Source organism: Cryptomeria japonica, chromosome 6 (assembly GCF_030272615.1).
Source record: "Cryptomeria japonica chromosome 6, Sugi_1.0, whole genome shotgun sequence".
NCBI lineage: Eukaryota > Viridiplantae > Streptophyta > Pinopsida > Cupressales > Cupressaceae > Cryptomeria > Cryptomeria japonica.
The window spans coordinates 562,139,548-562,211,636 of record NC_081410.1 but is presented as its reverse complement, the minus strand read 5'-3'; the positions used below and the strand labels follow the sequence as shown (position 1 = coordinate 562,211,636).

General features: G+C 37.4%; 1 long non-coding RNA gene across 3 annotated transcripts; it reads left to right on the top strand.

Annotated features, from left to right (window-relative positions):
• Window positions 1–17,946: 17,946 nt before the first annotated feature.
• On the top strand, window positions 17,947–67,787 carry LOC131068042 (uncharacterized). 3 transcript variants are annotated; one of them, XR_009111900.2, is made up of 4 exons: window positions 17,947–18,256; window positions 24,304–24,480; window positions 67,303–67,379; window positions 67,564–67,787. It is a non-coding gene; the product is annotated as an uncharacterized LOC131068042 (long non-coding RNA). The 3 variants fall into 3 exon arrangements; XR_009111899.2 differs by lacking the exon at window positions 67,303–67,379 and having other exon boundaries at window positions 17,948–18,256; XR_009111898.2 differs by having other exon boundaries at window positions 17,948–18,256; window positions 67,303–67,787.
• Window positions 67,788–72,089: the final 4,302 nt, after the last annotated feature.

Here is a 72,089-nt window from a genome sequence, read left to right as displayed (position 1 = left end):
GTGGATCTTTGTTGTTGTTAGGCTAGGGTTTGGTGGTTGAATTCATTTAGCCTTTCAATCTTGTTATTATTGTTATCCATTTTCACCATATACATTTTGGCACACCCGGTGGGACCCTTGTCCCTTTGCATTTAACCTCCTTGTTACAGATCTTGTGTTTTTGAAATTGCAGATCGGACATTTTCGGCAGCATTTTTGGTATTTTCGCGTCTGCGCACTTTCGGATCGCGTTTTTGATTTTCAAGCGCGTCTGAGACAACTTGATCCGCATCTGTGTTTTGGCAATATTTCATTTTGCAGGTTCTAGGGATCCGCGTCTGTGTTACAGAAGCGCGTCTGTGTCATTTTTACTCGCGTCTGTGTATTGGCAATATTTCATTTTGCAAGTTCCAGGGAGGCGCGTCTGTGTTACAGAAGCGCGTCTGTGCCATTTTTACCCGCGTCTGTGTTTGGAAAGAGCATTTGTGGTTTTTACTCGCGTCTGTGACTCACAGAACCGCGTTTGTGTCACAGAGTTGCGTCTGCGTCAGGGGTAATCACGTCTGTGTATTGCCTGTTTCAAAATTTTAAAATTTTATTGATTCAATTTTTAGATTTTGCATTTAGGGTTTCAGATCTGGTTTATTTTGAGCTAACATTTTCAGATCTAGCTAACAAAAGTGGTGCAACTTGCCTTGGAAGTTAAATCGTTTGGTTGAAGGCCCCTATTTTCACAAAGTCTTTTGGGTTTTAAAATTTACCTAACTTGTGTGCTTGCAGGAAGGGGTGATCATTGGAAACAACTTAAACTACTAACAAATCTTTGGTGCAGGTCCTTGGCAAGGGTTTTTTGGATTTTTATTGTGTGCCTTGTTTTCATAGACTAGCAAACACTTCCATTGGTGCACTAAAATTGAATCATTGTCTTTTGTGTCTTGAGCAATAGACTCTTTTTGTTTAATCTTTAGAGGGCCTGTCTTCCCGTGTGGTCATTAGGACTACTAGTGAGAAGAGAACGACCCAAGTGGTAGCGAGGAAAACCCACCTCATCCGAACCACTATAATCAAATGTATTCATGGTGAAAAGTATGAATAACGTGTACTAATTAGTTCATACCGACACTATGTCTCCCCATAAACCCGTTTGATCAAATTTATTTGATGAGTTGTAGGGCGTAACCCCTACCGGCTGGGAGCCTTCTGTATTTACAGAGCTGAAAGTGCCGCATGTATGGTCACACGAGCGGATGCCCTTACTAGCACCATTTTGTTTTAGAGGCCCAAATCCTTCTAGTTGTTGGGGCAGGAGGTCGGACCTCTGGTAGCGGCCCACACACATACGGTTCTTAGTAGAGATACAAAGTTCGCCATGGGGAGTTTTCATGGGGACTAATGCTTGGCTGACCCGAGAAGTGAGTGCCAAGGGTGGAGCCAGTGAGGTCAAGCATCTAAGTATCCGCTCTGAATAGCATAGCCTCGGGGGTAAAACCCCATGTGGGATCAACAACTATTGTCTTGGCCAGCCATAAGAATTGTGCTTGACTTATGTTAAACATTCAAAACATTCAAGACCAAACAACAAAACATTGTGTCTTTTGTGTCTTCAAGTGTATGCAAAACAATTTTACATCAAACAGCACACTTTTCTTGGAGTCATTGTCAGTCTAAACACTTGCAAACATTGAGTCCTCATCAACATTGTGTCCTCTTGTCACGAAAAATAGTCAAACAGTCAGATTTGGTCACAACAAAACGACTTCACAGTTTGGAAAAAATTGCACAAATTTTACAGAAACGTGTCTGTGTCTGTTTTAACCACGTCTGTGTTGTCTAGGCGTGTCTGTGAAGGGCAGAATAGCGTCTGTGTTGAATAGAAACACGTCTGTGTCGGGTAACCGCGTTTGTGCAGTATACAGGCGCGTCTGTGTTCAAAGTTGCAAAAAAAATTTACAGTCCAGCAAACAAAAAGAAATCAGTTTCGGAATACTTGAGCTTCCTAGGTCATTTCTCCAGGTTTCATCTAGCATTCAACCTGTCTTTGGGTCTCACAAAATCTATCATTGCTTTACATCTTGCTTTACATTCACACTTGTCTAAACTTGAGTCAAAAGGTCATTTGCTTGTCCTCACTATACTTTGTCAACACATTACATACAACAACACTTTGCTAGGTGGTCCCTCATCAAGGTTTCTTACCTTTGGGTCTCATTTGGTCTTACTTAGGGTCAAGGTCAGCTTACCTCATCAAGAGAAACTATCTTCTCTTTGGAAGTCACCCTACTCTACTACATACATACTTGGTCTTACACTTTGGACATTGCAAGTACACCTCAGATTCATTTACACTCCATACAACTCTTGGTCTTCCAGACTTTTTATATTTTCATCTAGTCTCACACATCTTGGTCAATACCTAGTTCATGGTTGAAACCCGTCTTCAAAAATCTAGGAGAGAAACTAAAGAGGCTCAAGAGTCCGCAAACATGAGTTCTTATGAGTATGAGAATGATATTTTTTTCAACACTGATCACACTACATTACCCGACATGGATGTCTATAGAAACATTCCAAATGTTGAAAACACAGGCATCACAAACAACAATGTTACACACAATGACAATTTGGACAACTTATCAATACATTCAGCAGATGTGGAAGAATCCATTATGAATCCCCATTTCAATCAATTGGTTGAGGAAATAATGAGGAGAGATAGACAATACTTCTTACACATGATGGCACAAAGTGGAGCCAAGATACCTTATGATTTTGACATGTCTCAAATAATAGAAAATCGACCTTTGCAACAAACTCACTCCAACATGGATCAAAGGAGACCTAATAGTGGAGGAAATAGAGAACCATATATGGTGCCTGAATCACCATCGTCTTTGCTTCAAAACCAGAGGTCCCACATACACATGGTCAAGCATATGATACTTACCTTCGTAGACCATTATGGAAGTCTTATGCAGACAGATATGCTCAATCAAATACTAATGGTAAGGATCAACCAAAGCAATTGGATGTTCAAAGGCATGCTCAAAATTTGGACACAAGGAAACCTCATGTCAAATTTGGGGGCAACACAATGGAACATGACATGCCTGTAGAATATGGTATACATGCGCAAAATAGATATGGTGTTCCTCAACATGAATCTATACCAAGTGCTCCATTTTTGCTGCATCACTATAGACCTCCTCCATATGAACATGTGTATGATCAATATCATCCATATATGCAACATGCTTCTCCTCCAATTGGTGCCTCAAACATGGGGTATGGTCCAAGAAGTCGATCTCCACCTAAGAGCAATTTGGAGCAACAAATAAGGGACTTACAAAAGAAAATGGAGAACATAAATACACCAAAGCCAACATACACAATGAAAGACATATGTCCCTATCCATTCGACAAGAACATTCCAATGCCTCCATTTCCTACACATTTTGTGACGCCTAAATTTGATAAGTATAGAGGAAAAGGGGATCCTAAGGCACACATAAGACATTTTTTCACAACTTGCATTGAAGTAGCTTCAGGAGAGATATTTGATGAGATTATTCCCACAAAGCTTAGGTGATCAAGCTATGGAATGGTTCTCCCAACTCCCACCTGGTATTAAGTCATGGGGTGACTTAGCAGAGACATTTATTCAACATTTCTCCTACAATATAGAGACGGACATATCAGTCACTACTTTGTGCAACACCAAGCAAAAAGAGGGAGAGTCTTTTGCATCATTTTTACAAAGATGGAGAAATCTAGCCAGCAGATGCTCTTGTGAAATTCCACAAAAACAAATGGTAGAGATGTTCACACAAAATGTTAACAAAGACATTGGCTATGATCTAAGGAAAGCTTGTTTGTCTACCTTCAAGGACGTCATTGAAAAAGGCTTAGCGACAGAGAAGGTCCTAATTGAACAAGGAGTCATTAAGATATTCAAGGAAAACAAAGATGACTTTAAAGGAAAAGACAAGCCAAGATTTTGGAATAAAAACAAGAACACAGTCAATGATGGTGTTGTTGATGCCAACACAGTGCGACCCAAAGTCATCTTTTCAGGATCAAGTTCTACAAACAATCAAGTGAATACTCAAACAACTTCTAGATCACGAAGGAAGTATACCCCGTTGGGAGAACCACTTGAGTCAGTTTTCAAGAAGTTAGTGGCAAACAAGGTAATCACAGTTTCAGATTTTCCTCCATATGAACCAAAGGTTAAACCAAATTGGTGGAATGATGATGAGTATTGTGAATTTCATAAGAGCAAGGGTCATAAGACAAGAAATTGTCATCGACTGAAGAACATTGTACAGGATCTCATTGATAGAGGTGACATTGAGATTGAGGGACACTCATCCAATCAAGAACATGAGATGTTTAAGGAACCATTCCCAAAGCATGACAAGGGAAAAGCTAAAGTCATAGATGATCAAGCTAACTATACTAGAGCACCTTACAACTATGATTCAACTATCAATCACATCTCGATGGACAATCATATCTCTACTATTACCATCAAGAACAAAAACCCTGAGAATCCTACTCAGAGACCCAAGATTGTCCTAAGAGGTGTTGGATCTTCTTCCGAGCCTACCTCTGAGTGTCATGTTACAACCCATCGAGGTAAAATTACTTTGCCAGGTGCTTCAACTAAAAACACTGCTTCTTCATCAACCAAACCTGAGTATGACCTTGTAGAACAATTAGGGAAAACACCCGCACTAATCTCCATACTCGAACTATTACGCATATCTCCTGCACATAAAGCCATTCTTGATAAAATCTTGAGAGATACTGTTGTTCCTACTGATCTGAACGTGGACCAGTTTCAAGCCATGGTGGGATACCTTTCTGTTCCACATTCCCTTACATTCACAGAAGCCGATGATGCCTCCGTAAGTCAGCCACATAATGCACCATTACACATTGAAGCCTTCCTACACAAACATAAAATCAAACGAGTCCTGATAGATGGAGGAGCAGGTCTGAACATTTGTACATTGAGCACTATTAAACAATTGGGATATTCTGATAAAGCTGTGAATTCTATAAACAAAATTACCATCAAGGCATATGATGATGAAGAGCGTTCATCCAAAGGCACAGTCACCTTACCTCTCAGAGTTGGGCCCGTTACAAAGGATGTGGTTTTTCAGGTCCTTGATCTAGATCTCACATACAACATACTCTTGGGACGTCCTTGGATTCATGAGATGAGTGCAATACCATCTACATATCATCGATGTATCAAGTTTCCACATAATGGAGTTGAAGTGACCATCAAAGCGGATCCAAATCCATTCATATATTGCAACAATCTGCAACCTTAATCAGAAATAACAATCCCAGTCAATCGCGAAGTTGTTCCTTCATCGACATATGTGGATCCAGAATCCTTGAAAGCTTCTACATCCAAACAAGCAGAGCTAAAAGAAAGGTTCAAGATTAAAGACCTAGGATGTGGTGAGTATATATTTCATGTTGACCAACTCCCATTATCTCCTAAGGTATTCAGTCAACAGGAACAGTCTACAAACAAGTTGCAATGCCAAAGAATTAGGTGTGAACCACCTAGTGTTGTGGCTACTAAGTCCGAATGCAAATCTCCTCTAGTGGTGCAAGCATCTCTTGATATCAATAGTCCTAAGAGTGGTTCCAGCGAAGAATCTATTGAGCATATCGCCAGCCCTCTTGATAACTCACATAGCCTTACCATATCATCCACTCATTCCATTTCCACTCTACTTCCAGACTTGGATCAACAAGAATCACAAAAGCCCTCACTCATTGGGGATCAAAAATCAAGCTTTGAAAAAAAAAATCTAAAAGTCAAAAATAGAGAGAAGTCCTTTAGTTCAAATCAAAATCAAAAGCTATTGGACTCTGCAAAAATCAAAGTCAAGGATAAAAATCCTATGAAAGAAAAAGAACAAGAGTTGATCTCCCCCAATATCAAAATAACTGGGGGCAAAAGTTCTACAATTTCAAGTCAAAAAGCATACTTGTTGATCCTAAGTCTCCATCATGCTATCCTACTTTCACTTCTTTTCACAATCATAAGCCTTCATAACTCTTCCACTTGTTCCACACATCCATCCCCTTCTAGCGATACATCATGGACCTTTAATGGAGCTTCCTCAAAGGACTTTGTTATCAAGGATGCCCAAACTTCTTCAGGTGACATGCATACGGGCCTGTGTAGTCCACACACTAGTAATTCTATCTCAGTTCCTTTATCAAGGAAGACAGTCACTCAAGATACACATCATTCAGTCAAGGAACAATGCAACTACAATCATAAAGTCAAGCCTCGCACATTTGAGGTAGGTGACTTGGTTCTCTGAGAAAATCCCAAAAATCAGCAAGATAGAGAGAAGAAGGGCAAGTTCGAGCCAAATTGGCTTGGTCCTTACGTCATTACAGCAGCATATGGATCTGGGGCATATCAGCTCTCAACTACAGAAGGTGAACCTTTGGAGGATCCTATCAACAACATGCACCTTCGCAGGTTCTACACATAGCTCTTCGGAATTTCCTAATTCAAAAATACAAAAAAATCAAAAAATTCAAAATACAAAAAAAATTATAAAACAAAAAAAAAAATCGTTACTTGGTGAAAACCTGGCAAACAGGCGCCTTGTGACACAAAAAAACCATTGAAAAATCAAAAAAAGTAAAGAGAAATAATTTCGTCCAACGGTGAAAACCACTTAAGTGGCACCCTGGGCAAGTACCATGGTGAAAACTGGGTCACCAGCGCCATGTGTAGAGACATTACTCCTCCCTCCTTCAGGATTCACTTTCATCATTTCACTTTGCACACACTCACAACCTATTCATCCATAATAAACTTACCCATTCCCATCATGGCTTGTTATTGATCTACCCAAGATTGGTTAGCCATTCATAATAAATCATCCCTTTCCATCCATAATAAACCAGATCCTATCTGTGGCTATGGCAAATCCTACGTCTAGTAATGGGTGTGGAACTAAGAACATCACATGTTTCAAGGAGTACAGTTTCTTCCAGCTTCCTTCAATCTATCCGTGCACAATCTGCAATAAAGCAGCATCCGCATCACATATCCGCAATAAAGTTCTGTCTTCTTCACAATAAAGTATCAACTTCATGGATTCAGTCAGTTTCAGATGAGACAGTAGCAACAATGGGCTTCAACAAATCAAATCTTTCAACAGACTCAGACAACATTATGGTTCAATGCTATCTATCATTTCTGTGACAATAAACATTGTGACCACAATCAAATAAGACTTATACAAGTGACAAGAGACACTAAACTTGAGGACTACAGTGGATGTTGGTGTCGAGTCTTGGTTTTCTTTTGATTTTATCTTTCTGGTGACATGTCTTTTAGCTTTTCCAGGATGTCTCTGACTAGAGATTCTATCTCCAGGATGTCTTTGACTAGAAAAGCGAGGATGGGGTATCGTCACTTATTTGTATTTGCTGTCTGTGGATTGTCTTTTAGTAATGCTATGACTTGTCCAAGGATATGAGGACACTGTGAGTCTAGTGTGAACTGGGGCATTCCTTGTTTGTGACTGTCTTATCTCCATGCAAACAGGTACAATGACTTTCTGGGTCGAACATATGCCTCGATTGTCATAACCTACTTGCCATAATAAAGCTCAATGACGATAACGCACAAGAAGCTCGTTCACTTTCATATCTTCTGTCTTTCATCCCCCTTTCTTGATTGACTTCCATCGTCCTTCTTGAGTCTGTGTAGCCTGCTATCACATGACTGAGTATAATGACACACCAAAAACATTTGCATGTCATATAGTTGTACCTGCATTACCACATATAAGCATTTCATACATACATATAGATATCACAACTGCATCACATCCTGCACACAACACCTGTTAGCACAATTTACATTTGCATTATCATATTCATCTGCATTACTTACATTCACATTTGCGTCATGCATACACATATAAAACATAAACGAACAAAAAAAAATAAAAAAATATTGCATTGCATATATACATATTTGCATCCATATCATAAGCATCACATAAGAACATCTCATCACATAGGTACACATTCATATAGCTGCCGCAAAGATGCATCATCTCATATATATATATATATATATATATATATATATATATATATAAAGTGTCATGATACAATGATGTCAAAATCATATGGCTACAATCACCCGCAGGTGTCTACATCATTATACAAAATGGTACAAAACTGATACAGAGGAACTCACTGATCACTCCTGCCAACACTATTGGTAGTGCTAATCCTATCCATGTCATGGTATCCCATGCCACGTGTCCCACCCTCATCTCCAGTCTTGGATCCTAGAACACTCGTCTAAGGGCATCCCTGTCTCCATCTCGATCGTACGGAATTAGCTCCCCATCAATCGGTATCCACATAATCCTATATACATCCTCTAGGGTGATTGTCATCTCACCCATCGGTAGATGAAACATGCACATCTCAGAGTGCCATCTCTCAGCCAGCGTAGTCAGCAAACCCATGTTTGCCCAAAACTCAGGCACATACAGCACATGTCTCAAACCCATCTCCTCGATGGCAGCTCCGTCCTTGAGCGACAACTCAAGTCGCAACCTCTGCGTCGACGGGAATTTCTCCCATGACTCTAGCATCGACAAATACTCCTGCAGTCAAACAGCTCAATCATGTCAGTTATAGTGGCATTCACTGTTTATCACAAAATGCTACTCGCTATCTAAATGCATATGGCTATCTACCCTAGTCACACTCATTGTTCATCACAAAGTGTTGCTATTTATCCTAGTGGTACTCACTGTTCATCACAAAGTGCTATGTGTGTGACACTCCCTGTTCATCACAAAGTGTTACTCACATTTGCACTCCCTGTTCATCACAAAGTGCTGCTCATATATCAGTACTCCCTGTTCATCACAAAGTACTCTATCTTGGTACTCACTGTTCATCACAAAGTGCCTTGATCTATCCTATTCTTCCTAGAGGACCTGCTTGAGTGTATCCCCTCAGCAGCTTATCCAATCGATAGCATATGTTCATCACAGAACTGCCGATTTGACCTAGAAGATGCAAATTCATACTTTTCAAACGCAAACGCGCTTACATGACATAAACGCGCTCAAAGATTGCATAGACGTGCCTGAAAAACATAGACGCGCCTTCTTGACACAGACGTGCCTATGCTCTGCACAGACGTGCTGGACGTTTTTTGACACTTTTTGGACCCTCTTCTAAGCGCATTTATTGCCCTATTCGACATGCATTAATGAAAAAATTAAATGCGTCAAAGTACAAGGAGGTTTGGTGGTACTTACCGGCTCTCCTGCCTTTGCTGGCCTCTGAAATCGGCGAACGCAGTCGAATCTGTGAGTGAAAGCCATCGCTGCTGACTGCTCCTGCTCTATTTTCGCTCTGCAATATGCTCTTGTGAATGTGTAGATGACAATGAGGATGTATTTTCCCCCGTGGTCTATCTTATAGCCTACCCTAGCCCTCACATTCATTTCCCGAGTCAGTCTTCGTTATCTCGTGACTTTGTCACTTTATCCGGTCAATCCATTCTATCTTGTCTTTCTTATCGAGAGATTGTCTGCAATCTTTTCAGACATTTTCATCCAATCTCTCGAGGGGGCATATCATTCCCATTCTGGGGCAACTCTGTATCAGTTCATCTTATCTTCTTTGAAACAACGCGACAAGCCGCATTGTCTCAAAGAGGGGCAAAATGTAGACACCTAAAATTGTCATGACTAATTAAATAAATATTTTATTTATTTAATTACCTAAGCCTAATTCTTCTATTAATTAAATAAATCCTTATTTATTTAATTAATTCATTTATCCTCTTCTAGCCTTATTTCTCATTTAAATAAATACATTTATTTATTTAAATTATCCTTTTCCTAAATTAAATAAATATTTTTATTTATTTAATTGATCCCACTTCTTCTATTAATTAAATAAATCTTTATTTATTTAATTAATTCATTAGCCTTTTCTACCCATGACACATGTCATTCATCTCTTAATTCATACACTACCTACCCCTTTCATTATTTTATTATTTCTTTTACCTACCCTCTAATCATAGCCGACCTCCTTTTACACCTCTCAATCTTATCCCTCCATTTCATATAGTGTCTTCTATATAAGGAGATGCTTCCTTCATTATCAAACCCTAATCATTCTATGCATTCTAATCAATCACTTAGGTTAATCATTCATGCTAATCATCTTTTATGCAATTGACTACACTACGATCCTACTTGCAACCACATTCCGTTCTTTGTTGAGCTCTTGTGCATATAAAATCTGAAAGCAAATATATCAAGCAAGATCAATGGAGATAGGAATAATTGAGATAAAAACCCTATTGGACATGTGATGGTATAATCTTTGTGATTTCATTTGATTTGCATTGTCTTAGGTAATCTTCATATGTTATGGTGGATCTTTGTTGTTGTTAGGCTAGGGTTTGGTGGTTGAATTCATTTAGCCTTTCAATCTTGTTGTTATTGTTATCCATTTTCACCATATACACCAAAAATTCTCAAAACAAGAATAGGTAGCTGCAAATCTGAAGCTCTGATACCATATAGGAGTTGAGAAAATACAACACCACAGGAGCCCAAATAATCTCTGCAAGCTGAAAAACCTGTTACAAGAAAAGCAATGAAGCAAGTCACAGAAAGAAAGAATACATAGGAAAAATATGCTCCAAAAGATGAGAGCTCAATAATCTCCAAAATGTATTGTCAATAATAATCCTTCTTCATACAATGAAAAGAAAGAACTCAACCTTTAATAGGTCAAGAAACCCTAAAAGGGAAAACCTAGGTTTGCACATAATAATTAATTAAAAAAATTAATTATATGCACCTAAAGTTAGCTTAAGTGTAAAAGAGATAAAGGGAACTTAAATAATTAAACAAATATTGTTTAATTAATCAAGTAAATACCCGAATACTCTAAGACATTTAGCTGATGCAGGAGAACAATGATCTAAGAGAAATCGCGAAGGCCATGATGTTGTTGGTTAAGAATGCAGAGTCCATTAAAGTTTTTATTTGATATGTAATGCTGGTTTTTGGATGCCAGTTTCTCGCTGGCTTTGTGCTGTCCTTTTTTCCTAGCTGCTGGTTTTTCTGCTGGTTTTTTTGCAGCTTTTCTGTCTAGGTTTTGTCTTCTCTAGTTTCTTTCATGCATATCCTTCAATTTGTAAGCGGGTTTCGGGTCCCTTAAAACTTGATTTTCCTTAATCAAAAACATTTGTAATTGGTGAATACTAAAATAATTGTTTTGGTGGCTATTATTTATTGAAAATAGATGCATTGTGTTGGTGTGATAATGAACATGATAGGGGAGAGGAACTAGTAGTTGTATAGGGTCCAATGGTTGTACACCCACTTGTGCTTATAATATCCAGTCTTGCCACATATTTATACTATATTATTGTAAATTATTTGTCCACATGTAAATCAAAAAATCATCAGATGTCAGTCAAAATTGACCAATATGTGAATATATGAGAACCTATGAATGTTATATTAAAAAAACATAATTACATTCATTAGCAAGTGAAATCATTTTTTTTTTTTAATTCAATTAAAGTAACATAACTATACACTACGAGTGTGTCATTTATAAAATAAGATGTTCGTTTAATAAAATAAGATGCTCATTTAAACTGTTGGTGTGAATGTGGTTATATCCTAGAACTAGTTCTTAGATATAACCTATTCACATATTAAATTTACTTCGGAGCTAGCTTGCATTTAAGTTGTCATAAAGTTTCTTTATGTAACTTGTCATTTAATAATGTTCATAGGATCATGTTAGTTATCCTAGATAGCATTCTAGCTAAGATAGACCATGCCATATTATTTAATATTTTATTTACGCATTTATCATTATGCATCATGTATTAATAGTTGTACCAAGGGTAATTGTACCTACCTTGTCATCCCTTGCCTATATAAGCAAGGCTCATTTGTAGATTGTATCATATCAATTCAATTATTTCCATATCTCATTAAGTATTTCAATCTCATGTTACAACATTCTCAAATTGGAAGGCATGTTTCTTGGTTGATCCTTTGAACTACGTGCAACTTCATCATGGGTTCTTGATTATTCCAACATAGTATCAATGCTTTGGCCTTGTAAACCCCTTCTTGTATTGGAGAATTGAACTTTTAAATAAATATTTATTGTAGGTTTTCAAGGTTTGAAATGAGATAGCCATCAACTCTGGGATGTAGCTAATTGGTTGGTACATTTTGGATCTAATCTAACCTTTCTATTGCATCAAAGGCTCAAAAACTGTGAGAATGCTTGTCAAATTGTCGAATTTTGACAACTTCATTTTGGAGGCCACAAAGGTTTTTTCATTCTTAGGTACGATCCTTACTGTCTGTATGATCTATATGAACATGGGCAAAAAAAATCCCCTCCCCTGTGGCAAAATTTTAGCCTAGATCCAGTTGTTCATATAAGAAATAGTACCCTATTTAGGCTTCTTTGATAAATTTTTTGGCTTGATCTAGTCATATTTTTGGGGTTTTTTGAAACATTTTTGTCATAGTCACGGATGCAATTTCTATAGATCCACGTAGATACACTAGGTTGACGACGATTGAATTTTTTTTTGAAATTTGTCCATTTTGCCTATTTTAGCCAACATTATACTAGGGGAAAGGACCTAGTAGTTGTGCACCCTAACTTCGCGCTTCTCAAAATCCTATGTGGAAATTTCAAATCACTCTGATTTTTTTACAACAACTTACTTGGCAAGTCCCCTGCTTATAACTAAGGTTTTAGGGCCACATCATCAAATTTGATGCCACATCAACATGCTTTTTTCCAAGGTGTCCAAAATAGCCCCCCAAAAAAGTGAGACCAATAGGTGTGCAAAAGGGCCCCAATACTTGTGCAGCTAATGTGGCATCACATGATTGGTTACTTTTCACAACAAATGGTATATTTCATTCAATTATTGGTACTTATCATACAACTATTGGTGCAATGTTATACAAAGGTTGGACATTAAATCAACAAGTATGGGGTATTAAATCAACAACTTCTATCACAAGAATTGAAACACGCTCAACTACTAGGTCATTTTCCCTACTGATGTTTTATTCAAGGGAGTCCATATTATTCTCAAGGTGCATATCAAGTTGGAGTTCGAGCACGTATTGAATTGTGGTTGTTATGCATCAAGTTTGGTGGATTGAATTATACCCGTTGTAAGTTGACATCGAATTTCTTTGGTTCAAATTCATTTTATTAGGCCTATTTATTTTTCGTGTCAAAGGTACAAGGGTCTAATCTTCAAGCCAATATTCTTTGGCATTATCTTTGATTTGACAAGGAGACTCTTTTTTGAAGCATTGTGCTTTTATTATATATTAGAGGCATTATCAAAAGCCCACAATTATTCTGGTTCTAAAACTATACTGTTGTACTACAGAATGTCAATAAAACGAACATTACTGACCGTATTGCACAAACAATGGCTGCAATTTTTCGTAGAAGTCAATAACACTTGTTTTATAACCCTGTTTTGGAGCCAAAATAGTTGCATCCTTATCAAAATCAGAGACACAACATACATTTTTTTGAGGACCACATCACACCCCATGGTCGGCTTGTACCTACAAGCCTATTCGACTTTCTCCCATGGGTCCAAGCTTTAATCTTGGAGGTGTCCTATCTAAGTTGTTCGTTTTTCAATGGATGTGAGTTTATTGTTTATTGTTTCTTCACTTGTTGTACACAATGAGTAGGTTTCTTTCATTGCTATCAAATATCCATATTACTGGTGGATATTATAAGTGTTAGTTGTGCTTTCTATTCTCTCTATTAGAGCCTTTATTCACTTTGGTTTGGCAGGTGTAATTGCTTTGGTAGATGCACAAAATTGAGGTTGATGTATATATTTTATTGTTAGAAGTTTGCCAGAATTCAACCTCTTGTTATGTACCTTATCATCCAAGTCTACCTGTTTTCTTCTTGGGCCATGGTGTACCCATTGCAAATTGCTAGCTAGTACAAGGAATGATTTCAATTTGTATGGTTGCACCATGTTTTTTGTTCGAGGCTTTAATTTAGCTGAATATTTATGTTTGGGGTTCAATATTTGGTGAGCTCAACAATCGTTGTAATTGGTGAGCCTGTTTGCCACAATTTTTGTCCCATAGGCTTTTGTTAGTCTCGTGGACGTTAAAATTTCTTCTTCTTCTTCTTCTTCGTGCTTCCATCTGATGCACATATCTATTAGCTAGATTTTGGTATGATCCAGTATTGTGTTGTCCTATTTGTTTGACCACTATTTTATTGCAGTTTGAGATGGTCATTATGATATTTATACATCCTTTTTGACTGAGGTGATACATTATTTGTTCATTGATTGTAGTAGGTAGGTTCAAAATTGATTGGTAGTCATTGTTGTTGAGTATTGATTGCGGGTGGCCAAGGTCTTATATCATTGTAGCATGACTCAATCCTTATGTTTTTGGTGACCAATAATAGTGGTTCACATATCTATTGGAGCTAACATCATTTTGGGCTTTGTTACTAGTGATTTTCAACACCTATGAAAGTTTTTTTTTGCCTACTACAACAAGTTGCCCAAGTTCTACCTTCCAACCCCATTGACCTATCCAACATCCACGGCCAATTAGTGGCCTCCACAAATCTTTTAGTAGCAACCTATCCAAATTTTTTTGCCTAAATTTATCCCTATGAGCTATTTTTATTTTTGTTCTTTGTTTGGAAGTGGTCATGTGGATTACCAAGGCTTATCCAACCGCCCTATTTTTGTTAGGCTCCATATAGGTGATTTTTTTCCATGAACCATATCTTGGGCATATGGAGTCAAATTTTCCCAATCCATATATTGTTGGAAATTTGGTTTCACCAACTTTGTAGTGGTGCAAGTCAATCTGTCTTATTTCACCATTTATCGGTTTTTTTTGTAGCTTGAAGTCAACCTTTCTATTTGGACTTTTGAGCTCATAATTTTTTTCCACAACCTCCAATTTTCATTATTTCTGTGGCATTAGAAAGGTATTGAGGAGCTCTATCATTCAGTCTAAGCACTTTTTTCCAATTTAACACTAGATACTATCTATTGAGGTTTTGCACTTTTTGGCATTTTCTTGATAACTTGGACATCTTGATAATTGAAGAGGTATGATTTGTGGGGAAAAGAGCTTCATTTTCACTTGCTTATCATATTTGGAGGTTTCTACATTCATGTGTTGGTTCTATCTTTGAGATTTTGAAGAATATCATCATTTGCAATGGATTTTTTATTACATCCTTTTTTTATCATCCTGGAGAGGGGGAACTACATACAATGGAGTGATGGAATCATTACCCATATTAAAGGGCTTCATTTATTACCACATTTGTATAATGTTGTTCTCCTAACTAACACACCTAGTAAGAGATTTGCTTGGAAATGCAATAGTGATCATGTCTTAAGAGTTATTGTTTTGCATGTAGACAATGACATTTTGAAGTTTATTGTTGATTTTGAGTTTCCTTATGCTCTTTGGACAAAAATTTGGGAGTTCTATGAAAATCCTAAAAATAATCCATTCTCAGATGATCCTAATGTGCCTCTTCACTCCTTAGAGAAGATACCCCATGGTTGTGATACTTTGAATTTTTTTGACACTTTAGTTGAGGTTGCTTCAAAGGTTCGTGATTCTTCTTCAAAGATAGTTGATCCATCTTCAACTTCTATTGAATTATTATCCAGAGTCATTAATTGAGACTTTCATCATTCATAATCAACAAGACCATCATTTTCTTTTAGATTTGGTTGGAGGACACATTTTAGCATATCGGTCTTTGGAGTTTGTTCTACATCATTTTTCACATATTTTTAGTTTGTCACCTTCCCCATTGCTTGGGCTTCTACCTGATTGGATTGTGGCATAGTGATATCACTTGGACAAGGAGACACAACAATTTTCAGAGACATCATCATCATTCTTCATTCTTCCATCTTTCATAGCATATCCTCAATGGGAAGCATACCTACATTTATACGTGGTTTTATTTTTTCTTGAGGGGAGACAAGTGGTTTGTCAACATTGGATTTTGTTTTGTCTTCAAGCACTTACCATTCTTGTAGGCAATTATTTATTATGGGGGGCTACAAAGTCTCTCTCTCATTCCCTCCTATGGGGGGCTATTGATTGGGTTCCATGATGGATGTAGTTCTTGGGGGGTATCAATGTTAAGACCTCCACACATCACTTTATCTTTCAATTGAACAAAATTTGCATTCTCTTTTTTGGAGAGGAGTTTTGTTCCACGATTTTTTTCCTTTTCTTCATTTGTGAGAGATTAGTTGCATGATTAGTTGTCTGTGGGTACCTAACATGGCCTAGTTGTTGGGACTCATATTGCATTCATCATATTAGTCTTGCATCAATCACATAATAATTTTTTTCCCTAAGTTGTACTTAAGGTGGTGTTGGTGTGAATGTGGTTATATCCTAACTAGTTCTTAGTTATAACCTATTCACAGGTTAAGTTTACTTAGGACCTAACTTGCATTTAAATTAGTTGTCATAAAGTTGCTTTATGTAACACATCATTTAATAATGTACATAGAATCATTTTAGTTTAAAGTGGCATTCTAGAAGATAGACCATGCCACATTATTTAATATTTGCTTTAGGCATTTATCATTATGCATCATGCATTTAATGTTCAAGTATCAAGGGTAGTTGTAGGTCTACACCATCATCCCTTGCTTATATAAGCAAGGCTCATTACGTTAAAGACATATTACACTCACATAATGGATGCAAAAACACGCATTAATAAAAAAGTAAAAGCATTTAATTTGACATGTTTGCAACATTTAAATGGATGAAAAATAAAAATTAAAAATATATTCTCTCCTCTCAACTACCACTCACTCTCAATTTAACTAATCAATCAATTCTGTCTATCTCAACCATGCAATAGTCTTAATAGATTTTTTGCTTTGGTTAAGAGTTTAACTAAAATATTAAAATATAATAATATCTTACTAATAATTTAATATTAATTACAATATAATATTCTTAAAGTGAAATAATCTATAAATATGATATTTTCGATGTACTTTATCTATATGCCTTTAAAAATAGGCATGCTTCTTACATCGAAGACATATTATACTCACATATGGATGCAAAAATGTCTATCAATAAAAACTAGAAGTACTTAAATTTGACGTGTTTGTGACACCTAAATGCATGAAAAATAAAAATGATTTTTTTATTATTATAATTTTATTTAATATTATTTTATCTTCACTTCCACCTGTCAACTCCCACTCACTTAGAGTTTAACTAATCAATCAATTTTGTCTATTATCTTCATCATGCAATCAATTAACTTCATAATTATCTCAATCAATTTACCTAAAGAAATCTTAAAATTTGTTTTTGCTTTAGTCAATAGTTTAATAGAAATAAAATAATATCATTATATAATAATTTTTTAAGTGGAATATTGAACAAATATGATAGCTTTGTATACTTCACCTATATGCCTCTAAAATAGGCATGCTAGTTTGTACATTGTATCATATCAATGCATATCTCATTGAGTATCTCAATCTCAGGGTCATGCAAGCTCATGTTGCAACATCCTCTTGGTTGGTCTTCATCATGAATTCTTGATTATTCCAACATAAACAAGTATTGTTGTCACAATGAAAAATACTATTCCTATATGTACAACTATTGAAATAACAATATATATACATTAAAATACTTCATATTAATTTTTTTCCCTCAAAACTGAATCCATATAAATTCCGGAGTCAATTAAGCACGGTCCGTTACCCATTAGTCTTTAAGTTTTTGTTAATAAAAGTAATTTGATATCATTCATTAAAGACAATTCTTAAACTAATTTTATTTTACCGTTGAAAAAAAGCACGGAAAAAACATGCAGTACCGTGGCCAACGTTCCAAATCGCATAGGTTTTCATTGGCCATGGAGCGTTTAGATGCATATTAGGCGGCATGCAAAATTTCAGCTCTTCAACTCAGGTTGCAAGAGATAAGTAATGGAAAGTTATGCATGTGGGTTTGCTTTCTCAGCCCGCAGAAGGACAGTAGCATACATTTTTCAACAGCTTTGGCACCAACCTTTTTCGAGCAAAATTTTGATGTGGAACGTCATTGCCACCAACAGATATACCAATTTCGTCTGCAGTGAACAACAGGTAGAATAAGATGCTTTTGTAGGTTTTCCTCATCATTTCACGTGATTCTGCATTGTGTTGGTGTGTTGTTTTAATTGTTGTTAATAGTGGGCTTTGTCCAGGGGATGTCATTAGAAGGTATCCACATTGCAGTGAGGATGAACGAAGTTCTGCTTCTTTTAATATGTGTTTTCCTTATCATTTCATGGGATTCTGCATTGTGGTGGGGTGCTGTTTTAATTGTTGTTCATAGTGGGCTTTGTCCAGGGGATGTCATTAGAAGGTATCCACATTGCAGTGAGGATGAACGAAGTTTTGCTTCTTTTAATATGTGTTTTCCTTATCATTTCATGGGATTCTGCATTGTGTTGGGGTGCTATTTTAATTGTTGTTCATAGTGGGCTTTGTCCAGGGGGTAGGCATTAGAAGGTATCCACCTCACAGTGAGGATGAAGGAAGTTCTGCTTCTTTTAATATGTGTTTTCCTTATCATTTCATGGGATTCTGCATTGTATTGGGGCGCTGTTTTAATTTTTGTTAATAGTGGGCTTTGTCCAGGGGATGTCATTAGAAGGTATCCACATTGCAGTGAGGATGAACGAAGTTCTGCTTCTTTTAATATGTGTTTTCCTTATCATTTCATGGGATTCTGCATTGTGGTGGGGTGCTGTTTTAATTGTTGTTCATAGTGGGCTTTGTCCAGGGGATGTCATTAGAAGGTATCCACATTGCAGTGAGGATGAACGAAGTTTTGCTTCTTTTAATATGTGTTTTCCTTATCATTCCATGGGATTCTGCATTGTGTTGGGGTGCTATTTTAATTGTTGTTCATAGTGGGCTTTGTCCAGGGGTAGGCATTAGAAGGTATCCACCTCACAGTGAGGATGAAGGAAGTTCTGCTTCTTTTAATATGTGTTTTCCTTATCATTTCATGGGATTCTGCATTGTATTGGGGCGCTGTTTTAATTTTTGTTAATAGTGGGCTTTGTCCAGGGGATGTCATTAGAAGGTATCCACATTGCAGTGAGGATGAACGAAGTTCTGCTTCTTTTAATATGTGTTTTCCTTATCATTTCATGGGATTCTGCATTGTGGTGGGGTGCTGTTTTAATTGTTGTTCATAGTGGGCTTTGTCCAGGGGATGTCATTAGAAGGTATCCACATTGCAGTGAGGATGAACGAAGTTTTGCTTCTTTTAATATGTGTTTTCCTTATCATTCCATGGGATTCTGCATTGTGTTGGGGTGCTATTTTAATTGTTGTTCATAGTGGGCTTTGTCCAGGGGGTAGGCATTAGAAGGTATCCACCTCACAGTGAGGATGAAGGAAGTTCTGCTTCTTTTAATATGTGTTTTCCTTATCATTTCATGGGATTCTGCATTGTATTGGGGCGCTGTTTTAATTTTTGTTCATAGTGGGCTTTGTCCACGGGGTAGGCATTAGAAGGTATCCACCTCACAGTGAGGATTAAGGAAGTTCTTTTAATATGTGTTTTCCTTATCATTTCATGGAATTCTGCATTATGTTGGGTTGCTGTTTTAATTGTTGTTCATAGTGGGCTTTGTCCAGTGGGTAGGGATTAGAAGGTATCTACCTCACAGTGAGGATTAAAGAAGTTATGCTTCTTTTAATATATGTTTTCCTCATAATTTCATGGGATTGTGCATTGAGTTGGGGTTCTGTTTTAATCGTTGTTCATAGTGGGCTTTGTCCAAGGGGTTGGCTTCTAATAATATATGATTTCCTCAACATTTCACGGGATTCTGCATTGTGTTGGGATGCTGTTTTAATTGTTGTTCATAGTGGGCTTTGTCCAGGTTGTTGGCATTAGAAGGTATCCACCTCACAGTGAGGATGAAGGAAATTCCGCTTCTTCTCGCATATTGGAGGAGATTGTTTGGAATAGTGGGCTTTGTCCAGGTTGTTGGCATTAGAAGGTATCTCACAGTGAGGATGAAGGAAATTCTGCTTCTTCTGGTATATTGGAGGAGATTGTTTCAAATAAGGGCTCAGAGATTGCACAGCCAAGCTTCTAAATCAACGTTTTTTTAATAAAGTTCTACACAGTGGGATCTTTTTTCTTTCACTGTTATTTGGATACAATAATTTATCCTTTTCAACCCAGGCACCTCTAGTGCTCCCTTACTTGTCCTCTAATTCTAGCCTTTAGCACGTGAAAGCCCCTATGATATATCAATTTTGTTCGTTCCCTTTGACAAACATTTAGGTTATTTTTCTACCCATTGAACTAGACTTTTTCTTTGTTTTTGTTTTTAAAAGATTAAGAAAAGACTGATAATGTTCAAGGTTTAAACTGTTTCCTCTCTTGTGAAATTTAAAAAAGAAAACAGAAGCTACAGAGTTTTCCTCAATGGCATAGGTTTTTGTGTTTAAATTCTCCAGAAAATGCCTGCATTTTTTTCTGGCAGACACAAAAAATGCCTATAGGATTCCTTACATACAACAGAATGAGATAATCCAATGGACTGTATTTGATGGTAGTAGCAGAGATGGCTATACAGTTTAGCTATGGTTCGAGAGTATTGGAACAGCAAAAACTTTGAGAACCTTGGCATTAAACTTTAAGGTCAATTATATGCAGTCTACACATGCAGTATAGCAACCTAGTCTGGACATAAATTTCAAAATTTCTCCTAACTAGCTCATTTGGCCCACTTTTGACAAATGCAAACAACTTATTTTACTTATGCTTGGAACACAGCCCATACGTACATACCATGGAGTTCTGAATCTTGAGATCTTGACCAGAGCCCAACATAACATATTAAGAGAGTCCTTATTCTCTTCGCCTAACTCACCTGTGGATATGTCTAACCAAAGGATGGAGAAAGCATCTTTGTGGATATGTTTGCTCCCTTGGAATATGGTTTATTCAAATTCCACAGTTATACACCTATACCAGGCATGTAGGTGTGTTGTTTAAGTTCTGGTTGCTTCTCTCAAGCAATGTAATGTATATTTTCCAGACTCTGTTGCACGATTGTTACAATCAATGCAAATTGTATTCTCTTGATTACATAGCAGACAAGTAGCCCCATCTGGTGTAAGCTTGAATTTTTTGTTTGAACTCAATTGAGGCTCTCTACCGTATTTTCAAATATTCAAATGTATCCTCTGCAAAGAAGACTATAGGTTGCTGATGAGGATATGCTGCTACTGCTCTGGTTCTGGTTTGGCATTTAAAATGGAGAACCAGATTGAAAGCAGTGAAGCGGATCAATGTGAGGCCAGATTGAAAGTGGAGAACCAAATCAGAACAAAAGTAGAGAACCAGATCAGTGTAGCTGCCTAAGAGACTTATTGGTTGTCTTTTGTCACCCTAGATTGTCTACATTCTGTCTAGCCCATGATCGATTCGATAATTATCACCTCTATAGCTTGATTCATCATTTTAAGGTCTATGTATAGCTGATTTAAGGTCATCTCATTCGAAAGAAGCTAGGAGTAAAATTCTCTTCCCACTCTATTTTGCTTCACTGAAATCAAGATCTGAATAGAGTGCACAAGGCAGAAGCTGCTATCTCTTTGGGAAAAAATAAGGCCTCTTAAATTGCAACCATATGATGTAAATGGAATAGTTGATGTCCCAGCCATAACTCAAAATGGTTGATCTCGTTGTTGATTAGTTGGGTTGATGTAAATTGCCTACCTCAAAGGTAGTCCAAAAAATTGATGAAAGCTGTCATTTTCATGTCACATGGTCGAATTGACATCTTAAAATTCAAATTCAGATTACAACTTCAACATTGCCTACTTCTTAGACTGCAATTGATGTGAATGAGAATTTTCTCACCTTCTTCTTTATTTGCATAAATCGGTGATGCAATTGCAATTACCACTTACATCACTAAAATGGAATTTCTAATTGTGCTCTCACCAGCCCAAACATGGATTTAATGCAAATCTCCCTACAGCATATTGGGACATTTATCAGTACCAAAAGCCCCATTTAAACAAATTCTTAAGTCATTGAAGGAGTCTTCAAAAAGAGACCAAATAAATTTCTGGCTTGACCATTTTAAAAGCCCACTTGCAATCCAATTCTAAGCCACAAATTTTTATCCAATTTGAAAAAGATGTCTTGATAGAGGAAATCGATAACAAACAAGAAAGTTTCCATCTTCACTCATTTAGCATTCATTTGGATGAATTGCAGAAAGCAAGTAGTCATTTAGAGAAAGTAGCAGAGGTCTCTTACCTTAGTAGCCTCTTCTTGCATCTTCTCTTCCCTTTTCATCTGTTCATCTTGTCACACCAGAAGTAACCACTTTGGTAGATTTAAACCATTCTCAGAACTGCAAACAATAGTGCAATGGATATTCAAATGAAGTTATCATTCTGTCCATTAACTTCACCCTTCTCTCTTCCCAAATTCTATTTCCATTTGCATTAATTCTAGATTTGAAAATCTCATGGCACTTTCCAATTCATATTACACTTGCTAAATTGTCTATAGTACTGCAGTCTAAATACATAGAAAGTAAACCCAGAAAAGACTGTATAACTAGTCTAAGTACGCAGAAAGTAAAACCTGAAAAAATTCTAACAACAGATATATATATTTATTATTTTGTCTTCTGAAATCTGTACACTCAGGAAACAATACAGCAAACTTATACTACTAGTACTCACTGACACTAATTTCTCAGCATGATTATTTCTGCTACCTGGTACTGCTAAAGACCTCAGAATGACCTCATTGTTGCCTTGCACTGCATGATACCCCCCAATAACCTTGATGTTGACCTATACTACTGATATCTCAAAGGATTTTTGCCCGCATGAAAGCTGATCTTAAAAAAGTTGTCTCAAGCAAAAAGCTGCTGTAGCAGCATCCAATTTCTGTGAACAGAATGAAGTTTTTGTGTTTGTGATAATCAATTATGCCTTTCCTCTTCCCAGCACAACCTAGGTAATCTTCAACTCAAGCGTTCCACATATTATGGAAATTAATCCCACGTTCAATTCTAGCTAATTGACAAACACTTACCCAAAATTTAATTGAAGTTGATTCCCTAATTTAAGGGAAGATAGCTAATGGAATAACTGCACCATTCCTTATTCAATTGATACAACTAAAACTAGCTGACAAACTAAAAGAATAACAAAATCTAAGAGCTGACAGAATCCAGTCAACCCTAATCCATGTCAACGACCAACAGTTCAGTGTTTGTGGTTCAAAAAGAGAATGTTACATTTCCCTTCCCATCGACTATAAATCCAACGCACCCCTCTTAAACCATGCTGTAAAAGCTCTCTACTTATCTTTCTAAAGTCCATTAAAAATATTGACTCAAACTCTAGGTAATTATTTAATAGCACTTACAACATTTAGGGAAATCACATATCACTGTCAAATAAAAAACTTGACAAGTTATGTCAAGCCTTTGGATATCCACAATAAAACCTGTACAAGTAAATGGAAGGAAGAAATGCGATGAATGAGGGAAGGCTTTTATCTTCCCTCATCTGCAACTCTCTTTTTCCCCATTTGTTGTGCTATTCCACACAAATCACTCCAATAATATCTGTGTGAGAATGGAGCAGTGAGGGGCTTCAACTGCGTCCCTGCACGAGTAAATGATGAGTGGTGGTTGAGGATTGGGTGGCTCAACTCAACTATAGAACCTCCATAGGGAAAGGAAACAATCAGTGGTAAATGATGCTTTATAAAGATATAGTGAATGGGTATTTTATTACTGGAGTTCTAAAATACTAGTATTTGTTCTTGGGCATAATCCATGGCTTTAATTTTGTATGCCAAACTCCATGCCTTAATTCAAGGTTTTCTGGAGTTTGAGCATAGCTCGTGGGTCTATTCCCAAATGCTGATATGAAAGTTTGAGTCTTTGCAACTTCATGAAAGGAATGTCTGGCCTAACTTTGGCCTATATTTAGGGCATTGTTTGATGTGGAAGCCAATCGTTGGGATGCTCTCTAGCTTAGTTCTGTGTATTAAGTTATTAACTATTGGTCTTCTGTTGTGTCTGATGATTTTTATTATTCAAACTACTAGATCTTTACACAATTTTTTTTGAATGAAACAGATGAAAGAAAAATGCATTTGGAAAGTGTGAAAAAGCTTTATCACACATGCATTGCCTCCCAGAGATTTTATTGGTGCATTAAAAGTTTGTGCAGCAGAAACTGATTTACCAGCTTTAATAGCAGAAGTGAAGAAAGCATTACCCATTAGAGGGATAATTCAGCCTAACTTTGACCAAGTAAGTGTCTCATTAACTTTGCCAATACTGTTTTCATTTCTTTTTCATCAACTAGCCATCCATCTTTGTTAGCATCTTCATTCAAGTGTAATTTTGAATGCGATGAGTTTTTGTAGACTCCTTATTTTAAAATTAAAGGAACAAGTCATTATTTGAACTTTTGTGAAGAATGAATAAATGAAAAAGTGATGTGTGCACTACACACACAGTTGCATGCATGTAAAGCTCCAAAACTTGCAAAATTTGCCACATATCATACTTCAGTCATTTTAGGAATATTTAATGGGCACAGTTTTTCTCGAACAAAAATTCGATGTCATATCTTTGGATGTGTTTCGTACAAACTCTTAATGTAGTTGGTAAGTTATCTCTTGTAGCAGGCTCACGAAAGAGGATACACTCTTCGACTTCTGCTTTATGTGAACATGATTGTATATATGAGAACTTTATTGTCAATCATGGTTTCCTATCTCCATTGATAGTTTCACTCTATTTTTGTTAGACTTATATAACCCTAAGAAGCTGGGTTTGGCAGAACAGCTGACTGAATTGGCAAAATATAGTTCAGGATGGCCTGTGGATTCACCCAGGATCTGGCCTAGGCAAACCCATGCATTGGCATTTGACAATTTGTAAATTTACATTGACATTTGACATTGAATCAATAAAATCACACACACGCGCGTGCACGCATGCACACACACGCACATGCATGCACACAGACATTTTACCCCAAACATGGGAGAATTGAAGATTACTGGTTGTAGTTTCATATTTTAAATTTTTTTCTACCAAGAGAATAAAAAATCACACAACTATATACCGTTATGGGCAAAAATTCACCACAACTCTTTGAGAAGTAATCTGCCCATAGGGTCTGGCCTAGGCACCTTGGGGTGGATCTTGGGTAAACTCGTGAATTGACATTTGACATTTTCTAAGTTTACATTGACATTGAATCAATATATGGGAGAATTGAAGATTATTGATTGTAGTTTTATATTTGTAATTTTTTCCTACGAGGAGAATAAGTTTCACTATCATGTCCCTTCCTCTTTCTAATAAAGATATATTAATGTATATTAATGTATCCTTTAAAAATAAAAACAATATTCAATAATTATTGTATTAAAAATATCCACCGATTGTTATATTAATCCACATTGTTTATCAAGCGTTATAATTGATAGGATTCCTTGTTTTATTAATCGACTATAATCCAACATGATTAATCAAAAGGATGAGAGGTGGCGACTATTGAGTATGGTAGGGGCGGCGACTTTTCAAGGAGCCGCTGCCACTAAGGGCGTTCTCCAAGGACGTGACTCTCTACCACGGGTATGGAGAGAGATAAAAGGGCTCCCTCAATAATTTGAAAACACACGGAGGAGATTGAGAGGATTTTCAGGATCTAATCTATGCTACCATGATCACGCCCGGGCATTCGTTCCCTTTTTTCTGGTATGTATTTCTGTATGTAAGCTCCCACAGCATTAGTACGATTATCATATCAGCACTTGCACATAATGAAGTCACAATATTAATTTATGTACATGACTGGTCTAATACATCTGCAATAATAAGTAAGTTTCTGCAATAATAATAGTAATCTCTCTCTATATATATAACGGCAAATTAATGACGCCCCATAGAATTGTAGGGGGCCCTTTAGAATAGAAGGGGGCTAGAATGACGGGGGGGGGCCATCATAGTTGTTATTGTAGGGAACCCAAAGCCAAGGACCACGCACGCCTCCTATCCTATAGGGGGGAGGGGACCAATATAAAGTAAAGTGGAGGGCCAAAAAACAGGCTGAAAAGTTGTTAAAAAAAGCTAACAGTTTTAAAAGCTCTCTCTACTACGAAAATAGTACAAACCCAGGGCCCTAAAAGTCCCGAGCCCCTACAATTCTATGGGTCCCTGCCCTCTCTGAACCCAAAAAGCACATACATGATGAAAGACAAGTAGAGTAGTTCCTTAGGATGATCAGTAGTAACCGATGACATATGAATGATAATAATAAAACTGGTAATAACCTGAGAGCTATAAGTAATCTGAGTGTTCTGGAAATTGATTAAGTATTGACAAATAATCTGGAAACTAACAATGATTCTGATACTGGTAATAATTTCAATAACTGGTAATAATTTGAGTACTGGTAATAATTTCAATAATTGGTAATAATTTCAGTATTGGTAATAACTTGAACAACTGGTAATAATTTGAATGCTGGTAATAGTTCGAATATTCATAATAATCTGGATAAATTGAATCAATCCATATATGATAGGGGGAAAGGTTTCATAAGACACCCTATCAAATCTTGTATGGACAATTAGTTCTTAACAAGAACCCATCTCTCGATTGATAATTGATGATTCAATTTCAAATGTTAAAAATAAAAAAGAATGGTTTATACATGTTCAAAACACCCTAAGGGGGTACGGTTAATCAAGACACCCTATCAAATCTTGTCTCAGAGCTCACTGTGTTGAGGCTTCCTTAAAATCATAATTTCTGTTTCTATCTCTGATCTTGCTACATGAATCTTTCTTTATGTTATACATAGTCATTTCTGTATATAGTTGCTTATATGACCATTCCTTTATGTAATTTGTAGTATTTTCTGACTCTTATTTTTGCAGATTATGACTACAGCAGAGGCTAAGGTACCTTATCTTAACCCCCACCCTAAGAACTGAAACCCATAACTAGGGTATTTTAAGGCATTTTATTAAGGGACATTAAATTCACACAACTTTATATAGTATATGCTGTTATGGGCAAAAACTCACCATAACTCTTTGGCAAGTAACCTGCCCTTTGCTTGTGGTGTGGTGGGGTTTGAACACACAACCAAACATTTGTGTCTTTCAATGACTTGCTGACTGGTCTACACCTCGGGGTTGATTGTAATTTTGTACTGACATTTGATAGGGTGTCTTGATTAACCGTTCCCCCTTATCAAATCCAGCACGGTTGTATGGACAATTAGTTGTTAACAAGAACCCATCTCTCGATTGATAATTGATGATTCAATTTCAAATGTTAAAGATAAATAAAAATTGTTTATATGTGTTCAAACACAGCAATGATCGGTGGCTCAGGGATCAGATGTGCAACTGCAATACCCAAATTGCGGGCACTCGATATGTGCAACTTGTCCATATCACCAACTGAAACTAGATTTGGTATTAGAATCCTAATTGAGGACTTTCACCAATTCTATACTGAAAATAAGCCACTTACATTAGGGTGAATTCCAAAATTTTGAAGAGTATATATGTAACTAGTATACCTATCTTTAAAGAAATATAGGTAAAGTATGCTGAAAGATATCATATTTGTTTGTTATTCCACTTAAAAAATAATTATATTATTATATTATAATTAATATAATGATATTGTAATCAATATTTTATTATTATTAAGATATTACTATATTTTAATATTTCTATTAAACTCTTCAGCAAAGCAAAAAAATCTATTAAGACTAATTATTATTATTATATTACTACTTTGACGAAGTTAACTATTAGAATTTAGTATGATGGAGATAAATAAAATTGATTAATAGTTAAACTCAGAGTGAGTGGTAGTTGAGAGGAGAAAATAAATAAAATATTTTTTTTAGTTTTTCATGCATTTATTTTAATATAGGTTATTTAAAGTTATTTAAATTTTTTTTTTTCAAGTAATAGTAAAACTAATTGTAATTATGACGGGTGTCATACAATATGACGGGTGTCAATTTTAATCACAGGGGGCTTTTAACCTCACATATCTATCAATTCATTATGTGAGTATTAATACGCCTTTCGGTGTAATAAGCTAACCATTATTGATATAAATTATTTTAGCTGAAGCAAGCTATGAAACAATAAGCTTTCCTAATTTCATCATAATAATTGCATAGCTAACTGTAAATGACCAGAAATTTAATTTTTAATTCTTTACTGCAAAGTTGCAAACTTCAAACAATGTACTTTCCAGTTTTGTGGCTGCTATAAGAAAGAAAAGTTTAGAATGGAAAACATAAGTTATCATTTGACTGTAATTATAGAGAATCTTTTATAACAGTTTGGGCCCTTAGGGCTGTACCCGGACTAGGACCCATATCCGTTACGAACTTGGTGCAGGTACAATGTTAGAATAAAGGTATACCTGGTAACACAAGATCACTAATTATTCAAGGCGAACTTGGTGCAGGTACCATGTTAGAATAAAGGTATACCTAGTAACACAAGATCACTAATTATTCAAGGCGACTTAAGGTTTTGTTGTTATTATCATTTGATTTTTGAACCTTGCTTTACTCTTTTCTGTAAATAGACAAACACAATTATGTCATATTTGTGGACATGTCTATTTATGAATGACTTCTTAAAATGCTTTGCAGAATGCTGCAGTGCCTTTACAAATGCATACACTAATTCTAATTTACTGATTTGTCCCTTGCATTGCCTGGATCCAGTTTGTACCTGGTCTAGATTATAGGTTGATTTGGGTGGGGATTCTGCCAGGGCACATGAATAGGGTTGTGGGTTCAACCCAGACAAACCCAGGCGAACCTAAGACGAATCCAGAGGAGTTCAATCATTTCCAAGTTTTAATTTGTTTGGAAAAACTCATATTTTTAAATAAATAATAATAATATATACAGAAGATTGTTTCTGGAATCAAGTGTGTGTTTTCTAATCAACGTTTTGGATCATACTTAGTGATTCATGTAGTACACAAAAGATTCCTGATGATGGATCACTGTGTGATTTGAAACATCAATTAGAAAACACTTGTGGTTGATTCCAAAAGCAATCTCTTGTATACTAAATGGACACAGGAAAACTAATGCCAGATTAATATATACTTTTTATCATTTTAACATATTATTTATCCATGCTGCACCTGAGGCCTCATTTACCCATTCCAAACACCATTCATGTTGTTTCTGAGGCTTTGAATGGCAGAAGCTAAGTTCTAGTGTCCACCTCATTGGGATGACACTACTTAGGGAAACAGAAGAAGCACCATCTTGGTGCTGCATTTCTCTTTAAAATGTGATTAAAAATGGCATTCACTAAAGAAACTAAAATAATGTAAACCGAATAGTGTAAGGTGTAGATTCATTCCCAAAAACTTGGTGTGCATATATTGTTCCATACAAGAGTTACAATTTACTAATTACTTTAGATGATTCTGTTAAAAATTACACATTTTACTTTTTAGTGTCCATACTGTAATGTTCCCTTTTTGGGATTTACTTGAATTTAGCCTTAAAACAACAGATCCAACTCAAGATGAGAAATGCATTATCCATAGTAACATAAACTTGTAATAAAATTGCCAACTCTAAAGTTCCTTATTGGAATTTTTTCTTGTCTAGGACGTGCACACAACATTAATCACTAGAAACTTATATTAATACAATGGATATTAATAATCCATAAATCCATCATTAATATCTAATTCCAGATCAATATCATCTGATTTTGAGCAAATATATTCTAATAGTTAATCATATTACGAATACATTAGGAATATCTTGCAAACCGCAATCTCAAGGACATTTGTCTTTGTATTGTGAGAGCATGGTAGATCTCCCATCCATCCATCCAAGGGTGACATACGTAATAAAATCACTATGCTAACCAATGTGACGTACAATAATGGGGGAAGGATAAGCGAGAGTATAAGAAGGGACCTAGAGATGGATGTTTTATATGTGGAGGAAACCACTATGCTAACCAATGTGATCAACGCACAACTGAAGTAGGAGGGAAGAGATAGGCTCAACACCAGATTCATGCCACAGTTGACAACCGACAAGCAGACTTCCAAGTTTCACCAATTCAACTTAATGGTAAACCTTTTGGTCACGAAGTCTCCATTCTTATAGACACAAGTGCTACTGAATGTTTTGTGGATCCTAGAATTGTATCTAGATTAAATATTAAGCTAGGTTATATGTCTAAACCTTGGAATGTTCAATATGGAAACCGGGTAGAGCGGAGGTAGACAAATGTTTGGCATGCAGGGAATTACAACTTCCCAACTTCCTAACAGAAGTGAACCTTTATGTGGCTCCATTAGGAAGTTATGATGTTATCCTAGGAATAATTAATCAATCAAAAAGGTAACATTATGAACCTAAGATTAATCTTTGAGAACACCGTTGCACCTTTCATCTGGTCAAACAACTCGTCTATTCTAGGGAGTGGATACCTATTCTTGATGGTGATTTTATTCAACATCCTAAAATCAATGCACAAATGGAGTGTGCCATCCTTCTTGGCGAAGATCATTGGTGCTCCCCAAGGTGATACACTTGGTCTAATTAGGCCTTTATCCAATAATTTTTGCAACTGTACCTTTAGCACATATAATTTTGTGGTTGCCATTGCATAGGGAGCCTTAGATTTACCCTTCCCTGGTTTATCCCATAATCAAGCACATCTCTTTGAATAAAACATCCTTCATAGATAGTGAAATGAAATTGGGAGCCTTAGATTTACCCTTCCCTGGTTTATCCCATAATCAAGCACATCTCTTTGAATAAAACATCCTTCATAGATAGTGAAATGAAATTACCCCTCCCAAATAAATTATAATTTTTCCTTATAGAAATTCGCTATCATAAGTTTCAAATTTGAAATAAACAAAAGAAAAAAAAACCAATCTTACCCAATTGCAGAAAGACATTCTTATTGAGGTAAATAATAAAATTAAAAGCAAAAAATATAGATATTATGGAATGTGTAGATAAAAAGAGAGGAGTATGGAATGGGGAAATTTTGACTTGCCCGCCAAACATATTTCTGCCAGCAATTCAATCTTGTCAATAACCAAATTTTTCAACCCAATATATATCAATTCGACCCTAGAGGAAAGAGAAGGGGCAATATTGGAAAACATGGAATTTACTCTGCAAGGAGAAATCGTAGTGAAAGAAGGGAGGGGGCGATAACTTGTTGTCTGGAAGTCGATTTGGCTCTACCAAATCGATCTTGCAAAACAAAACATTATTGACCCAAGAGAAAAAAATATAAGTTTCCAGAGATATATAAAAAAATGACTAAGCCAGGTCAGAATTCAAGCATGCAAAGTATTCCCAATATGATAGATTGATCAATAAAGAATGAGAAGGGGGCGATTTGCACAACAAATCTACTATGCAAAATATAACAGCAAAGAATAATTTGAAACCTACTGTTAATGAGTAGAGTAGATCGATCTGAAATAGAATGCAAAGAGAAGAGAAATGGGGTGATAAATAGTAAAAAAGAATACCCTGCAAGCAACCATGAGAGGAAGAGGGAGGGCGACACCTTGCTAGCTGTACGAGCCTCTAATTCTCTTCCAAGCATATCAAAATTAATGGAAAAGTTGACTAGGCCAACAATTCGTGTTGAGGAAAGAAGAAGACAAGGCGTGGTCTCCTTGTAGAAAAACGTTATCCTCCAGGTTGTCTCTTACAGGCCAAACCAATTGCAGAGAGATGGGAGTTAGAGAGGAAATTAGATTTTGACGTGCCTCCAATGGTAGTTGGGCTCAAAACTTAATTAATTTCTCCCTACCATAACACATGTAGCTAAGTTCAACAGTTTGGTTGTTAGATACTACATGCACGCACAGGTTCCATTTCCGACGGTTGGTTCTCATTTGCTAAGGAACTCCATCGTGAAGGACGGGAGCTCATCATGAGCACTAGGAAGTGTAAGCTTCATATGGCTAGGCAGATAAAACGCCTGGGTCATATGCCCGTCTTCCAGTATGCAGATGGAAGTGAGTCCAATGGCAATGAAGACGATACATCCGGAGACAAGAGATTCATTGTAAAGTTTTATGGACTATTATATATTGTATTATTGTATTTTGTAAAATTGACAAATGTGGTCTCATCATCAAGCTATGTAATCTATGTAAAGGGCCTATGAGGTCTACTGTCAAAGATGCGACAAGAAATCGCTATGAGAATGTAACTACCAAAAAGTAAGGTAAAACCACCAACCCACTAACCTACTAACATGTGTCAATCATGTGCATGGCTCATTGCTTGTGTTTCATTGATGAGTTGTCTTTTATTTCTTTATGAATGCATGATTTAATTTATGTTAACTTAGGTTTGATAAATTCTTATGCACATTAACCTTAGTTTGTATCGTTAATTAATCATAGACATTCAAAGTTCTTCATTTTTAGCTATCTTATCTTATTCATGCTAACTATAAGTTGCAATAATTGTTTTGATATGATAATTCATACTCGTTATCATCTAGCTCTTACTTAACTTTACTCAATTCTTTATGTTTGAATGTTTAATCTTGCACTTAACTTAATGGTAATTTGTAATTTTTTGTTTAAATGCATGTTAGACTTTAATAAGATTTGGTTAGGATAATTTGTCTAAGGTTAGGACTAGCGGGTCCTTACAACAAATGAAGGGACCCGCAAGTCCTATCCTTAGAATAACTAACTTAATTAAATCTTATAATAGTCTACATACATTTATACCAATGAATGTAATTTACCATCAATATAATTTCAAGATTTGACATTCATACATAAAGAATGGTGCTAAGTAAAGTAAGAACTCTAAGCCAACAAGCATGAAGGAATATGAAATATCACGTCAATATAAATAAATATTGCAACCTATAGATAAATTTAAGAAAACTAAGATTAACGTGCATGAAGAACTATGACATGCTATGTCAATTTAACGACTGTTACAAATTAAAGTTAATGAGCATATGAATAAACATAACTTAAATTAGCATCATTGTTACCATCCATGCTAAGTATTAAGCATTCATAAAGAAATAAAAGACAACTCATCAATGAAACACATAAAAAATGAGTCATGCACAAGATTGACACATGTTAGTAGGTTAGTGGGTTGGTGGTTTTACCTTACTTTCTATTAGTTACATTCTCATGGCGTCTTTGATAGTAGACCTCATAGGCCCTTTACATAGCTTACATAGCTTGATTATTATGAGACCACATTGGTTAATTTTATAAAATACAATAATACAATATATAATAGTCCATAGGACTTTACAATGAATCTCTGTCTCTGGATGTATCGTCTTCATTGCCATCAGACTCACCTCCACCTACAAACTAGAAGACCAACATATGACTTAGACGTTTTATCCGCCCAACCATATGAAACTTACGCTTCCCGGTGCTTATGATGAGCGCCCGTTCCTCACGACGGAGTTCCCTAGCAAATCAGAACCAACTGTCGGGAATGGAACCTGTGCGTGCATGTAGTATCTAACAACCAAACTATTGAATTTAGCTACATGTGTTATGGCAGAGAGAAATTAATTAAGTTATTGGCCAATTAACCCTATTGGGGTAGTGTTGATGTGTTTTCATGCACATACGAACACAAAATAAAATACCAAGGTATCTTATCTTCTCTTGAACAAAGTTTCCCTGAATGCTAAAGATTGCGCATAAGGATCAATCGAGGCAACTCCAAGTTTCTTATATGTCGGGTCTCTATGTGTGGATAAACTCTTGTGGTATGATGTGATTATACTGGAATCACAAGGGGACTTGCGTTTGATTGCTCGAGTGTTTAATCGGCTGGAACTTGAGTCCTATCTAATCAACGAGAGAATAAAGAAATAGGAAAAGTTGAAGGCTCAAAAAGTCTACTCTAAGACCTAGAGTGCGAGAAGATAGATAAACAACTAGGTGGAGTCCTACTGGGTTGGGTCTCACCATTAGGTTGAACAATCTGACACCAACTCAGTGCGATCTTCTAAGGGATGCTTTGAATATATTCAAATCGTTACACCATCAGACACTGATAACCATTCAAGTTAATGCGTGAACAATAGACACATAACTAAAAAATAAATTAAATGAATGATTCAATAATCGGATTATCTATTCAACAATATACAAGCGTATATATAGAGATTACAAGACGACGTTCTAAATTAAGAACAAGTCGTTTAAAATGAATTACTAAAAAGCTAAACGCTAAATAAAGCTTAAAAGCTAATTAACTAAAAAGAAAAAGCTAAATGCTAAATAAAGTTTAAAAGCTAATTAACTAAAAAGAAAAAGCGAAATGACCATTAAACAAGGAACTAAATATAGGTGACTAAAATATAATTAAATATTCTAATACTTTCCTTTAATGGTCATTGTATCTACTAACTACCCTATAGAAGACACTGCAGATCTTTTGATCACAAATGAAAATAACACTCTGCCGTGATGGAGACCCTGCCTGGATCTGAAAAGTGTTAACGACCAAGAATACCAGAATCCATCCAACTTGACGTTGGGTAACCAAACTGAAACCCGAAACCATGATTTTGAGGAAAATCGGCAAACCCTCCAAAACTAAACATACAAATCATCATTTTTGTGGAAAAAATGGTAAAAACCCTTGAAACGATTTTTGTGAAAAAAATCGAACAAAACCCTAACACTTTGCATGGTAAGACCCAAAACACCACGTGGTAAGACACAAAACATCACGAGGTAAAACATCAAACATCATGCAGGAAAACACCAGACAACATCATGTGGTAAAATACCAGACATCAAGTGGTAAAACAAAACTCCCCGATTTTTGAGGAAAAATCAAGCAAAACCCTGCCATAATTTTTATGGAGAAAAATCAGAAAACCCACAGACAATTTTTGAGGAAAAAATCATGAAAACCCTGGGACCTGTAAGACGAAGTCTGGCCTAAATCAATCTGATAAAGGTAACGATATTCAAATATCGTGAACATGCACTGTTTCCAGGTGTTGTGACAGCTGTTGAACTTTTGATTGTGTTCCAACATGATGTTGGTCAAAGATGCCATCACAAAAATGGAGGTTGAACGAGGTCAACCTAGTGAAAGCATGAGACAGAAGAATCTGATTCAAAAATCAGAATAGAAGCAATTGCACAAATATTTGAAACCCTGAAGGAGAATTCTGGCACGAATTCCAAGGAACAAATTTTGAGGTTTGGAAGAAACCCAGAAATTAAATATTCTGCAAACTTAAAACCTGAAATTTTTCTTGAAAAAAATCAGAAAAAATAATAATTTGCAGAAAATAAAAAAAATACCTCTGATTTTTTTTGTTAAAAAAACAGAAAAATATAGACGATTTTTTTTTTGAAAAAAAAAATGCAAAAAAAATAGGGGCTAAAATCTGAGGTCATCGGATGTACAACATAAACGCCCAGAAGACACCAAAATTCCTGATGTCCATAGAATTAGCAGAAATCGTTGACTGTTTTTAAATTCCAAGGCAAATTCGTTGGCATGAAATTCAAGGCACGAAAAAATGAGGCACCCACAAAAATTTGAGACCAACCCAGAAAAGCTCTTGAAAAACCCACCAAGAATCTGAAATCAGAATGCAAATCTGACGGCTCAAAAATTGAGGCACGGAAAATGATGCACCCAAAAAATATGACGACCACCTAGTTGAGGTCTCGAAAAACCCACCAAGAATCTGGAACTAGAATACGATTTCGACTTGAATTGAAGGGTCAAAACCCTAGTAAAAAATTGTAGAAACCTTAGGAAAATTTTCAATCTGCAAAAAAAAACATGAGCTGTTGTCTAGCACAAAGAAATTCACCCACGAACTAGAAACCCTCGAAACCCTCAAAAAGCCTTCATAAAAGCAAAATTGTTTTTTTATAAAAAAACAAATAAAAAAAATTTGGAAAATATTCCAGAAAGAAGGCCATGAATTTTTATTAAAAAATTCACCAAACTTTAAAGAATCCCATCGACCTGCTCTGATACCATGAAAAATAAATTGAATGAATGATTCAATAATCGGATTATCTATTCAACAATATACAAGCGTATATATAGAGATTACAAGACGACGTTCTAAATTAAGAACAAGTCGTTTAAAATGAATTACTAAAAAGCTAAACGTTAAATAAAACTTAAAAGCTAATTAACTAAAAAGAAAAAGCTAAATGCTAAATAAAGTTTAAAAGCTAATTAACCAAAAAGAAAAAGCTAAATGCTCATTAAACAAGGAACTAAATATAGGTGACTAAAATATAATTAAATATTTTAATAGTAACGACTCAAGATTAAGCTCATTCTATGTCAGTTGACCACGCAGGGCGCATTTACAGTTAGTAAGAGGTTAGTGGTTTGGACTAGGCGGATTCCACGTGAGTGCATTTGTTAGTTTTAGTACTTTCAGATTAAATAAAACTCAGAAAATCAGAATTTGTTTCTAACTAGGTTAATTATATTTATTGTTTTTCAGATTTAAGCATAGTAAGAAATGAATGCATAAAGACAAGACAAAGTTACCTTGGGAAAACCTCCTAAGAGGAAAAACCCAGCCAGAAAAGATCCTCAAATCCGATTATGGTTTTAGATTCAATTGATAATTACACACTTATCTGGAGTATAGATGTTGCAGTCACAAGGAAGATGACATAGAAGACTACACAACTAGCTTACTGACAGAGATCATGATTTGGAGTCCTTCTAATCTGTCTTGCTGTGCATAACAAGGGTTAACTGCACCTTTCAACTAGTTCGCAGTCCTTTGCTTGAGCCTTCAATGGAGATCACTATCTTTAATGATAATCTGCTGGCTTAATGAAATTCGCTGTGATCTAATTGGTAATCTGCTGCACATAAATGGAGTTCGCTATGATCTAATTGGTAATCTGCTGCACATAAATGGAGTTCGCTATGATCTAATTGGTAATCTGCTGCACATAAATGGAGTTCGCTATGAGCTGCTGCTTACAAAGAAGTTCGCTACCTGAAGATGTATTTCGCATTTACTTGAAACTGAATTGATGATATTGTGAGAAGTATATGCCTTATTTATAGGAGAGCAAACACTTCTAATCAAGTCGGCTTGCCTTGCATTTGAACCTTTTAATTTATTTAATTTCTTTTGTGCGAAGTGGATAGGGTCGGCCCTATCATGGTGGCGTGTTGGGTTTGTAGCGAGGGGACCTTTTGGAGTAGCCCAAAGGTATAGGGCCTGGCCCTATATGTTGGAGAAGGGGTTGCCCCCCTTAGGCGGATTCCATTGTTGCCCAAGGCAATTGGAATCCGCCAGCCCTAATTACAAACAACAACATTCAGTAAATTCTTTCATTCAATCTAATTGTTTACCATCTAAAACAAAGATTCAACAAGAAACCATGCATATTGCAAAAAATTAGCACACTTCACCATAACTTCAATGAAAATGGAGTTCATTTACAATTTAGGCAACAATTTCTTGCCTTTTCCTCCTATTCTATTATACTTGCTATTCTATTTTACTGACTATTAGCTGTTCTAACCTCTATTAACCAACTATTAACCTTCACAAATGAAGAGCCAAAGCTTTATATATAGAGCTCTTTACATTTCAATGGCTCAGATTGATTTACAATCAATGGCTTAGATTACAAGATGAAAACCCTAATTAGGGTTTGTTACAACAAACTCCTTTAGCCGAGGGGTAGGTGCCTCAAAGTTTGTGCCATCATTGGTGAGTTAGGTACATTGAATCTGAACATGCTGATGTGGACCTATCTAACTGGAGGAATAGTGACTGGGATGCCACCTTGTCTTGCATTTGTGCTTGGTCAAGGAACTTTGTATCTCTTGATATTCGATGAGAAGCTTAACTTTGATTAACTCTTCTGAAACTATCTGCTTCTTCAACGTACCCTTGCACTGGCCTTGGTTGATCCTCCTCTCTCCTTGATGTACTAGATGAATGATGTACCTCTCCTTGACTCCTTTGTGTTTGATGAAGCCTCCTCATGGTCAAGTCACTCCTCCTCTGGTAGCTCATTTTGCCTTGAAATATTTGTAAGATCCTTCTTTTTGACATCCTGTGGTTTCTCCATGTGGTGGAATGAGGTCCTTGAGGATAGCTTGGTCTAGTACGTGCAACTCTTTGAACTCTTGAAGTCCTCCAACTTGGAAGCACTTTGAGTCCTTCTCCATGCATTTGAGGTGTCTTTAATGATGATGAAACTTGAATAGGTCCTCCTTGTCTGTTCTTCCTTCTAGCCTGATCTTCTTGATCTACAAAGAAAACAAAAGATGATTAAGTATACATAATATATTCATTCTAACATAGCATTTCTTACCTTAAATCATCAACAAGAAAGCATTAGGATTAATTTCGCTTTGGACCCTCTCCAAGGACAGGACCTATAATGAAATTCGCTTAGGATCCTCTCCAAGGATAGGACCTATAATGAAATTTGCTCTGGATCCTTTGGAAGGGTCGGGAGCGAAATTGACAATTATGCTCAAATCCCTCACATTTTCATCATTTCTTTGCCTTGACCTTAACCTTTCAAACCTCCTTCCATCATGATTATGCAACTAGCCTCCATCCTAGCTTGAAACAAGATGAAATAGGTGTTGGCATACGTGCAGAGTATGATGACATGATGATATTGTATGTTGTCATTGATGTCAATATATTGAAGTTATGAACCAATATATTGAAGTAAGCAAACTGGCAAGAGAACTGGTATGATGATGTGAACCGGTATATGTGAAAAAGTGAAGCGGTGTGTTGGAATGTGAACCGGTATATGAAAAGTTTTGTATCGGGGTTTCATTTGATATGACTACCGGTTGGTAGTCTCAGCTTCAGGGTTTCCGGTTGATGCATTTCAAGTCTGTGTGATTCGATCGACGACATCCTGTGATGGGTTAGCATTGAAATGGAGAACAAATTGTGTTGCCACGTCAGCCTTGTGCGCGTGAAGGATTTCCTTGAGGATCTTGCATGAAGAAGATTGATCCTATCTACCTCGGGAATGTGCGAAGTCTAAGTAAACGGTGGAGAGCACGTGATGGGTTATCAGCTTCCAGAAGCGGCAAAGAACGAACGATGGAGAATGTCTTGAGATTTGTTCAAGACTGTTTTATTCAATGCAATGTGTTTGAACGGTCAAGATTGGACCGATTATATTGATAACCTAAATGTTTAGGGTTTAGGGTTTATGCTGTTGACCTATCTGTTTCCTATAAGGTCGATGATGATTTGCACTGTGAAGTTGTTGGCAAATGTTATGCGTGTATCCAAGTGAAGAGATACTTGATTCTTGCCAGATCGGAGAAGTGTGTTGATACCTGCAGAGTGTGATTGCAGAAGCAAAGGAACTAAAGTGGATCTGCATTGGCATTGAGTGTTGTTATCAGATCAATGTATTACCTGTTGACTTCTAACCATTTCAGCAGTTGGAAAATCTCTTAACCGGGTAGCTTTAACAGGCTTTGTGTAAATCCTTTAACAGGGTGACTCAAATCAATGAGTTCTTCAAATCCTCTTCCTCTTGCAAGGTAACCTTTAATAGGGTTCTAACCTTTAACCGGGTATTTAGCCATCACTTAACCGGGTGATCCCTAGCAGGATCGGTTCCTAGCAGAACCTATTGTAAAGTCCTTAACCGGATTAGACTCTTAATAGAGCGGACTTCAGAAAAGTTCAAAGAACAACTTGTGGGTATTCATCCCCACCGTGGTTTTTCCCAGTTTGGTTTCCACGTGAAAAATCTGTGTCATGTGTGATGCTTTTTCATGAGATGATTAGTATTCTCTGTTAAGTGGTAATGCATGCTGATCCAGTGGTTTTTATATTTCTGATGTATTACTTGTTTATGCATATGGGTGAAGTGGAAAGGAGATATTAGGTGTGGTGAAGATCTAAGTGTTACCGGTTTATGTCTTTCACAGTCATACTGTGTTTTACCGATAGTTCCCTATTTTAGATCGGTGATATTGTTTACCAGTTAGTTTAGTCTTTGCAGTCAAAGTGGTTTAAGGAATTTTTTGTCTATACTGATTCCCCCCCCTCTCAGTGTCTGTTGAGTACTTACTATTCATCATTATTCATCAATTGGCATCAAAGCGTCCTCCAGGTCCTCTGTGTTGTAAGCTTAACTGCTTGAGGAAACGATCCTATTCTAATTATAAAGAGGGAAGGTCCTAAGTTCAATAGAGACAACTTTAAGATATGGAAGGACAAAATGAAGATATACATTAAAAGCGTGGGTGCTCAACATTGGAGCTATGTTGAGAATACTTATGTTGTCCCTACCGGTACTCTCACCAATGATCAAAGAAGAGAAATTCAGGAGAATGGACAAGTCATGGAAGCTCTTATCAGCAACCTATCTGATGTTGAGTTTATTGATGTTCAAGATAAAGACCATCCCAAAGATGTATGGGATACTCTGGAGCCTATCTATGTCAGTGATGAGCATGTGAAGCAGGCTAAGGAAGAAAGCCGTAGAGGAAAGTTTGAAGATATGCGGATGGTTGAAGGAGAGACCATTCAACAATATGGGATAAGGATTAAAACTGTTGTTGGAGACATCAAGAGTGCAGGAGGTACAATGGTTCAGGAGTTGAGATCTATTGACAAGACAAATGTGTCCCTTGATTCTATCATTGCTAAGTTGACTGCTTATGAGCTAAATAGTTATGATGGCAGTGTTCAGAAGCCCGATTCAGCCTTTAAAGCATCTGCTGCACTATCTGGAAAGGGTAAAGAAGTTAGTACCAGTTGTGAACCCAGACAAAGCAGAGATATGGATGATGAGGAGATCCTGATGGAATTTGAAGCTCTTCTGGCCAAGAGACTTCCTAAGGGAACTGGTAAATACAGAGGTAAGCTCCCTTTGAAATGCTTTTTTTGCAATAGGATTGGACACATTGCTGTTAATTGTCCTAATGGTGATAATAAGGACAAACCGGAGAGGTTCAAAAAGTTCAAAGGATGAAATAGAAGAAACTGTCTTGTTGCAGTTGATGAAGGTGTCACTAATGATGAATCAGAAGATGAAGAAAGTGAAGACATAGTATTTGTCATTGTCAAGGAAGATGTGTCAGACAAGAAGGCTCGTCTCCCGCTTTGATAATTATAATGAATGGATTATTGACAGTGCTTGTTCTCACCACATGACTGGTGATCGGAGAAAGTTTCTGTCTTTGGAAGAGTATGATGGAGGTGTAGTCCGATTTGGTAATGATGCACCTTGTATGGTAAATGGAAAAGGGTCCATCTCTCTAAATGAAAAAAGCAGTGCTGATAATGTGTATTGGGTAGAAGGTCTCAGGCATAACCTTCTGAGTGTTGCTCAGTTGAATGATAATGGACTCACCCTGGAATTCAAAGATGGAGTGTGCAAAATAAAAGGTAAGGGTGGTGAACTGATGGCCACTAGTATGCAGACCAAAGGTAACCTATTTCAGTTAAATGCAAATATCAGCAAATGTCTAATGGCTAAGTTTGATGACAGTTGGATATGGCATATGAGACTTTGTCATGTAAATTTTGATAATATTGTGAAGGCCAGTAAGATCAAGGCAGTTAGAGGATTGCCTGTGTTGAACAAACCGGAGAATCCTTTGTGCAGAGAACATCAACTGGGGAAAATGTCTTCCTCAACCTTCAAAGGTAAATCTTTCATAGTAGAAAATTTACTTGATCTTGTGCATACTGATTTGTGTGGTACTATGAAAACTAGGAGTCTTCAAGGAGATAGGTACTTTATGATTCTTACTAATGATTGCTCAAGAATGATGTGGGTCACATTCTTGAAAGACAAGTCTGAAGCTTTTGGAAAGTTCAAAGCCTTCAGAGCACTGGTTGAAAAAGAAAGTGGTAAGAGAATCAAATGCCTTAGAACTGACCAAGGAGGTGAGTTCACTTCTAGTGAGTTCAATAAGTATTGTGAAGAAAATGGCATCAAGAGGCAACTGTCTGCCCCCCGGACTCTACAGCAGAATGACCTAGCAGAAAGGAACAACCAGACTGTAGCTGAAGTAGCCAGAACAATGTTGATTCAAGGAAAGGTCGCTCACACTTTTTGGAGAGAAGCGGTGAGCACTGCAATCTACACTATGAACCGGGTACTCATCAAAAAAGGTAAGGATAAAACACCTTATGAGTATTGGACCGGTAAGACTCCTGTAGTAAGCTACTTTAGAGTGTTTGGTAGCAAGTGTTATATCAAGAGGAGTGAACACCAGAGCAAGTTTGATGCAAACTGTAATGAGGGAATATTCCTAGGATATTCCACCAAGAGGAAAGCTCTCTAGTGTTTCAACAATAGGACTCAGAGAATTGTTGAAAGTATCAATGTTAGAGTTGATGGAACCTCTGAGAAACCCGAGGAAACCAACAGTGAGTAAGTGGTAGATGAACCGGTTGTAACCTTTTGGGAACCGGTTGCAAAACAACCAAGTACCAGTAACAATGCTCCCACACCGGTAGATGCTGATGTTGATGAAGATGAGGATGAAGAAGAAAAGCAAGAGGAATCTGTTAAGATCATTCCTAGGTATGTAAAGCTGAATCATGATCCAAAGCAGATCATAGGAGATAAGGATGCAAGAATTCTTACAAGAAGAAAGGTCAGAGAAAATATTCAGTGTTTGGTAGCAAGTGTTATATCAAGAGGAGTGAACACCAAAGCAAGTTTGATGCAAACTGTAATGAGGGAATATTCCTAGGATATTCCACCAAGAGGAAAGCTCTCTAGTGTTTCAACAATAGGACTCAGAGAATTGTTGAAAGTATCAATGTTAGAGTTGATGGAACCTCTGAGAAACCCGAGGAAACCAACAGTGAGTAAGTGGTAGATGAACCGGTTGTAACCTTTTGGGAACCGGTTGCAAAACAACCAAGTACCAGTAACAATGCTCCCACACCGGTAGATGCTGATGCTGATGAAGATGAGGATGAAGAAGAAAAGCAAGAGGAATCTGTTAAGATCATTCCTAGGTATGTAAAGCTGAATCATGATCCAAAGCAGATCATAGGAGATAAGGATGCAAGAATTCTTACAAGAAGAAAGGTCAGAGAAAACTCTTGCATGATCTCTGAATTTGAGCCTAAAACATTTAAAGAGGCACATAAAGATGAAGACTGAATCAAGGCTATGGAAGAGGAACTTGACCAGATAGAAAAGAATGGTACATGGTCTTTGGTATCCAGACTTGAGCAAAAAAATGTTATTGGCACCAAATGGGTTTTCAGAAACAAGTTGAATGAAGATGGCGCAGTGGTAAGAAACAAAGCCAGACTGGTGTGTAAGGGATATGCTCAAGAAGAAGGAGAAGACTATGGAGAACCTTTTCTCCAGTAGCTAGATTGGAAGGAGTTCGAATGCTTCTTGCATATGCAACCTTCAAGGGATTCAAAGTGTATCAGATGGATGTAAAATCTGCATTCCTGAATGGAATACCTTGAAGAGGAAGTGTATATAGAGCAACCAGATGGGTTTGCCCTATCAGAAGATAGTGATATGGTGTGTAGGCTACATAAAGCCTTGTACAGATTAAAGCAAGCACCTAGAGCATGGTATAAGCGTTTACATTCTCATCTTGTGAAGATTGGATTTGAAAGAACAAGTGAACATAGCAATATCTATCTGAAGTCAAAAGGAGATCAGATTCTGATTTGTAAAGTATTTGTTGATGACATAATTTTTGGTGGAGATGACGATGAGCCATGCATTTGCAGATGAGATGAAGAAGGAATTTGAGATGTCACTTATTGGAGAGATTAAGTTCTTCATTGGACTACAAATTCGACAAATGAAAGATGGTATCTTTATCACTCAGTCCAAGTATGTCAAAGAGGTGCTGAAGACCTTTGGCATGGAAGACATCAAACTGGTTGGTACACCGATGGTGACCGGTTATAAACTGTCAAAAGAAGATGACTCAGCATTGGTGAATGAGAAGGAATACCGATCAATGATTGGTAAGTTGCACTATGTAGTACAGAGCAGACCGGACATTGCACATGCAGTAGGCATTACTGCACATTTCCAGAAAAGTCCAAGAGAATCCCACTTGGTATCAGTCAAGCGGATTCTTAGATATCTGAAGGGAACTATTGACTATGGATTGTGGTATCAATACAGTAATGATTTCAATCTCAAAGTGTTTACAAGTGCCGATTGGGCTGGTAATGTGGACAACCAGAAGAGCACAACTGGTGGTGCATTCTTTCTTGGTGGTAGACTAGTCTCATGGATGAGTAAGAAGCAGAGTTGTATCTCTCAGTCTACAGCAGAAGCAGAATATGTAGCATCATTTATGGACTGCACTCAGACAATTTGGATGAAGCATGTATTAAGTGGTTTCAAGGTCCCTGTATCTGAACCGTTGAGTATCTTTTGTGACAACACAAATGCAATTAATATTTCCAAGAATCCGGGTTTGCATGCTAGAACCAAGCACTTCGAGCTCAAGTATCATTTCTTGAGGGAGAAGGTTCAGAACAAAGAAGTTGTATTGGAACATGTTTCCAGTAAGGAGCAATTAGCAAATATATTCACCAAGCCTCTACCAAAGGCTACATTTACCTATTTAAGAGGTGAATTAGGGGTGCTACCCCTTCAAGAGGTGAACTAAAGGTATGTGCTCCACATCAGTCAGGTATTGCATTGACAAATCTTTTCAGGATTGATGTATTGAAGGATGCTACTCCTCAGGGGGAGCAACATAGTGGAACATGGATGTCTGTGCCTCCACTTTGGCATTGTTGTCAAAGGGGGAGAAAAAGTGAAGCAGAGAAGATATCTGCCTGCAGTATTAAGGAGAAGATGTGAAGCGGAGAGATATCTTTGTATATTGCCATCAATGCCAAAGGGGGAGATTGTTGGCATACATGTAGAGTATGATGCCATGATGATATTGTATGTTGTCATTGATGTCAATATATTGAAGTTATGAACCGGTATATTGAAGTAAGCAAATTGACAAGAGAACCGGTATGATGATGTGAACCGGTATATGTGAAAAAGTGAAGCGGTGTGTTGGAATGTGAACTGGTATATGCAAAAGTTTTGTATCGAGGTTTCATTTGATATGACTATCGGTTGGTAGTCTCAGCTTCAGGGTTTCCGGTTGATGCATTTCAAGTTTGTGTGATTCCACCGACGACATCCTGTGATGGGTTAGCATTGAAATGGAGATCAAATCGTGTTGCCACGTCAGCCTTGTGCGCGTGAAGGATTTCCTTGAGGATCTTGCATGAAGATTGATCCTATCTACCTCGGGAATGTGTGAAGTCTAAGTAAACGGTGGAGAGCACGTGATGGGTTATCAGCTTCCAGAAGCGGCAAAGAACGAACGATGGAGAATGTCTTGAGATTTGTTCAAGACTGTTTTATTCAATGCAATGTGTTTGAACGGTCAAGATTGGACCGAGTATATTGATAACCTAAATGTTTAGGGTTTAGGGTTTATGCTGCCGACCTATCTGTTTCCTATAAGGTCGATGATGATTTGCATTGTGAAGTTGTTGGCAAATGTTATGCATGTATCCAAGTGAAGAGATACTTGATTCTTGCCAGACTAGAGAAGTGTGTTGATACCTGTAGAGTGTGATTGCAGAAGCAAAGGAACTAAAGTGGATTTGCATTGGCATTGAGTGCTGTTATCAAATCAGTGTATTACCTGTTGACTTCTAACCATTTCAGCAGTTGGAAAATCCCTTAATCGGGTAGCTTTAACAGGCTTTGTGTAAATCCTTTAACAGGGTGACTCAAATCAATGAGTTCTTCAAATCCTCTTGCTCTTGCGAGGTAACCTTTAATAGGGTTCTAACCTTTAATCGGGTATTTAGCCATCTCTTAACCGGGTGATCCCTAGCAGGATTGGTTCCTAGCAGAACCTATTGTAAAGTCCTTAACCGGATTAGACTCCTAACAGAGCGGACTTCAGAAGAGGTCAAAGAACAACTTGTGGGTATTCATCCCCACCGTGGTTTTTCCCAGTTGGGTTTCCATGTGAAAAATCTGTGTGTCGTGTGTGATTCTTTTTCATGAGATGATTAGTATTCTCTGTTAAGTGGTAATGCATGCCGATCCAGTGGTTTTTATATTTTTGATGTATTATGTGTTTATGCATATGGGTGAAGTGGAAAGGAGATATTAGGTGTGGTGAAGATCTAAGTGTTACTGGTTTATGTCTTTCACAGTCATACTGTGTTTTACCGGTAGTATCCTGTTTTAGATCGGTGATACTATTTACCAGTTAGTTCAGTCTTTGTAGTCAAAATGGTTTAAGGAAGTTTTTGTCTATACTGAATCACCCCCCCCTCTCAGTATCTATTGAGTACTTACTATTCATCATTATTCATCAATAGGGAGTCCTAAGGATTTCGCTCTGGGACCCTTTGGAAGGGTCAAGAGCGAAATTTGTGATTTAGTCTCAATTCTATCATTTCCTTTGCTCCAAATCACTTCTCAAGGCAAGTATACACCAACCCTCTCCCAAGCACGCCATAGGAACAAAGATCTTGGTCTTCAAACTAGAGGTTTAGGAAATTTCCTTCTAGACCCTTTGGAAGGGTAAGGAACGAAATTCTTCCTTAGGTTCAATTTACACTTCTTTCCTTTCAAAACACCTTAAAATTGACTTATCAAATCTCCTCTTATCATGAACAAGTCAATTCACCATCTATTTAGCTTAAAACAAGGTCCTTTGGGTGCATTAGGCGAAATAGGGAGTCCTAGGAATTTCACTCTGGACCAGGAGCGAAATTGGGATTTCTAGGCTCAATTCACAGTCAATGTGCCTTGGACTTGTCTTTTCCACCCTTACCTTATCAAGATCAAGTCATTTGCCTTCAAAATGCCTAGGAATGGGTTGGTTCAAAGGTTTGAGCAAGGTACAAGGCTTCTTAAAGAAATTCGCTCTGGACTCTTTGGAAGGGTCAGGAGCGAAATAGCTACTTGCACTCAAACTCTCATACTTCTCTCAATCTTACTCTTAGTCTTAGCTTTTAGGTCCTCCCTCCATCTCAATCAAGTCCATTTTCCTTCAAAACGACGTCCACTCAATGCTTTTGGTGACAAATTAGGCCCTTCTAAGGATTTCGCTTTAGACCCTTTAGAAGGGTCAAGAGCTTAGATAAATTTCACTCGGGACCCTTTGGAAGGGTCAATAGCAAAATTCGGTAAATAGGGTGTAGGCATTGATAAAGTTTCCTCTTAGCTTGCTTGTTTAGCTTCAAACCATCTTAGGAAAATACCTTGAGGGCAATTTGCTTTAAAATTGGGAGGAAAATACATGTTTTTGAGAAATTCGCTCTAGACCCTTTGGAAGGGTCAGGAGCAAATTTGTTCCTCTAGACCCAATTCTTCTTTTTACTCATCTTGCTTTAGACTTGTCCTTTTGAATCCTTTTCTTACCATGCATGACCACCATTCAATGCTCCTAGTGAGGAATTAGGTCATTTGAGGAATTTCGCTTTGGACCCTTTGGAAGGGTTAGGAGCTTAGATAAATTTTGCTCTGGGCCCTTTGGAAGGGCAGGAGCAAAATTTGCACTTTTGGTCAACTTCCTAACTCATTCAAGGTCCAAGGGCACTCTTCTAGGTCCCAAATCACTTTAAGTCATTAATCTTGCCTTAATCACACCATAGAAACAAAGAGTTCAACCCAAAAAAGGAGCAAATAGGTGTTTTAAGAAAATTCGCTCTTGTTCCTTTGGAGGGATCAGGAGCGAATTTGGTGTTTTTGCCCAAATTCTCCATTTCTTCATGTTCCAAGTGTATTTATCTTCTTCAAAGACGCCATGAGAGCAAGGTTTGTGATGCAAATTAGGACCAAGAAGGGAGATATAAGGAAATTCGCTCTGGACCCTTTGGAAGGGTCAAAAGCAAATTTGAGGAATTAGTCCTAGATATCATCCAAACACTCAAACTTCACCCTCAATCACATTGTTCTCACCTTAGGACATGCTAACAAACCACCTTAAGGAAGTCCTTAGTCAAAATGTTGAATCAAAAGTGCATCTTAACAATTTCGCTTAGGTACCTTTGGAAGGACAAGACCTAAAGAGGAATTTCGCCCTTTGGAAGGGCTAGGAGTGAAATTTTGCTTTTTGGCTCAAATTCCTCATAGAACTTTATCTCACTTGGTTGCAACTCACTCACAAGGCCTTAGCATTCTCACTCAAACCATGGGAAGAAGGTTCATGATCCAAACTGGGGAGCAAGAGAGGATTTTAAGGAAATTCACTCTTTTCCCTTTGGAAGGGTCAGGAGCAAATTTGGCATTTGTGCTCAAATTTATCATCACTTCTCCCATTTGCTAGCTCAAACATGATTTTTATACTTCTTCAAAGGCATGGATAAGTTAATATCTCCTCAATCAAAACTTTGGAGTAAGCTTTTTGATCAAAATTAGGAGATAAGAAAATTCGCTCCTGTCCCTTTGGAATTGTTAGGAGCGAAGTTGGCAATAATGCTCAAATTCATGACCTTTTCTCCAAATTTCCATGTCTAAGTTTGTCCAAGGCATCTCCAAGGGTGAATTCAAGCTAATTTCCCCCCAATCCATGCCTTAAAGTGAAGTTTTGTCCAGAATAGGAGTCAAAAGGGAGCTAAGGAGGATTTCACTCCTATCCCTTTGAAAGGGTCAGGAGCGAATTTGACAATCTGGCTCAAATTCCAATTCAACTCTCAAGCTTTCAAGTCTAGGTTTGGTCGTTAGGTATTTGCTAAGGATAAATAGGTCAATTTTATACCAATCAATGCCTAGAGTAAATAGGAGCGAAGTTGGCAATAATGCTCAAATTCATGACCTTTTCTCCAAATTTCCATGTCTAAGTTTGTCCAAGGCATCTCCAAGGGTGAATTCAAGCTAATTTCCCCCCAATCCATGCCTTAAAGTGAAGTTTTGTGCAAAATAGGAGTCAAAAGGGAGCTAAGGAGGATTTCACTCCTATCCCTTTGAAAGGGTCAGGAGCGAATTTGACAATCTGGCTCAAATTCCCCATTCAACTCTCAAGCTTTCAAGTCTAGGTTTGGTTGTTAGGTATTTGCTAAGGATAAATAGGTCAATTTTATACCAATCAATGCCTAGAGTACAAGAACTTGATTTTTCATCAACTGGACGAATCTCAAACCTTCAAAGGGATAACACTTACTCACAAATCTTCATTCACTTCCTTGACTAAATACCCTAGGTCTTAAAGGCAAGGCCATCCGTGGATTTTCACTTAGACGCATGGCAAAGTACAAAGATTCCTTTACTCTCAATCAAGACTTAACCTAGAAACAAGTTCCCAGGCCTAACCAAGAGGAAACTTTCAATAGAGACCTTGACCTGGACCAACTATTGACCAATTTGAACCTAAGTAGACCATCCCATCCTAACGAGCCCTCTGGTGACCCTTCACTGCGAAGATTAATAGCCAAGAACCTAAAAGACTAAGCCAAGAAGACTAACCCTAGAAAGCAAAAAGTAGGGTAAATAAAAAGCAATATATAAGTCGATGAACAAAAATATAGATATTATGGAATGTGTAGATAAAAAGAGAGGAGTATGGAATGGGGAAATTTCGACTTGCCTGCCAAACATATTTATGCCAACAATTCAATCTTGTCAATAACCAAATTTTTCAACCCAATATATATATATATAAGATCAATTCGACCCCAAAGGAAAGAGAAGGGGTGATATCAGAAAACATGGAATTTACTTTGCAAGGAGAAATCGTAGTGAAAGAAGGGAAGGGGTGATAAGCTCCTTGCTGCCTGGAAGTCGATTTGACTCTGCCAAATCGACCTTGCAAAACAAAACATTATTGACCCAAGAGAAAAAAATATAAGTTTCTAGAGATAAATAAAAAAACGACTAAGCCATGTCAGAATTCAAGCATGCAAAGTATTCCCAATATGACAGATTGATCAATAAAGAATGAGAAGGGGGTGATTTGCACAACAAATCTACTGTGCAAATCTACTATGCAAAAATATAACAACAAAGAATAATTTGAAACCTACTGTTAATGAGTAGAGAAGATTGATCTGAAATAGAATGCAAAGAAAAGAGAAATGGGGCGATAAATAGTAAACAAAGAATACCATGCAAGCAGTCGTGGGAAGGAGAGTGAGGGTGATGCCTTGTTGGTTGTACGAGGGGCCTCCAATTCTCTTGCAAGCAGATCGAAATTAATGGAAAAGTTGACTGGGCTAGCAATTTCGTGTTGACAAAAGAAGAAGACAAGGCATGGTCTCCTTGTAGAAAAACATTATCCTCCAAATCACCTCTTGTAGGCCAAACCAATTGCAGAGAGATGGGAGTTGGAGAGGAAATCAGTTTTTGACGTGCCTCCAATGGTAGTTGGGCTCAAAACTTATAATTGCTTTTGGCTGGGGGTTCTATCCAAGAAATATAGATCTAGATTGGAAAAATCAAGAGTGAATGAGAATATCATCTAAGTAGACTACCACAAACTTACTGAGAAAATCTTGCAATACTTCATTCATTAACCTCATAAAGGTACTGGGAGCATTAGAGAGTCCAAAAGGCATAATAACCAACCATTCATAAAGACCCTCATTTGTTTTGAAAGCAGTTTTCCACTCATCACCCTCTTTTATTCTTATCTGATGGTAACCACTTTTTAAGTCTATTTTGGAGAAATACTTCGCACCCCCTAAACCATCCATCAAATCTTCTATCCTGGATATAGGGAATCTGTACCTTATTGTGATTTTGTTGATGGCTCTGGAGTCTGTGCATAGTCTCCATGTGCCCCCTTTCTTAGGTGCCAACACAGTGGGTACGGCACAAGGACTTGTACTCTTTCTTATTAATCCTTGATCCAATAACTCTTGAATCTGTCTAGCTACCTCTTTGTTCTGTTCAGGAGTCATCTTATATGCTGCTTTGTTTGGCAAAGAAGCTCCTGGTATAAAGTCAATTTGATGACTAATGGCTTTAGGAGGAGGTAATGTTGCTGGTTGTCCATCACTGATAATGCACTTAAAGTTATCAAGAATCTGCTGCACTTCTTGTGGGATCTCAACTTGTTTTTCTTTCTTCTCCTCCTTAGGTTTCACTACAAGTGCATAACCAATCCCATCTCCCTCTTTCATGGTTTGGATGAACTCTTTTTCATTGACTAATAACACTTTAGGTGCTTGTGGTTTGCTGTTCTCTGTCTCTTCACTAAGGGACTGAATTTTGTAGGCAATGCCATTCTTTTGAAAGGAATACGTGTTTTTTTCACCATCATGGTGTGCCCTTCGGTCAAATTGCCAAGGTCTACCTAATAGTAGATGGCAAGCATCCATAGGAAGGATGTCACATAGTATCCTATCCTTGTATTCACCTATGTTGAAGTCTACCCATGCTTGTTCATTCACTAGGACATGTTGCCCCTTGTTTAACCAGGTTACCTTGTGGGGTTCACTGTGCTTCATTCTAGGTAGGCTCAATTTGCTAACTGCCTCCTCTTAGATAATGTTATCTGTGGAACCTGAATCTATAACCACCTTACATACCTTGCCCAAGATTTTGCACTTTATCCTGAACAATGCTCTTCTCTGAGACACTTCACACTTATGAGGTTCTTGCATCAATACTCTCCTTATCATTAGACTCTCACCATCTTCGAGTGCTAAGTGCATTGCTGGGGTTCTTGTACTACTTCCTTTCTCCAGAACATAGGTCACTCTTTTTTCACCTCCATGGGAAGAACTAGGCTTTTCTGGACACCTATAAGCAGGATGACCCAATTTCTGACAGTTATAGCATTTCATTGTGGAGAAGTAAGACCCTCTACCTGGGCCACTAGACCTACCCCTTCTTGGGTTGCTTGATCCCCTTCCCCTATAATTGGGCTTGCTCTGAGAATCCCCGCTTTTCTCTATAAGCTTAGATTCCCCTTGGGACCTTTGATCTATGTGTCTTCCCCAAAAACTGCCTCGATGGCCTCGACCATCTCTGCCTCTTCCTCTACCTCTGTTATGCTGCTCTTGCTTCTTCCTACTCCTTTCCTCTACCTTGAGTGCAAGTTGATAGCACTTCTGGACTATTGTAGGGCACAACAAACTTAACTCTTCCTGTATGTTCCATCTCAAGCCATTGAGATACCTAGCAACCTTGACATTTTCATCCTCTTGGATCTTTGACCTAAGGCATAGCTTTTGAAACTCCTCGGTGTAGGTGTTGACATCTAACTCTTTTTGCCTAAGGTTTTGCCTTTTCCTATGAAGTTGTATTTCATAGTCCTTTGGAATGTAAGTCTCTCTGATCTTGGACAACATTCCCTTCCAAGTTGCTATGGGCTTTTTGCCCTCTTTCTCACGTTCATCCTGAATGAACTTTCACCATGTTAAGGCAGCTCCTCTCAACCTGGATTTAGCCACCTTCACTTTCTGGGCCTCTGTCACACCATCACATTCAAAATGGTTCTCAAGTCCCTCAATCCACTCCATGACCACTTCTGGGTCCATTTTGCCATTGAATAGTGGGACTCCTTCTAGTGTTCTCCCACTCAGCCTTCAAGGCTTTCAAAAAGGGTTCATTCTCTATCACAGGGTCTGGTATAGGGGTTTCATCCTCTATAGCTTATAGCTTACCCCCGCCTTCTGTTCCTTCTATCTTATTGCTGACTTCATCTACCTTCACTTCTACTTCACCCAACTTCTGCTCTAAGAGGTCTAGTTTCACTCTGAGTAACCTATTTTCTTCTTCCTGGTCTTCCACTTTTTTTGCTAATTCTGCATTTGTCACCATGGTTGCCAAATTGCTACTACTTCTTCCCAAGTGTAACTGTGCTCTGATACCACTATGATAGGGAGGTAGGGCAAGGTGGTTGCCAAGTGGCTAGAATGTTTACTAAATGAAAGGTTCTTGCTGTTTCCAAGGTGTAGTCACCAAAACTAGAGTGCAAAGAGCTCAAAGGCAATCTAGCAACTCTCCTTGTTCCACCTCCCTAAGTCAAACTCTCCTTGGTTACTCAAGGGCTTCAATTCCTTAGTTGTTGTCATCCTTTCAAGTGCTCCAAAGCCAACTTATGAAGTCAAACTCACCAAATATGTTGGATTCATTTTAGGTTAACCTATTTCAACTTGATTTGTTGGGTTTCATGCTTTGCAACCTTCTTTGGCATACCCGATTTGACAAAAACCTAGTTTTAGGCCTAAAACGGGCTACTAGGAATTAGCCCTCCATTTGGGGTTTTGTGCTCACCCTGCTCAAGCGATGGACTTCTAGACAAAAAGAAGTTGATATTCGGACACCCTTTTGGGAGTTCTTGAAGATTTTCTAAGTCTCAGGGTCGCTTAGGCCTTCTCCGTGACTATCCCAAAAATGGGTGAAAAAGGAGGGTTAGGGTTTTGATGGTGAAAATCATTCTTCAAGCTAGAGACCTCCAATATGAAACAAGAAACCTTAGTTTTATCATGCTATTGACTAATTAGGCCACAATAAAGAAGATTTACACTTCAAAGATTGGAGAACAAGTTTTTACAAAATGCACATAAGGAGAGTGCAACAATTGACAACTTTTCCATTATTGCCTCTTACAAACACATCATTTGCAAAGAACCAATTACATTCAAACATGTAAACATGTCTACCATTTAGAGACAAAAGAGAGTCATATTAGCCCTGCACACAAGCATTAGGCAATTATAAACCATGAGTCATACATTGTCAAAACCAATTTATCACTGCACTTTGCCCTTTCACTGGTTTTTCCACTGTGACCTGCACTTTACCACTGTCAAAACACCTTTGCAAAGGTCTGATTGGTGCTTTTCTATCACTGCTCTGTCTTTAGAGTTTGTTGTCCTTCATACCTGCTATGTGGAAGAGGAAGAATGCAATAACAACATCATTTAAAATGCTAAAATCAGTCATAAATGACTGTGACAGCCTGCTGGGCGTTACACTTTGCCTAAAGGGATCATTGCTTGATCTTGGCAAACACAAACCCATTGGTAGGGTCAAACACCTTTCCTTACTCTTGTTTGCAAACAAACAAAGAAGATGCAAGGTTTTACACACACCAATATATGGTGGAGAGCAAACAAATGAAGGGAAAACTAATACCAAAACAGTGACTCATTGTTTTTATTACAATTTACACAAACAGAAAGTGCAACCTTCCTTCCCTTGGCTTAGAAAGCCTCTTAGCCTTCACTTACAATCTTAAACATCAAAGCAAGTCTGTCCATCTGATAAATGCATTTGCTATGGAAGAGCAAAGCATCAAACTACTTCAAGACCCTAGCCAAATGGCACACTTGCCTAGGGCTCCATGGCCACATAACTCCTTGCACCTGCATTCTTGAAAACAAAACATGTATTTACTTAATTTACAAATTGACCAACTGGTTCTTGGGAAGCCATGAACATTTTAGGACTTCAAGAAGCCATGTTGGTCAAGCATCCTTGCCAATTTCCTAGACAAGGCAGTGAAACCGTCAAAACAAACTAATTTTACTACAAACTCAAAACTTGATGAAATTAGATGCCACCAAAGGGAAAAGCTTAAGAAAACATAATAGAATCTTAAAACAAAACATGTATTTACTTAATTTACAAATTGACCAACTGGTTCTTGGGAAGCCATGAACATTTTAGAACTTCAAGAAGCCATGTTGGTCAAGCATCCTTGCCAATTTCCTAGACAAGGCAGTGAAACTGTCAAAACAAACTAATTTTACTACAAACTCAAAACTTGATGAAATTAGATGCCACCAAAGGGAAAAGCTTAAGAAAACATAATAGAATCTTAAAATGCAATAACAGTACGGCCAAGTACAACATGTGTACGAACTGTTGTTCACATGGAGTTAAAAACTAGGGAAAAACCAAGTAAAACTAGTGCAAACTTGTAAAATACTTCATAAATCCACGAAATCAACCCATACAATGGTTCAAACAGGAAAACAAATACCTCCACAAATCAGTTATCCACCTGTACGGACAGGTACATGTCCAAGAGCACACAAATTTGACATTTTTTTTGTCTAAAATGACAACTTTTAATGCCTAGATGATGCAAGGTTGACCTCCAAGACTAACCATCACCTAAAAACACTTCTCACACCTAAAACCCAAGCATAAAACATGTCTAAAACCTTTTCAAAACAAAAACACATCAAAAACTCACTTTTTACAACATTTTGCCAGGCAACTCCAAAACTGGCAATTTTGAGCAAAAAGATGAAAACAGGGAACATGACCACACAATGAGTTCAAAACTCATCCAAACAACTTAGAACAACACAAAAACAACTTAGACAAACTTGCCAACTCAAAACTAAAAAAAATCAAACCTGTGATGAAAATGAAGCCTAGGTGCTCCTGCACCAAATTGGCTTGCCTTTCTGTTTCTCGAAATCAAGGTGAACACTGTTCACATCTTCTTCTACTTGGTCTGGCACTGGGAGGAGTTCACATATCCTTATCATCCTGAGGGGTAACCTAGAAAACATTCTCTTTCTAACCTCATATTCATCCTTGGCTTTAGCCCAATAATCCTCTAGTTCCATCTTATGCCTATGCCTTATGCCAGCCACCATTTTTATCTTATCATATGGGTCAAAATCCAACCTTGCTGTGTGATATGTGAGGTGGTAGAATTGTAGTTCCTCTACTAACTTCTCTATTGCTGCTAATTACGGGAACACTTCATCAAAATCTCCCATGATGATTGGGAACTCGATCCTACCTTTTTTTTTTTTTTTTTGATTTTGTCATAAGTTGTCAATTGCCTTGTCACTTCGAGTAGTACCATTTTATCAGTTGGGTGACTTGACTTGGGAGTCTGAAGGGATAGGAAGAGAATCCTTGAAGCCGGATATAGGTGAATCTTGGGAGCTAGATGAACCATGAGCCATACCATTTTATCAATTTCCTTGTTTCCTATGATAGCCTAATGTGAACACCTCCTTGCAGAGATAGAACAATATTCATAGTGAAGGCATCGTTAGCTCTCTTGAAATAGGCAATGTTATACAAGTGTAGCTGAGGGTAGCACTCGTACACTTTGACTTGTCTTGGATCACATCCTATGGGTCCTTTGCTCAACAATCCGTTAAATTTGGCCATCCTTGCTAACATATAAACAACGTATGAACCCATATAAAAGAACCGAGAATGCATCAAATTCTTCAATTGTTCGTCCAGGTTGTCACTGATTATCCTTGCCCAATCCATGACCTTTATTGCATCCTATAGCGTTGTAAATTGTACACCTTTTTAGTGTGTCCAATTTCACACTCTCTTGACATCTATTTTAGTATTTCCCTTTTCTCTATGCATTGTAGGACCTTTATTGTAATTAATTAATATTTAATTCAATATTGTGGATCTTATTTCACTTTATTACATCATCACACTCTTATTTGAGTCCTTAATTTTAGGTGTGCCCTTTATCATTTTATCTTAATTTATCCTTAATCCTACCATAATTTCAACTCTCAAAGCATATTTTGGATATCTACACATCTTGGTTTGAGCCACCGAGCTAGATTTAGCATTAGAATCACGATAGCTTGCATCCCTAGAAAATCAAAAGAGAGTTGATAGGACCAAGTCGTTGGGCTACCTGGTCCAGAACTTTTTTCCCCAAATTTCAAGAGGATAATTGAGGCTGGTCCCGAACTTTTTTCCCCAAATTTCAAGAGGATAATTGAGTGGTCTTATCCTATTCAAATCTAGCTCCACGCAAAAACATATGAATTCTAGGTTGGCCTAAAGGTGATTTCAATTATGAAATGCCTATATAAGGCATCCTTCTCAACTCATTTTCATCTAAGCACTCTAAGTTTCCATCTACAAGCAATCTAATACTCATGTATCCGTGGAGCATTCATTATTAAGTATTTTCAGAGATCTTCAAGGTTGCATATTCGTCCTTCAACCATTGTGGAGCAAAATTACACCAATCTTATGCAAGCATGCGTGTGTGATTAGGGTTTTGTGTTTGTCATGCCATTTCATACAACATTTGTGATTACATTCAAAGAGCAAAGTATCATCATCAACAATTACAGATTTGAGGTATATCTATTCAACATTTATTTCAGTATTTGCATTATTTCATTCAAGGTTAATTCCTAAATCAGGGTTTGACTTAGGCAAATCCCTATTCCCAACAATTTCCCCTTTCTTTCTGTGTACAGGAAATAGGTGTGGAGTTGTGCTTTTCATGATCAACATAATTCACAGAGACGAATGGGTTCACCTTTTGATGGCGAGAAATTCGAAGGACCAAGGTGACTAGCGACACGATCTCGAAAAATTAGGCCGAACTTCTGGGAATAGATCTTAATCATCTTCTTCTATCAGACCCAGGTTGGTGTCTCTGTACAATGACTGTAGCTCACTATTTATGCCCGATCCCTTCAATATTCACCCCTTTACCCTAATTATGCATTTTCATAATTCAACCTAGAAAGAGGGAATAAAACCCAAACCAGTGAATCTAATCAGAAATCTCAACCCTTTTCTTAGTTGGATTGAGGCTAGATCCATTGGATTCACCCCTCTTTCAATGTATTGCCTATTTTGGTTGATTGGTGATCTTATCCTACTTGGTGAAACCCTAGTTCCAAATTACACCTCTACACATCCATCACTTCCTCGATGAAGTAAAACATCCATGGCTTGAAGATGAATGCCTGTAGACATCCCATGACTCGACTCAACAACATCACAAGGTCACTGTACTCTTGCTTGAAGTGCATCTCGATAAGCTGCTTAGGCATTATGGAAAGATGGAGCTTTGATTTTCGCATCCATTTATGGTTGATGACACCTGTGCACCCATCTGCTCTTGAATTATAGAGCCTTAATGCCCTCTCCTTTGTCTGATATACCATGGAATGATATGTGGGAATTCCAAAACCTTCAACAATTGCTTCAGCTGTGAGATTCGCCAGAAGCTTGCCATCAGGAGCTACAATTGATCTTTGCTCAGAGTTGTAATACTTTGCACATTTTATGATCAACTTCGGGCACTATATGGCAGGAGGGAGACTAGTTGCTGCCACAATTTCACTTCGAGTTATCTTTTTGGCTAAGGCTATCAAAGGATGTCCTTCATGACCAAACATTCTTCTCTTGAATTTGACCAAATTGTAGGTCCCCGTGTTGGTGTCACTAACTTCTTTCCACTTTGATATGATTCGTGATTTGGGGAGAAATATTTTAAGCTCATTCTTGATTTGGGTCTGCCTTGACGTGCTTGCCACCTTTGACTTCGCATCTATCTTCCTACAAAATACAATAACTAACATTAGAATCATGCCAAGGAATTTTTTAATCCATCATGAGAAGAATTCCACATTGTATATTCCAGACTTGGAATAAATTTGAACCTTTGAGGAAGAGATTTCCTAGATAAATAACCACGCCCTTGCTTCACAACATGCCTTGCTCGTGTTTGTGCTCCTCAAAATGCAATGTGAAAATGAATTCTCATGCCTCCTTAAATAGAGTGTTCGCAACTTCGCTCTATTTGCTACCAAGTTGGCACTAGGGTATTTTTAGCAACTCATTAATTATTTCCAAAACACATTTCATGTTTCTATTGTTGAGAGAGGGGCTGATGTGTCATTTCAGCGAACCCCACTTGTCATACCTTGTCCAAAATATCAATTTCCATTAAGTCCTATGTGCCACACCTCATTAACGAGAAATATCCATTCTAGGCGGTGTTCAATATTTATCCTTCATGTTATCTTTACTTTGGGTGCATATGAGATAGGGAGGAGGATTTTAAGTTTGGGCGCTAATTCTCCATGGTGGAGGATTCTCTCCCAAGGTGCATGAGACAGGCAGGAGGAATTTCCAATGCCTTAGCCAAATTTACATGTCTTGAGTACTTGAGCACATTCTCTTGGTGGCGGATTCTCTCCCAGGGCACATGAGATAGGTAGGAGGAATTTTCAATGCCTTAGCCAAATTTCCACGTCTAGAGTTATTGAGCGCATCCTAGAGGGATAAGAGGACACTTTATATGCTTAGCCAAATTTTGTCATTTCCTGCCATTCTGGAGATGGGCACCTTTGTAGGGTGAAGGAGGAATTCCCCATTACTTAACCAAAATTTTGAGTTTCCATGCTTTGAGAATGCATGGGCACACTTGGAGAGGGAAGGAGGAATTTTAAGCAAGAGGATGAATCCTTCATCCCTTGGGATTTGTGCCCAAAGAGGCCTTCCTAGCACACTGTTGTGACGTTTTCACACATCGCCCCATTGCAAATGGGGACCCATGTTTTTTTGCTTTTTAGGGTTTGTTTTCTAGGTTTTTTAGGGTTTTGTTAGCTAGCCTTTGCATTTTGAACGTCGCCCAGGGGATCACATGGATAAGTAAGTCCGGCTTGAGTGAGGTTCTGATCCTGAAATTTGGCTAAGTCTGGAATGTCCTGATCCTGAATTTGACTAAGTCTGGAAACTGAAAAACCTCCAAAAACTAGATTTTGCAATATAACTCCTAGAGGTCTGAAACCACTCTCAAACATCCTGAAAGTATATATGGAATATAACTTAAAGTATAAGTGACATTTCCTGATAGAGAGTGTGAAAAGTCAAATTTCGCTCGTGTCCTTCTCCAAGGGTCCAGAGGAAAAGTGCTCCTGTCCCTCTCCAAGGGACCAAGGCGAATCGCTCGTGTCCCTCTCCAAGGGACCAGAGCGAAAATACTTATTTGAGCTATTCCTGACCGTGTTTGGATGAATTGAGACATCAAAGGCATGGTGAAGGACGAAATGAGCATGATAGAGCATCCAGACTTGATCAAAAACAATGAAATGATGAAGTTTTGCCTAGAGGGTCAAATTCGCTCCTGTCCCTCACTGAAGGACCAGAGCGAAATTCTTCATAAGGTACGATGTGGGCAAAGATCAACCAAGTTTTATGTTTGAAGGCAAGAAAGGAGGCGAGATGAACGCGTTTAAGACAAATTGAAGATTATGAAACGCCAACAAGGGACCAAAATGTCCTAGTTCGCTCCTGTCCCTCAGGAAGGGACCAGAGCGATTTTTGTTATAGATGATTTTCTCGCCAAGTTACGACCGATCTCAAGGCATGAATGAATGAAATGAAGTATGGCGAGACCATTGAAGATAATTTGCGAAGATGATAAAGTGAGATGAAGCCCACAAGAGCAAAATTGCTCCTGTCCCTCTCCAAGGGACCAGGGCGATATGATGATTATATTGCCTCTTCTTCAAATTCAAATCACTCCAAGGCGAAGAACAAGGTGCCAAGGATGTTTCGAAGCATCTCCATCAAGCACAAAGTTACAAGGATCGCCACATTGAGGGATTTGCTCTAAAATATCCTAATTCGCTCCTGTCCCTCAGGAAGGGACCAGAGCGAAAATTGCATAAAGGCATAGATTTCGAAAGTTAAACAAGCATCAAGCCACCAAGAGGAATCAAGGGACGTCATTTCACGCATTGAAGGTAATGGCAAGTTGAAGAACGCTAGAACAAACTCAAAACCTTGAGGATCGCTCCTGTCCCTCTCCAAGGGACCAGAGCGATGTTTATTATATTGGCCAATTCATGCAAAAATCACGTGAGGTCAAGGTTTTGCAAGGTCGTATGAGGTCCAGGGCGTCTTAACAAGGTGATATGCAAAGGTGTCGAACATCAAAATATACCAATTTGTGCAAGGAACTCATATCGCTTCTGTCCTTTGGACAAGGACCAAGGCGATTTTCATCAAAACACTCATGTCCCGTCAAAACCAAGACAAGGCAAGGATAGGCAAGGTCAAGGACGTCCTTTGGAAGATAATGAACGAGGAACAAAGGTTGAAAGGTGGCAAATCCTAGCTAGAACATATGGATCGCTCCTGTCCCTCTCCAAGGGACCAGGGCGATATCACATCTTAAAGACATTCCTTCGCACAAACAAGTCAATCAAACTTGAAGGACCCAGCTAAAATGCCGATTTGAACGTAAGGATCAAGATTTTGGACGTCGAAAATGCAAGGATCAAGACCAAATTGATGGATCGCTCCTGTCCCTCAGTCAGGGACCAGGGCGATGAGGTACGTATTATTTCATTTTCAAAAATTTGGCGCTCAAACACATTTCTTTAAATTTACTTTAAATGCTAAAATCGATGGATTGCAAATTTAATTAAAAATGGCATTTAAAATTTGCGCTTGATATTTATTAATTATTTTTTGCCTTTATAAAAATCGAAATTTATTAATTTAAATAATAAAGGCATTTAATAATTAGTTATTAATTAATAAAAAATCAAATGGGGCGCTTGATTTAAAATTTGTTTCATTTTACAAGGGTCGGCCTTTTAAGTTTATTTTAAATTTGTCTTATTTACCAAAGTCGGCCTAAGATCAATATGAAGGTAAGCGCCTATAAAGGGAAGGTGGTTTATTCATTTCAAATCATCATTTAACATCCTTCATTAGCATGCGATTTGGAGAATACAAAGGAGGTGCGAAATTGTCATTCAAGAGGAGGGCGCAGACATCATCAAAGGAGTACGAGCTTAGTCTCAAGTTGGGTGAACTTGCCAAAGACCACGTCAAAGATATCCTTGAAGGGTGGTGAAATTGACAAGAGGAACGTTGCTTTGAAGATCACATCAAGAACATATCAAAGGTGGCGAAGTTGGTATTTTGAAGAAGAAATCACGTTGAAGAGAGATCTAACGTCAATTTTGCCTAGGCAATTTTATTCATTTTGCATTCTAGAGTTAGCTCTCAAGGAGAGGTATGGCGATATGGATTTATTGTTTTCATTTTGAATTTTGATCGTCATAGCCTTAAATTTTGAAATTTTGAATTGTAATAGCTCAATCGTTTTTTTAGGAAATAATAACTCAAGGATTTATTATGAAGTTTCCTAAAAATTAATTTAATCTATGTTATTCATTGCAAAATCATGTTGCTAATTTTGAAATGTTGTGTAGGCATCAAATGGAGATCTCTTCAAGGAAAATCAAGCCGGATCCAAGACGGTCTTCGCCAGGACGATCAAGTAAGGACATGGGCAACCTCTTTCAATCCAACGTTCCAAGGCGAGGTACATCATCATCCTGCACATCAAGGACACAAGGAGTTAGAACAAGGGCTCGTTGAAGAAGCAAATAATTCCAGATGAATTAATTAAAGCAAGCTTCTCAACAACATCAAGTTGAATATTTACCAAAGTTACAAGTGTCAGATGAGGTGGCATCCTAGTCATCACGTCTCCAATCAATGAGGTCCATCTCAGCATGTCCAGATCCAATGTACTTAACTCATGGAAGGTGGCACAAACTCCGATGTACCTACCCTGGCTATCCATTGGTCGATTTTTCTAGAGAGGACATGTGTCCAAGCAATACAATTTTATCATTGGTCAAGCATTAAATGTTATGTAATGGTTGTAACAAACCCTAATTAGGGTTTTCATTGTAAAATCTTGGCCATTGATCTTGAATTGATCTAAGCCATCAAATTGTATTGTGGGCACTATATAAGCCCAGGCATTTCATTTGTAAAGGCTAATGAGCAATAGTTAGAGAGATAAAATAAGCAATTGTTAGAGATAGTATGTAAATAGTTAGAATAGTTAGAGAATAGTTAGAAGCAATTAGAGTAGAATAGGAGAACAAGGCAAGAAATTGTTGCCATTGATTGTAAACAAACTCCATTTTCATTGAAGTAATGGTGAAATATGTCGTTTTCTTGCAATTTGCATGGTTTCTTGTTGAGTCTTCAATCTTAGATGGTAGATGATTAGATGAATGGAGGAAATGTGATTGATTGATGGTGGAATTCGTATATCCATACTACTAGCAGTTTGTTGATTGCAGACTTGCCTTGTGTAGTCAACTGGAATCGTTCAGCTTAAGCTCAATTTCAATTTGTTGCCTCTTCATTGATATGCATCAACTTGGATGGTATCTATGCCTGCGGTGATGATTTGAACATCATAAAGCTTCCCTTAGAAGATCGCACTAGTCTTGTGTAGATGTTCCATTGATGTCAAAACAAGATCTAGTTAGAGTTTCATCAAAAATCAAGTCATTGCTCCTACATTCTTAGTATTAGGATTAGATCCTCTCTTCGCCCTTATCCTTTTTTCATTTTTTCAAATCTAAGTTAGTAAGAGCCTGTGTCTAGCAAAGCAGATCGGAAGTTCAATCATCACATGTAAGTCCCCTTGTGATTCCAGCAAATCACATCACACCACGAAGAGCTTATCCACACGTAGAGACCCTACCAAAAGAACCTTGGAGTCTACCTAACTGATCCTTTATGCGAATCTTCAGCAGTTAGAGACTATTTTCTCAAGAGAGGATAAGATGCCTATTGGTATTTTATTCTGTGTATGATGGTGTACAAAATACACGTCAACACACACTTAGAGGGTGGAGGAGGATTTTTCCTTTTGGGAGGAATCCCCTCCTCTTCTTGAGATTTGTGCCCATGTAGAGTTCTTTGGTGTGCTTAGTGCTTGAAGGAGGATTGTCAAGCTCAACCAAAATTCCATTATCTGCCTACTTCGTTCATCTTATCGGATTTGGAACTGGATGCCTTGGTCATTTGTCCTGCAATCAGTGCTCATCTGTTGCCAAAAATAGTAAGTTTGTCCAAACACAAAATTAGGGCAAACGGGGACACAACGAAACTTACTAAAAATGGACATTGCTAAAAATATGAAGTTTATTCAAACTCAAAATTAGGCCAGTCGGGGCTACATTGAAACTTACTAAAAATCGTAAGTTCGTGAAAAGCACTCAAAACTTCATTGGTAGGCCCTTTGAAAGACTTTCTTTTCTACACTTGGCCAACTCAACCAAAATTCCATTATTTGCCTACTTCGTTCATCTTACCGGATTTGGAACTGGATGCCTTGGTCATTTGTCCTGCAATCAGTGCTCATCTATTGCCAAAAACAGACAATAAAAATAGTAAGTTTGTCCAAACACAAAATTAGTGCAAACAGGGACACAGTAAAACTTAAAAACTTACTAAAAATAGTAAGTTTGTTCAAACTCAAAATTAGGCCAATTGGGGCTACAGTGAAACTTACTAAAAATAGTAAGTTTGTGAAAAGCACTCAAAACTTCATTGGTAGGCCCTTTGAAAGATATTATTTTCTACACTTGGCCAAATTTCACTATGCTCAAGATTATGGACTTCCTTTTTGAGTCAACAAGATAGAAACACTAAAAACGGACAATGCTTGGTTCTAAATTTAGCAAAATCATCAAATTTCATCCAAACATTAGGAACTTGAGGAAATCATTGCTGGACTACCTAAAAAGTCAAAAGCAAAAGACCAAGTGGACAAAAATGTAGGGGTCCCACATTTGGAATGGGGTGATGTTTGAAAAGGTCACAACAAGTCTTTCATAGAAGGACCCATAGAGAACCCGAGCACCCAGGCAGTACCCTGGGCATACCCGGGGCCGTACTGTTCTTGTACTAGGATCCTACTTTAACAGAAGTACCTGATAACATAGATACAGTCCTTGAAGCTCTTTCTACTCTCTTTGAATGTCACATGAACTGTACATTTTGATGCTTGAAACTACCATTCTTAAGGTTAGGAGGAGACTTTCCATATTCTAGTCTGCAACTGTTATTTCCATTGATAAACATTGTTGTCACTATGCATTGTCAACTAGGTCTTTGATTAGGCCTTTGTCCACTATTATGTGATCTTTTTTGTTCAGGGCATAATAGAATATATTATGATGCCCTCTTGCCAGTTCAACTGTTCTTTACTCTTCACAGACATGTCATTATATGTTGTCTTAAGGAATTTGATGTATAGTGATAATGTTCTTCATGAACCTGTGCCCCTTGTGTCCACTTGACAAACTCATTCAACCATCAGGCTCTGTCATTCTTCCTATCTTTGTTACACACCATAAGAAAGTCATTGTAGCCATTGTGTCTCTGAAACCTTCAACTCCTTTTGGGGTATCCTCAATGAACTGTTACACACCATTACACTATTATACACCTAATGTTTAAGTCTTCCCTTTCTTCTTCACTCTGTCTAGTTGTCCTTTGTCATTTCTTCATAGGATTATCATGCTTCTTGTTTGGTCTTTGTCATGCTTATGGCCCTTGGACTGTTTTGAAAGTCTTCCACCTCTTTAATCTCTGCCTTAATAGTTCTGAAGTTTTAGTATCTTTGAATTGTCTTTCATGTTCATAACTGTCCCTGAGTCACTTAGCACTATGCTTACTTTGGCTTTCAAAGCTTTAGAATGCCTTTAATCTCTTGTTCACAGTGATTATGTAGCAGGGTTGGACTGTTTTGAAAGTCTTCCACCTCTTTAATCTCTGCCTTAATAGTTCTGAAGTTTTAGTATCTTTGAATTGTCTTTCATGTTCATAACTGTCCCTGAGTCACTTAGCACTATGCTTACTTTGGCTTTCAAAGCTTTAGAATGCCTTTAATCTCTTGTTCACAGTGATTATGTAGCAGGGTTTTGGCTTTCACAAACCTCCACAAACCTCTATGCTCTTCCTCAAACATTTTCATGGCCTCTTGCATCTAGGTTCATCACTGTGGACTGTCCTTCTTCATGATCTCTCGTCTTTTGGTCTGTAGACAACCCTCTCTTCCAAATGTTCTCTTCTTTGCTACTGTTCTTTTTTTTCCTTGGGTACGAGTACAGGTACGTCCGTACACACACACACACACACACATATATGTTCAAACATCAAAATTATAAAATATAATTATATAATTTATAAACTATCACTACCATTATTGATTATTACAATGATACAATCCATAGTTTTATTACTTGCTGAGTACTATGGGTACGTGTATTTAGATGCATACCTCACATTTTTTGGTCTTTTATGACCTGTGGGCCCCGTTTTTGGGAACCCATGGGCTGGCCTTGGTTCTCCCTGGGTTCCACCTGGCTCCTGCCCAGGTGGCCACGCAAGACCCACAGAGAACCCAGCCACCTGGGCAAGACCTGGGTGGAACCCAGGGAGAACTAGGCTCGGACCAGGTCCGGGCAAGAACCCGGACCCGGACCCAGTCCTTTTAGACAATAATCGATATCTTAGCTTTAGACTATCTTCCTTTGCTTGTCACAAATACATGAAATGCTTTTATTACTATCATACTTAGTTGCCTTAAAAGACCCTGCCAAACATGCTTAAAGTACCCTCCATTTGAATGCTCGTGAAAATGCCAACAAAAAATTAAAATAGAGGTGAATTGAAATATTTTAAGTCAAAATCTGCAATAAAACATCTCTATGAGTGCCCCATGAAAAGCCAACTAGTTTTCACGAAGTTAAAGGTTGCAATCAGTATGTAATGGCATGTGCCATATAGCAAGCAACCCAATGGCATCCCTGGCAGAGGTGGTGGTGTTGTGGGGGGACATTTTTTCCAAATCCCCAATTCTCGAAAACGTCCCGCTACAGGGGACGCCGGTTTTTTTGGGGGGGATGCGTACCTGTGAAATACTGAATTTTATCTGCATTTTATGAAGCTTTTGTCACACATCAACTGCTTTTTCTTGCATGATCCTCTATTTATTACATTGGTTAAATGTATATCAGAAATGGTTCCATTGCCTCTACTCGGTGCCACTACTAGTACCTTAGTGGTATGACCTATTTTAGATTGGAGAAAAAACATATATACAATATGGACAAAACAAGAGGGTGTGAGCATCGTTCTTTAAGTAGGTGCACTTGCCTACTTTTGTAGAATAAGCATGAGAGCTAAACAAGGGTTCTAATGAAAATAGCATTACAATAGCATTTAGATGTGTTGGGAAAGACTTGCTTTGCATGATGTGGGCTGATTGGGGGGTTTATTTTTTTTCCACCTGAGATTTCTGATTGTGTATTTCATTCACCATATGTTTAATGGCATGCATTTAAAATATGGTTTTGTTTTTTCTATGTTGTTTATTTAAACAGTGTTTGGTTCATAGTTGTCTAGCTGTTTTTGGATTTATGGTCGATTGATAATTTTTTTCTTTAAATTTTTTAAACATATTTTTCAAGTGATCACTACTTACATTTGAGGTTTTTGGATCAGGTTATATAGTATGCAGTTTTTGATGGTATTTTTGCCCAGGCTGCTACTACTTACTTTTTCTGATTTGTAGATTGAGGGTATGAAAATGCTGAAGGATTCAAAAAAAATGTTTCATATCTTAATTTATTAACGTGGGATTATGTTTAAGTTATTTGAGATAAATTAAGTAAAGAGCAATGTTGTCCATTATATTGTATTTTGCAATGATTTATTTGATTTTTTTATGGCACAATTAATTAGTTCTCTTCTATCCATTTACAGATATTGATGAATGCTTAGATCTTGGTTTGAATGATTGTTATCCTTCATCGTAAGGAAGAATATGTGAAAATACAGAGGACTCATATAACTGTTCATGTCCCCATAGCAGTTACAATGGCACTAGGAATGGCTCACTTGTACTTCTCCAATCCATAATATTTTGTATAATCATATAGGTGGCAATTGAAATACAACTTTTATTTTAATGATTACATTATATTTTAGCACTGTGTTTTTATAAAATATATTTTTTCATTATAAAGTTGGAGCTTCAAATTTATATCTTTCCTCCTATGTGGCTAACTCACCTCCCATCTTGGTATTGAGTAACCATTACTATATGTTGCATATCAAGGTAGGCTTCTACAACTGATATTACCAGTTTCAACTGTTTGTGTTAGCTACTCTTAGACATGTGTCTATGGTGATAGCAGTGAAGAGATTTATTGATGCCCACACTATATTACTATGATAAGGTGTGTATAGAAAAACAACTATGTTCCATTGTAATCATGTGTAATCATTAGCTAATACAACATGAATATCTATGATAAAAAATCTGAAAACATATGAGAGACTAAGCTAATTGTCTCGTGACTTCTACAATGCAAATTATATAGATATACATTACCTTATAAATGTGTTCTATAGTGGAAGACGGTTGTATATGCTCTTTCATTTTCTCTTTCATCTCTAAGAAATTTTCTATTTGGCATGCACATGATTTCTGATTAATGCAATTCCAATTTTAGTTGCTATGGTGAAGATTATTCTGTGTGTGAATTATTTCTCATTTTCTTCTTGAACTATAATAGGTTGTTACAAATAAAACATAGTTTTGCTTCTCCCTTAATGCCTCAAGTCTTGTAATTTTAATGTGCTCCCCTGGATTACCCTTGGAATCCATACCAATTATGGATGTCTGATTTGTTATTTGTACATACAATTATGATTTTTTTTTTGGAAATTATGTGCAAAGTAATTCTATCTATGTATTTTTCAATCAGAATTATTAGGATAATACTAACATCAATTTTTTTATGCTTTGATGTGGATAGTCGCATGCAAAGTAATCATATCCAATATTCTTTTATTTATTTGAATTTTTGGCCTAATACTTCCGTCAAATTTATATACTCTATTTGTTTATTTTAATTCTTGGTTTAATGTTTCTTCAAAAACTTTAAGATTTTTTCCACTTTGCTGATTTAGCCTTACAATATGTTCCACCGTTACATCATCTTTTGTTTCTTTATAACTGCTTCATGATCATCTACATTTGTTTCTTTATAAGTGTTTCTAGAAGTTTTCTTAGCTATTTGAAAGTTAAAGTTCAATTATGGTGAGGGTATTTTTTTTTTTTTTTAAGGGCAAGCGCTTTTGGCTGGAGCTATGAACCAGTGAAGGACCTCATCTCCATTTCGTGAGCCAAGGCATCCTCGATGAAGCACCTGTATGACTTGAGAGCACCAACCGCCATTTCCATTGGCCAACAAATAGAGACAAACCATCAATCGAGCCGCTGACCGTTGTTGACTTTAGCACTTTCAGATTAATCTAAACTCAGAAAATTAGAATTTAATTACTAATTAAATTGGTTTGTAATTTTCCAGATTTAAGCATAACGAAGAAAGGAACAAAATAAGCACAAGACAAGGTTACCCTGGGAAAACCTCCTAGGAGGAAAAACCTAGCCAAAAGATCCTCAGATATGATTATGAATTATGTTCATATGAAGGTTACAACACTTATCTCAAGTACTTGAAGGTGTTTGATAATGTCTTCCACAAGACTACATGTTCACAAGCATCACGTAGTCTCATCTGCACCTTTAACCCTTCCAACAGTAATCAGGTCCAAACCCTAGGTTGGTAATGTATGAAGTATGTTCTTTGATTGATTGCAACTTCAGTTTGCTCTCCTTCAACTCTAGTTCGCTCTTCACATGAATGAATTTCACACTTTAATTGGCAGAAGTAGTTCGCTGAAGTAGTTCGCTGATATAACTGAGGTATTTCGCTGCGATGGCAGATCTAATATACTTCCTTTAGCTCGCAATGGCAGACATATATTTATTCCTCCTTAGCTCGCAAATGACAGACATATATTTCACATGGAATAATCAAACTGAAATGAGTGAATTGTGATGTGAGGTTTATGCTTATTTATATGTGGAGCAATACTCCTAAACATGTCAGCTTGCCTTATAAATTAAAACCTTTTAAATTTATTTAATGTGAAATATATTGGGATAGGGTTGGCCCTATCATGATGGTGTGTTAGGCTTGTATGTAGTGTGGAGTGTAGCATGGGGTCTTTTATTAGATGCTATGAGGTATAGAGCCCAACCCTACATGTTGGGGATGGGGCTAGCCCCCTTGGGCGGATTCCAATGTTGCCCAAGGCAATTGGAATCCGCCATTCCCTAATTATAATCAACACTCCCTCTTAATTAGGGAGAAAGATAATCTTACAACCAGGTTACAAGATTAGGGCCCAGCCCTAAGTAATACATACAATGTTTAAATTGTAATCCGAACTTAGCTGTCAACTTCAAATATTCTTCAGAGAAGATCACAACAAGTATCCTATAGTATCCATCTTGTACTGCCTGTGGAGGGTGGCTTCAAACTTTAACATGCACACTTGTAAGTCATGAATACATACACAATTATTCATGCACATCATGGAGTCTTTCCATGCCATCGATCACGCATATCCATCATTCATTCCCTTAACCTCAGTCTTCTCCCAAAGAAGAATGTAACATCACAATCTTCCATCTTGCACCCAAGCATAGGGTGGAGATACATAATCATTTCTCTCCATAGCATAAAATGAAGACATAGTCCTCCATCTTGCACACAAGCATAGAATGAAATCTAATAAACATAATCCTTCATCTTGCACACAAGCAAGAAATGGAATAGACATAATCAAAATATTGTAGTCTTCCATCTTGCACACATGCATACAATGAAACTACATAGTATAATCTTCCAGCTCGCACACAAGCATAGACTGGATCAACCTTACATTGCCCGCAGAGGGTGGAGAGGATCTTTTCTACCATCTTACATTGCCCGCAGAGGATGGTTAACAATTACTCTTCTCCCTAAGAAGATTACAATACCATCTTACATTGTCCGCAGAGGATGGTTAACAATTACTCTTCTCCCTGAGAAGATTACAATACCATCTTACAACATTGCCCGCAGAGGATGGTTAACAATTACTCCTCCCTGGGAAGATTACAATACCACCTTACATTGCCCACAGAGGGTGGTTTGATACAACACAATGTATCATTGAGGTTGAGACTCCCTCTCAACCAAGGCAGTGTTCTCCACAGCTCCAAGTCTATCTCAAGATTCAAGAGACTTGGTGAGAACATCTTCAACACAGGATTGTCCTGCCATAAAACATTGAATTGTCAGATATCTCTATACAACCCTGATAATAAATCAAAACAGCATAACAAGAATTTTGAAAAACCACACTGCTTCTCTTGATGCAACACTTGCAACAATGTATTTAGCTACAATAATACTCAATGCAACTGAGGACTGTCCCTGTAGGTCCAAGAGATCGTAGCGGTTGAATGCTTGAAGTGTTTTTCTTGTCCGTAATACTTCTTGACCAATATGAACCTAAGCAACTTCAGCCCATAATCAATTGTGTCTTGCAAATATCAAAATATGCTTGGTTGCAACAATACGCTTAGCTTTGATTAGTTGAAGCACTCACCAATCGACCTGCCTCTATTCAGATGAATCTGCAAAATCATAGTTGGCTGCAGACATACTCAACTTCTTTAAATTAGTTTCCATATAAGTTTACAATCCATAATTCTAACATAACAATAGAAAACTTGATTTCGAATAATTTCATTAGATCCTTGCCACACTTCTAATCTAGAAGTAGAGCATTTTAGGTTTAGATCTTCCATCTCAATTCTGAGCTTATTCTTTCTTATTAAATCATGAGGCTATCTTTATTAGTTAGAGTTTGATCATCCACATAAGGAATCAGAATTAGCATTTCAAATACTTTAAGGAACAGGTTAGAATCTTTACAAAACCCTAGGCTCATCAAGTACTCTTTTATACCAAGAGTTTTATTGAAGATCATAGGGCTCCCTCTTAATCCTCAATATCAGATTGATAGCCAAGTATCAAGTCAGTTCAAAACAAATAAAAAAATGCTTGACCCAAAAATTCCATGCTAATACTCATAATCAAAAGGTAATCAACCAACATAAGTTAGAGTATACCAAACTCAGGAGGCGCTCCCTCTTAACTTCTGCACAATCAATCTTTTATGTTAATCTCAAGGATCCTATCCATCTATCTTTCAATCAATAGGGTGGACCCATAGCACAATTATTGAGATAAGATGAGGATATCTTCCATCAAGAGATTACACAACAAGATTGCCAATCCAATGTCATCAATAGAGAACGGAAATCTTAAGAGATCAATTGCAAAATCTTTCAAAGAGGAACCATAATTAGAATCACAGATTTG